Here is a 72,089-nt window from a genome sequence, read left to right on the forward strand (position 1 = left end):
CGAGGCATATGGGCCTTCATGCTTAGAGATGGTATGTTCTTCTGTAACAATGAGAATATTGATGCCAGTAATGCTGTTAATTTTAAAGAAGATGGCATTTCTTTATCTTTTACCAGAAATGCCTTTTTATTTTGGAATGTAAGGGTTGCTTTGGAGAAGGTTATGTCAAGATTTTAGGAGTAAAGTAAGAAAAAAAAACAAGAAAAAAAAATATAAAATAACAGGTGTCTGTCAAGCATCTGTAAAAAAAAAAAAAATAACTGCTCTTTTTAGAGCCAACTTCAAAGGGGAAATGGGGCACACTATTTAAATTTACATTCACCACGTTCAGATTTTCGATGTGTCCGCGGACATGGCGGTAGTCCGCGGACATGAAAATCACTACGAGGGGGTTAGTATGTTCTATGTAACATGTCACGGATATTATGGTTAAGTTGTGTTACTAAAAACCTATGAAATTCAGTGAAAAACTTTGTTAAAGGGACGTTATGGTTCCAAGTAAAACCGAAAAACCCTTGAAATTCGCCAGTTATGGTAACATAAGCAACCATAACTCGCGCCACCGTGCACTGCTAACACTAACACCCAGGACATCAAAGATGACATCACAAATGTCATTGATGACATAACTGATGACATCACATGGCTGGCTCTCCCTTTTTATCCTTTACTGACATATCAAAGCAACATAGTTTTCTACAGTAACAGTCAGGAAGTAAAAATTGAAAAGGTACTATACTTGTAGACTTGGGTTCCTGTCACATCATATATGAAACATGTACGTAGCGGAAGATACAGGCTTGAAAGAGAGGAATCCTTTCTGTGCATGAAGATAATCATTATGGTATCAGCACTTTGTCATAGTTTTATTTTTATTACTCTACCTTCCCTCTATATGCTCATATTTGTATACATTATAGTCACTCTCCATAGAGTGAATGGGAAAAAAATGTTGCTCGCGTCTACAGCCGAAACCGCTGGATGGATTTCCACCAAATTTGGACCAGGAGCAGCGGCTTGGTCCCGAAAGCGTGCTTTTGCAAATTTGGTGAAAATTCGTCCAGTAGTTTTTTTTTAAAATGACCAAAAAGTAGGTAAAAAAAAATTAGTGATATCTGTGTTCAGTTTGCGGATACACTTCCCTGTTCGCTCCGCGGAAAGTGTCCTGATTGGCCAATCGTCTTGCGTGATGTTCGCTGACATGCAATGTGTTCGCTGAATGGACGGCGGGGAGCGTGAAGCGCGTCAGATTTTTCGGTAGCGCCCGCCATATTGGATTCGCGGACGTCCCCGGACAGCGCGGTGAAACTTTGTTCAAAATGTATATTTTGTAGTGTGTGTTGGTGTGTAGGAGTGTTTGGGGAGGGTGGGAGTGTGTGAGATAGGATGAAAGTTGTGTTTCTTATGTGTTAGATGTTCTTTTTGTGTTCGATTTGTTTGCGGACATCACGGGTGTTCTGAAATTTTCTAAATAAACTGACTAGGGGGTGTTCTAAGGAGTCAAAATGTGTCTGTTTTGTTCGCAAGCAAAGTGAAACTGTTCTAAGAACACTCGCGGTTTCTGGGGAGTGTTCGTAGGTGGTGTCCTGAGGACGCTGTCCGTATTGTTCTCTGGCAAGTTGAATGTGTTCTAAGAACACGCGCGGTGTCCTGAAATGTTTGCAAATACACAAAATGGGGGTGTTATGAAGACGCTTCTAAGAACACTCGCGGTGTCCGGGGAGTGTTCGTAGGGGGTGTCCTGAGGAGGCTGTCCGTATTGTTCTCTGTCAAGTTGAGTCTGTCCTAAGAACACTTGCGGTGTCCTGAAATGTTCGCAAATAAACAAAATGGGGGTGTTCTGAAGACGCTTCTAAGAACACTTGCGGTGTCCGGGGAGTGTTCGTAGGGGGTGTCCTGAGGAGGCTGTCCGTATTGTTCTTTGTCAAGTTGAATGTGTCCTAAGAACACTCGCGGTGTCCTGAAATGTTCGCAAATAAACAAGATGGTGGTGTTCTGAAGATGCTTCTAAGAACACTCCTGGTGTCCAGGGAGTGTTCGTAGGGGGTGTCCTGAGGACGCTGTCCGTATTGTTCTTTGTCAAGTTGAATGTGTCCTAAGAACACTCGCGGTGTCCTGAAATGTTCGCAAATAAACAAGATGGGGGTGTTCTGAAGACGTTTTTGAGAACACTCCTGGTGTCTAGGAATGTTCCTAGGGGGTGTCCTGAGGACGCTGTCCATATTGTTCTCTGTCAAGTTGAATGTGTCCTAAGAACACTCGCGGTGTCCTGAATTGTTCGCAAATAAACAAGATGGGGGTGTTCTGAAGACGTTTTTGAGAACACTCCCGGTGTCCTGGAATGTTCGTAGGGGGTGTCCTTAGGACGGTGTCCGTATCGTTCGTTGTTAAGTGGAAAGTGTTCTAAGAACTATTGCGTTGTTCTGAAATGTTCGTAGGGGGTGTCCTGAAAACGGTGTCCGTATTGTTCGCTGGCAAGCTCAAAGTGTTCTAAGAACACTCACATTGTTCGCGGACATTGAAAGTTTCCCATAGATCATAGTTGAAATGTTTGACTCTATGGATGTGATATGCTGCGGTGGTTGTTGCCAGGGTATAGAGTCTTGGGTGCATGGCCATTTGGCCATGCACCCAAGACTCTATGCCCTGGCAACAACCACCGCAGCATATCACATTCATATTTGTTTATAACTTTGGGTGAAAAACAAATGTATAAGGAACAAAGGTATTATATACTATGGATGTGATGTGCTGCTATGGTTGTCCTTATTATTGTATACTTACTGTTTGGTCTAGTAATGGGAGTCCATGTTTTTTTTCTTCATTTCTGTGATAAAAGAAAATAGCATGTTAGTATTAGTATTTTGTAATGACTTATTACATTGTATAAGCAATATACTTTTATTTTTTTTCGACCTTCATATTTAGTAGAGTACAAATCAGAGTACTGTGCAATTTGCTCAGTTTCTGTATTTGTTGCTAAAATCATTGGGTCTGTGGGAGAAAAAAAAATCCATGTTGGATTTAAAAAAAAACCTTTTTCTGTTATGCTACAGTTTATTTGTTTGTTTTCAGTGTTCACTTGTTGTTTCTGGCTAATGATTTATACTTTGCTTTGTTGTATTTCTTTTGGAACAGTAACAGATTATTCATTTGTTTTGATATTATAAAATTTTGGAGCAGTTAGATACCAATTGGCATATTCTAACTGTCTATTTTTTAATATATTGTAGTGGTTTTCATTTACCTATTTGGATATTGTTAAATTTTGGGACAGTTAGATACCAATTGGCGTAGTCTAACTGTGTATTTTTTGGCCTAATTTAGTGGTATTCATTTATCTGATTAGTTGTTGCAGAATCTTTGAGCTGTTAGATAGCTTTTGGAGAATTCTAACAGTTTATATTACTTTAACATACATTTATAATTTTGGGACAGTTAGATACCAATTGGCGTATTCTAACTGTGTATTTTTTGGTCTAATTTAGTGGTATTCATTTATCTGATTAGTTGTTGTAGAATCTTTGAGCAGTTAGATAGCTTTTGGAGTATTCTAACAGTTTATATTTTTGTAACACACATTTACTTAAAGGTTTAAATGCAGTTTATTTATCAAATTTTGGTTTTAAGAACATCAAATAAGCGTTTGTAAGATTTGCTGGTAATCTCTGCTTTAGAGTAATGGTACTATCATTACATTCAAACCATCCACATTTCTTTTTTATGTATGCAGTGTAGTGCCCTGAATTGGTTGTGGCTCCTGCGTGGTAGATTATACCTATTGTTGTGAAGGTTGTCTTACCAAGTGATATTTGACCATGTGTGAATCCAGTCAGCTTGCAGTTGTTTTTGGTACCATCTGCATTGTAACGTAGAAGCATTAGTATTAAGTATTTATGATGTGTTTGTATTACTAACGTGGAGCGATTATCTGAATCGCAGGTAGAGCATAATCTACCATGGTTTGCATTTTGTACAAGTTGCTGAAATGGAATGGATTCACAATTTGGTATTGATATATATATGAAGCGTTCCTTGGGGATTTCTTCTTGTGTCACATTGTTGCAGAGAGTGCATGTATGTTTCCACATGTATGAAATCTGAAAGATTTCATTTATAGGTATGTTTTTGTTTTCCAGTACTTGTAGTAAGTACATTAGAAATTCTTGTGGATCTTCCTGTGAGTTTATAGTGAATTTCACCATTCCAGCACAGTAGTCCAATTGTCGCCTTATTCCAAAAACACTATATGTGTTGTCAGGATTGTTTACTGCATTTCTGTGAAGTACTAACATTTGCAAACACAATGGGTTTGTACTGTGTGAGTAAATGTTGTCAACAATTGGTGGTAATTGAAATAGAATATTCATTGCTACATTTGCATAGCAACTTACACCAAATATATTTGAGAATTTAAATGGTCCAGGTAGTTCTGTATCTAACTGCTTTTTTTGGAGTTTGTCTTCCTTCTTTAAAGAAGTACCTGGTTTACTTTCTCTAATTGATTCTTTTTTGTTTGTGGTACTTGATGAAGTATTAGTTTCTTTTACTCTCTTTGGAGGATTTCCAGTGACGTCCTGTTGCATTTCAGTTTGATTTAGTTTTCTTTTACAACGTTTTAGTTTTTGTGGAACAGAATATGTGTTTAGATGGGGAGTGTATAGTGAGCGAAGTCTATTATATTCTAAAATGCAAGGAATATCAGCGTTACTTTACTTGCTTCAAAGTTGATTAGAAATAGACCGCCAAGTGTACGTAAGCGTGATAGTGCTACGTAGATCATGCCTTCTTTAAAGACTGTGTTACCAATATCTATCATTGCTTTGTCTAGGGTAAGACCTTGTGATTTATGAATTGTGACTGCGTATACAAGAGTTAGAGAAAATTGTTCTCTGCGTACATACATATCTTTGAAGAGAAGGAATCTAGCTGTTGAGCGTCCTATCCGTTTTACTTCTGAAAGTTTGTCAAAGAGTATATTGACAAACTGAATTTTGTTGTCACGTGGGTATGTTTGAAAGCCAACAACTGTACCCAGTGCTCCATTAACTAGTCCTTGGTCCACATCAAGGTTACGTTTAAGCATTACTTTGCAATTTAAGGATAATTTTAACATCTTTTCTAAGCCTGCTGTGTTTGAGATTGATTTTCCTAAATTATTTAGTCTTGTTGTGGCTTGGTCACACATGGGTAGTGTCATACCATGTACATCTAGTTTGTCTGTGGCGCTAATTTCCATTATTGGTTGCATTTCTTTACTTAGCATGACTTCATTGAATTTGAAACAGCTTGCAAGAGTTGGCATTGAGGCCATACAATTGACATTTTTGTGGGCTAATTGTTCCATAACATCTGTAGCACATGCATTATCGCCATAAAGTGCATTAATGTGCCGGGTTTTCAATGTTGCTTCTGCTTCTTTAGAAAGTATACCAACTCTCAAACTTTTTAATATGTTGGCATAAGTGAGATCTGCAGATTGGCGCATGTTTTCTGTTAATTCTCTGTATTGGAAATGTTGCCAAAGGTTGACATTTCCAATGCTGCCAACAGTTTTACGGCAGAGTTTGTGCCCTAATGTTTTAAAAATAGGTTCACCTTTTACTGGTGTTAATTGAAGCAGATCTCCAAAAACAATAATGTGTTTTCCTGCAAAGAGCTCTTCATAGTCTGTTTTGAGTACTTCTTGTAATCTGAGGTGAATCAAAGCTAACATCAGGTTGGAGACCATGCTCACTTCATCTATTAGTAGCATTTTCATTTGTTTCAATACTCTGCGTAATTCCATTGCAGCTTCTGCAGAAAGTTTGTAATAGTCTAATTTGTTCTGGTGTTCTACTGGTAATAGTAGTAATCGGTGTAATGTAACACCACCTATGTTGTAGGCAGCTAAACCTGTGGGGCAGTGACAACAGCTGACAGTTTGTTGTTTGTCAATTGTTGAAGGAACTTACTAATGATTTTGATTAGGAATGTTTTGCCAGAACCAGCTTCACCACTGACGTAAAGTAGTATAGGTTTATAATTATGGCAGGAACATTCTTTATTTTCATGTGCAATTTGTTTTGTTACTTCTTGAAAAATGCTACTTTGCTCATTGTTTAGTTTTGATTGTAGTATAGTTAAGTCTTCCTTATCTTCATACTGACACATGGTGTTTTCTACTTCTATCATAGCTAATTCTGCCTCATTTGTTATTAGTGGTTCTCCCAGTGGTCTTGGCTTCCTGTTACAGAAGGTTGACTACTGTCAGGAGTATCCTTATCTAGTTGAGCTTGGAGTTCTTCTTCATGTTGCTGTTCATTGTGCAACATTGTTTTGTACTGTGTAAAGTTTACATCAGTTATAGTGCTTTCATTTGCTTTGAAAGCATACTCATATGAGTCATAGTTATCTAGTAAGTGTTCTTCTTTTCTACATGGTTTGAAGAGTTGTAGCAGGGGCATGTAATATACTTCTTTATGTTGAAGAGTCTTCAATGACAATTTGATATGATTAATTACATTTGGTTTAGTGAGTTTAACTAAGCTGCCTTCACAGTCTGTCACTCTATATTTACCTTTTTTTTCATCGGGTTTCATATTATTTTTGTATGTGTAGTTTTGGGCTATTTGGTATAGACACATGTTTCCCAAAGTATTACTTTTGTTTGGGTAGTATGTGTCCAATAAATTGTTTTTTAAAATGTCTTGGCTGTTGGGATCATGTTTGGCTATTGTTTCTATATCATATCTTTATATGATTTTAGAACTCTTTTTCTAGATTTAGCTGGACCAAGACTTAGCCATACTATATTTTCAGATTTACCATACAATGAAGTACCAGTTAAACGATCAGCTGCTTCGTAAGATCCACATTCTCTATGGGTGAGTATTTTTATGCCCAAGCTGTATAATTTCTGAGATACTGTTTTATCTGATGACAGGTCATTCCAGAGGTCTTGGAGCTCTGTCTTTTCTGCTTTAGTTAAGTATGCTGTGACATATCGTGCAACTGCAGTAGAACTGTCTGCAATGTACTGCACATCTATGTTTGCATTGCATAAGTGGGCAATGATTGCATTATAATCATTGATATAATTTTCTTCTTCTTTTCTTTTTATGTAATATGTATTTTTAGGTGACTTTCCTTTAACAGTATGTCTAACTGAAGACATGAGGTTGTTCACTTGACCTGTATTTGTAACTGGTTTAGGGAAACCAAATCGGCATTTGGTGTAGTATTTGCCTTTGTTTTTGTATTTGCGACGACAATATTTTCCACATTTGTGTCTTTGAAATTGTAAACTTTGTGCACAAAGATCACTATTTGTGGCTTCTGATGGAATTTGACAAGTGACATATTTTTCAATAAACTGTAAAACAGTGGCATCACTGTCTTGACCAAATTTAGGAGCATCTTTAATCCATAAAAGCATGTGGATATGTGGTGCTCCTCTGGCTTGGTATTCTTTTCTCCAAAAGAAGTGTTGCACTTCTCCAAGGGGTGGAACAGTTTTATTACAAATAAAATGTAGCATAGCAATGAAGCGATGGTGAAAATATATTGAAACATTAACAGGATCCAAAGAACAAAGTTCTCCAGGTGTTAGAATATCTATGTTTGTTTTGTTTTTATTTGATATGCGTAGGAAATCAGTAAATCTTCCCATGCATATTCTGCACAACTTAATGTAACAAACCAAGTGGATGGGCCAAGGTTTCTGATCATACAACGTACCTCTCCATGACGTCGAAACCAGTACTCTTTAGTACCACGCATATTTGCTAATAGATTTGTAATATTTGATTGTAAAATCTCATCCTTTTGTTGCACTTTCTCTAATAAGTGTGTAGCTGTCATATTTTGAAAGTGTGATCCTGATTTTAATATGTGTGCAACTCCATAAAATAAAGTTGCTAGTTCACTTTCAAAGAGTCTAAATCTGGGATCTTCAGAATGCCTCCCTAATGAGCGGTATTCTGAAGCTGATATTTGAATATGTCTATCATCATATCTTCCTCCTTTGCCAGTTGGAAAGAGTAGAGGAAAAGCACGTGCTTCTATACTTTTTTCCCATATACTGATTGGCGATCCTTTTGTTTGACGCATTTGGTAAGTTTCCAGGACATCTTGTACGGTGTCATTACAGTGCAAAGGATGAATTGTATACTGGTCTAAAGTATTTGATATTGTAGCAGGATCTAGTAGCTCAAATTGACCAGCTTCTTGTTTTTCTTGAATTATTTCAGTTGTATCTTTCAAGTTTTCTTCAATATTAATTTCTCTGTAATATTCATTATTCTCTTTAAGATATTGGAATGCTTGTCTAACTTTATATAAATCTACCAGCTGTTGCCATATTTTTTTGTCTTTTGTAGATACTCCATTTACTAATATAATTAAAGATTGGTGCATTGGACGTTGCACTCCTAGAGTATGCACATTTTCTTTTAGATTTAATGGTAAATAAACTACTTTTCCACGAATGCCTTTTACCAATTCAGAGGGAGGTAATTTTGCTGTTTTTGGTTGAAGGCGTATTATTGCTTGAAATGGGTGTAGTGTTTGAATTATGATGCTCTCGTATAAATTAAGTTGTTGTAGAGGTTTTGGTACTGGGTATAATTCCAAATAATTTGTGATAGAACGTGAAGGAGTTTGGTTGTTGTTAAGTTTTGTGGTGCAATAACTGCAAAGTATTAAGGGCTCAGTTATTTCATATTTATTTTCTGCTAGAAGGTAGAGAGCTAATTCAAACCATTTAGAATCTTCATTGTCTTCTATTTTGTATGATAAGTCCACAGTTTTTGTGTTACTTTTATAAAAAATTCTACGGCAACATACACATACATGGTTTGGTACTTCAGCTGATGTACTTTTAAATTTTAGTATTTCTTTTTTGTATGTGTTTAGCAAAAGGTTGCCATGTGTAGAATTGTTGCTTAATTGGTTTAAAGCTATTTCATTCTGTAAATGGCTTTCACTTCCAAAATATTTTTTCTGGATATAGTGAATTTCTTCAAGTAGGTCTTTTGCTGTACCATGTAGAAGGATGTTATTTAACTTTGCTAGTGCTAAAGCAGGACTTTTAGCATAGTACAGTTTATAGACTAGATTTCTTATAGTTGAATGATGTGTTGATATCCTTTTGATATCATGGAAAGTGGTTTTACAAGTAGGTCCTGTAATTCAGGCCAATTAATGTCCTTGTAGTCCTGTGTACTTGCACACTGGACAGGTATCTATATTTTGCAGTAATTTAATTTTGATTTTGTCTTTGCTTTTTACATATTTATTGAGGAATTGGTGTAAAGATTTGAAACATTGTTTGGGAATGTTACACATTGACGTGCATAGCCATTTGTACACTAGACGTTCTGATTCAGTTGAATGGAGGGGTAATTCTAAGTTTTCAGGGCATATTTATGTAAGGAGTACTTCTTGTTCCATTATGTTATTATTCACTTTTTCATAACCTCGACCACTGCTATTTATGGCAATTGTATCCATTTGCTTTTGTTTGTACGCTTCTTCATTAAAATATGGTTCTGTGCTCGTAGTGTGATTCCATTCACCTCCGCAGATACTTAAGAAGTTCTTTTTGTTGACATTTCGCTTATTGAAAAGTCTTTTTTGTAATTTAGTTATTAGTTTTGTTAGTGGTTTCATTTTGTTTAACAGTAAAATAAATACATTTCTTTTGAGAAGAATTGCAGTCCATCAATGCTTCTAAGATTAATTTCCTACGATAGGTTTTAAGCTTTGAACCTGATTTCTCTCCTGTTTTTATAAGATTTTGAAGGACTTTGTGACGGTATATTTTGGCTAAAATACTTTTCTTGGTATGCTCACTTTGCACTATATTAACATTTGAAGAAGTAGTTTTATCTCTACTGATAGGTGATTTTCTGTTAATTGTTTTTTGGTTTGTTTTACATTTTGATAGAGGAAGCGAAGTTGTTGTACTTGAAACTTTTTGTGTTTCACTAAATGATTGTATTAGCTGTTTTGTTTCAACTTTTTTTACAAATTCTGCTAGAGATGGATGCTTATGTTGGACACCTTTATTTTCATTTGCTCTAATTTTGCGTTGCTTTCTACAGAGTTGTCTTTTGGTAGGCATTCTTTAGGGTCTGTTGAAAAAATAAAGAAGATATGGGTTGGGGTGTTCTTGAATGTATGTGTGCTGTGTGCATGAGTGTTTGAGTAAGATGATAAAGATGTATGTAATGGTGTGTGATTGTGCATTGGGAACTAAAACTAGTAGGGGTAGGTATTCTTGAATTTATGTGTCACTAAACTGGGGTTCAGATGACAAAAAAAGTAAGCTAGTGGTGTGGAAAAGTACAAATAGTAAATGTAATGTATACAATTAAAACAGTTGTTCTATAATATGAAAATTGTAGTGGTTCAGTTGGCTAATTTGTGTGTCCAAAAATAGAAATTTGTGGGCCATTCTGGTTGTAAATCGCTGTTTACGACATGGAAATTTTTTGACAAAATGGTACAAAATCTCTATTTTGAGAAACCAAAATAGCTGGTATTAATGTTATAGTATATTTGATTAATAATATAAATAATATGGTGATATTTTACTTACTTTTTTTTTTAATTAACAGGTAACTTCTTAGTTTTTCTTTCTTCTTCGAATTCGGCTGCTTCTTTTCAGGAAACTGGTCTTCACTGCAACTGTGAAAGCTTCAAATTAGTAACTTTGTTTGTATATAGCACTGCTTTTAATTTAGATATTGATTTTTTTAATTGAAATCCTCAGTGCCTTCTGTAAAACTATTAAACTAATTTATTTACATAAGATACATTGCATCAGTTCAGTGTATATGATATGTTCTTAATGAACAAATTGTATTGAATGACTAACTGTAGCAAAAAAAAAATATCTTTACTATGTCTTGTGAAATTTATAATATATTAGTGAATACCACTATTTCTGTAAGTAAACTGTTTGAGGTAATAGCGCCTCAATGTCATGTCTAATTTAAAGTAATTAAGTAAATAAATAAATAAATAAAAACAAAAAATATGAAATTGTATAAGTATTTTTATAAAGGTTTAAACATAGATTGTGTTTGCATGCAATTTTGTTTGAATATATGTAGTCTATATATTTCATTTAAAAAATGTTAGTTTAACATGATTTGAGTGTGTGTGTTTAAAGAAAGTAAAAAGTATAAAGGTGTATAAGTGGTAGTTGATTTTAGGAAATTGAAAAAAGTACAGTAAATTCATTTAACAGATTTTACAAGGTAAAAGTCTGTTTGAAAATGTGTTCATCTAACATAGCTCTCAAGTCACACGCTTTTGGCGGGTGTCACACGCCTTGTAAAGGGCAGACTCACCCGCCAAGCCTCCTGCACGCCCATTCATTCCAATGGGCGTCTCACCCGCTAAAAACAAAATCGGGTGATTTCACCCGCCTGTAAAACAAAAATGGTTGAGAGCTATGTCATGTACTATACAGAAAATATGCATACCTGAAGTTTGTGTTCATGCATATGGATATGCGTGGAGCTGCAAGTCGAAATCTTGAAGACTTGTACAGTATTTGTGGTAGATGCTGCTTGCCAATGATATGACACTTGTACTCAGAGAGATTCAGAGTACATTTGCAGTGCTGATCTATGATGATGCAGTTAGATGTAGAGGTCTTGAATGTGATTGGTGCATGGTCATGTGATTTTTGAGGTACAACCAATGAGGGAATGGCATAGAGAGTGTAGTGGAAATGGTAGAAGGGCTGTTCATGTTACGATATGTCTGCGGACATGGCGCTAGTTCCAGGACATCGGGAGTTACATCCGGGGATTTTTGGGTTCAGAAGTCATGCAAATGAGAATAAGCACTGAAAGGGATTGGTCAGGAAAGTTTGGTGGGTGTGTTGTGCCAGGAGAGATTTTTTGAGATACTCTTTTTGCTGAGAGAACAAAAGATAGCTATGGCTGTGTGTTTCAGAAAACAGATTGTTTGGATTTTAGGAGATTCGTGGATACATTGGTTGAAGGTGCATGCAGAAAGCTGTAGAGTAGCTGTAGATCTTGGATTCCCACATGTGGAAGTACACTGGCATGGAGTACGTGGAATGAAGTGGTTGGATTTGCTACCTCTCTGTGCTACTTTGGAGACAGAGCAACATCCAGACATAATTGTAATTCATTGTGGAGGGAACAGTTTAGGGCATGTGACTGGAATTTTTTTGCAATTTGCTATGAAAGAAGGACTGAGGAAGGTTATGGACATGTTTCCTAATTCGTAAGTGATATTTTCACGGATTGCGCAGAGACAAATGTGGCTTCGTTCTTCTTCATTTGGTCCACAAATGGAAAAAGCAAGGCGCAATGTTAATAAGGCTGTTTGTGGCTTTCTAAGAGATTTTGGCATGTCTTCTTTTCACAATGAAAATATTATGTTTTGTAGTACATACATTTTTCGCAGAGATGGAGTCCATCTTACTTATGCTGGCAATCAGATTTTTCTGAGAAATTTACAAAATGCATTGCGACCTTTTTTGGAATTACAACAACGATTTTGAAGTAGATGTTAAGCATTTACAATTTTTGACTTACAAACACCACCCAAAGGCTCTTTTCAGAGCCACCACTTCTTTCCAGAGAAAATTACAATGTTTGTGATGGAGTAGTAACCCAATTTTTTTAATGTTCGCGAACTGTTTGCGGACTTCTAAAAAATACAAAGAGCCCTGCTTAATTTACTTTCACTTCTATTTTTTAACTGGGAAAGGCGGCTCTGAAAAGAGACTTATTTTTTTTTGAATTTTGTAATTTTGTATTTTTTTGGTTTTTCAGACACGACACAGTAGGAGAGGAGGGTAAAGGAGGGTAAAGGGGGGGACACCAACCACAGGGATAAGAAAGGGCGAGCTGAGAGAGGAAGATGTAGAGTGGGTTTTATTTGGGTAGTGAGCAGGTCTTCTCGTGCTCTGAGACGATAGTCTCAAAAGCACTCCGAAGTCGTTCCCCCCTGCAGAGTACTGTGTCACAGTACATACATACAACTGTGACCCTCGAAAGGTAAGGGTCATCAGCATTCTGTATGGCCTGTGAGGCAGCTTCAGAAAGACGCTGTCCCACAGAGGTGGTCCTTGTGGTGACAGGATCAGAAACAGAGGATGAAGTAGAGGAAATCAACCTGCTACGTTCTTCGCAAGGTACAACCCTGCGAATAGCCCCAGAGTGAAATGACCTCAGGTGTCGCTTCATAGTAGTGGTCCCAAAGCTGTAGTTACCATGCTTCCCGCGACTGAGTATCATTTTGCACTCATTGCAGGTAACATGGTTCGCACGAGCCTTAGGACCATTCCCATGAATGGTAAATAACCGCCACACCCAACACTCACGCCTAGTGCGGGTAGTAGGGATTTCCTCTACCTCATTCTCATCATCCTCTTCTTCCTCCTCCGCATCCTCGCTCCTGTTCCCCTCTTCAGGCCCTTGGGGAGGTGGTGGTGGTGGAGGGGGTGGTGGTGGTGCTGAAGCAGGTGCAGCACCAAGTGGCAGTTCAGCAGCCAAGGATGCCATGTCGATGATGGTGTAGTCTGCAGGTGGCAGCAAAAATCACTGTGTTCTGAAGAATAGCCAGAAACACAATGGGAATAAGCTCTTGGGCGTGGTCTTTTATAGGGGTGCTTGTGCGTGGTCCGCGGACATGCGCACTGTGCGCGGACAGATCGAACATAAAAAAAGGATCGGAAATTTTCAAACGTATATAGAAAGTCAAGATTGCTATGTGGGACTTGTGGCATGGTGAGATTTTATTGAAAAATATTATGGATTAACTGAAAATGTACTTTTAAATTGTTCGGGGACACGAATAGTGTCCGCATTTCAGGACACACGATGAGCGTGGGCGCGGTCATATGATCTGTTTGCGAACTAGTCTGCGAAGGAAGCGCCTGTCCGCAGGACACCGAGTGCACAGAGATTGGTTAGAGCATGCGCATTGATGTCCTACGGACACTGTTCGGGTTCTGAAGAAATTAAAAGTGCGTCACACGTGAAACGAATATTTCAGGACAACGCGTGTGTTCTTAGAACAGTTTAAACTTGGTAGCGAACAGTAAGGACAGATATAGTGTTCTTCAGGACACGTGTAATTTAGTTTATGTAGGAACATTTCAGGACACCAATTGTGTTCTTAGAACACTTTCAATTGGGTAGCGAACACTACGAACAGTTGTACTGTTGTTCATGACACATCATTTTCGTGTATTTAGGAACATTTCAGTACAGCAATTGTGTTCTTAGGACAGTTTTAAGTTGATAGCGAACATTAGGACAGATATAGTGCTCTTTAGAACTCTTTAATTTTTGTTTCTTTACGAACATTTAAGAACACCACGTGTGTTCTTAGAACAGTTTCAACTTGCTAGCGAACAGTACGAACAGGTGTGGTGTTCTTTAGGACACCTCCATTTTCGTTTATGTACGAACATTTCAGAACACTCGCACTGTCCGTGGACACTTTTATTGTTTTTAATAAAAAAAAACGGAAACTGTTCACAATACAATATGAAAATTAAACTTTATTTAACATATATTAATAATTTATGACATAGAAGGTGAGGCAGAAACAGAAACAAAAACACGAGAATTTGGGGTTTCAACATGATTGGTATTAGGTGAGGAAGGGATGGAAATCTCATCAAAACGTTTTGGATTATGGAGAGGGTTTGGGGATAATTGACTGGGATATGGTGAGGAGAGACAAGTACATGTGGGGCAATGGTATGACGTTTTTGTTTTAAAATGATCTTCAACAAAAGTTTTTAAATTATTAAAATTGGTCAACAGTAAATCAATGTTTTCTTTTATGTTGTGAAGCGTGTTTTCCATAACAGCTTCTTCAGAGGTAGTTTCTATTTTGTTATGCTCTGTATAAAAAAAATATATATATGTTAAATGTATACAAAATAATAATATTTAAATGGGTTATATTATAAAGTGTTTACCATTAGTTTCACTATCTCGTGACATTTCTTCATGTGGGAAATTGTCCTCTAGCCATTCCAGAGTACTAGACATTTCTGTGAGAAAAAAAAGAAAAGATAATATATTTTTTTAATCTAATACAGAAAGTTTATAAATATATGAGTAACATGAAGTACACTTACTATTTCTGGTAAGATAAGTCCTATGTATTCAGTGGGTCTGGTCGTGTTCTCAGTTCTGTTGTGTCTGTGAGGTAATTATGTTGGAAGCCAATTTATGTTCTTGTGGTATATTCCATTTCAGAACATATTGTATTTAAATGAATGGTTAGTGTGTTAAATATATGGGTTACATTTCTTATGTATTACTATATATAATGTGTTTGTGTGCTGCTTTTTGAATTTGTTAAATGTTCTTATATTATGATATAACAATCAAACATACCCCCCCCCAAAGTTTTTAGGTAGTGGTACTGTTCTCCGAACATGTCCGCGAACATTAAATTATTTCGCGAACATCAAGTTCATAAGAAGAGACCTAGTCAGTTCCATATGACATATATATAAAGTGAAAGTCATTAATGTTTCTACATGAGCACCTTAGTATACTGGATGGACTAAATAGCCCTTGATATTTATTCCAATGATCATTGACACTTTTTTTAAAATTAACATTACAATAAGAAACCCTTGTACAGACTTTTCATGGAAGGTAAATGCACATGTGATGTCATCAGTGATGTCATCAATGACATTTGTGATGTCATCTTTGATGTCCTGGGTGTTAGTCTTAGCAGAGCACGGTGGTGGCGCGAGTTATGGTTGCTTAGCTTACCATAACTGGCGAATTTCAAGGGTTTTTCGGTTTTACTTGGAACCATAGCGTCCCTTTAACAAAGTTTTTTCACTGAATTTCATAGGTTTTTAGTAGCACAACTTAACCATAACGTCCCTTTAACAAAGTTTTTTTCACTGAATATATATATATATATATATATATATATATATATATATATATATATATATATATATATATATATATGGACAGGCGTCCCGAAAAAATTCTGTTTGAGGGGAATATTAATGCAGTCACTTGGCCCAGTGGTAACATTGGGCCTCATTACAAGCCTGCCAATCTGGAAGACGCAGTGGCGGTAAATCCACCGCCACTGTTGTTTCCGGACCGGCAGATTACGAGTTCTGAAATCGGTGGTGTCACTCCCACCAGGTCTGACCTGGTGGGAGTAAAACGACCCGCCTGCAGACGGAAATGAAAACACTGGCTCCGTCATAGACAGAACCAGTGTTTCCATGGACAGAATTTCACCTCTGGAATTACTGGGTCACAGGGGTTGTAATGCCCCGGTGATTCCGGCAATCACAGAGGCAGTAATTCATTCCGGGTCCGGCGGCAGCCTGCCAGTTTTTCCGGCATGGCTACCGCCGGACTCGTAATGAGCCCATTGTGTTCGAAATGCCCGTAAACACCAGAGAATAATTATTTTGCACTGCTACGAAACGTAGATTACAAAAGGCACTTTTTCTATACTACCACACAAGATAAAGGCAAGAATATGGACAATTTTCTAATGAGACTGAGATATATTTGCGAAGTTTTGTGACTTTGACAGATATTGTACAGAAGAAGCACTCAAATTGTAAGCCATTGAGGGATGTGAGTCCCCTGAATTCAGAAAGAAATTGTTGCAAAAGAGTACAACCTTAGATGAAATTCTACAGCAAGCGAGAGTGGACTCCGCTCTGTCCCTGCAAAGTGAGTCACTCAGCAATATTAAAATAACTCAATCGGCATCACCAGCAATTGTGTGCCCCATTTGCACGTCAGAGAATTCAGCAGAGCAGAAAAAGTGTTACAATTGTGGATGCAAGTTCCCACATGTCGGCCCGTGTCTGGCCATCGGTCATCATTGTGAAAAATGGGGGGATGAAAACCACTTCTAGTCAGTCTGCAAGAACACTAGATTCTTTGAGTTATCAGAATCCAGCAGAGATGCCAGGAAGCAAGATGGCCATCACTCCATGTGGTAAAGTCCACGACCCACAACGTGCCGATCTCCCATGACCAGTAGACATAGCTCACACATCAGATTGAGAGAATCCTCACCCAGAGACAGACGGCATGAGGAGAATAGAGACAACTCCAGTTGACACAGGAGCAGAAGACAGGACTCACAAAGATGACCACTGCGACAGAAACTCATATACCTAGAAGAGTCACTGTGATGCTGACGTGAATCAAACTCCTCCTCATTGTCGAGATGAGACAGAAAGAGAGGGTATGTGCATGCCATTGGAAACAACACTGCTGCCGAATAAGTGTGACATTAATGCTACAAATACATGGACAGAGCCGTGAATTCCTTATTGATACTGGAGCGAAGTTAAACATCATCAATGAGGAAACATACAAATGTTTGAGTAAAAAGAAAGAATTAAGCAAAGCATACACCAACAATTACCCGTATGGCTCACACAAACCCCTCAAATGTCAAGGCATGTTTACGGCCACATGCCAATATAAAGACAAAAGCCTCAAAGTCAAAATCTATGTCATAAAAGGTGAAATGCCAGGGGGAAGCATTCCCAGTTTTCAGTCAACTATTCAAATGGGCCTTATACCTATAATTGATCAGATCATGTCTGCATATACCTCCAGCCCGAAGGAGACGATAAAGAAAATGTTCCGAATATTGTTCAAAGGACTGGGAAAACTCAAGGACAAACAGATCAAGCTACACATAAATACACAGATACAACCGACAGCCCAACACTGCATGAGCATACCCCCCAACTTCCAGAGACAAGTAGAAGATGAAATACAGTCCCTATTAGAACAAGACATTATTGAACCTGCATCAAACCCACACCTTGGGTGTCCCCCAAAGAGCCTGTTCCCAAAAAAGAGAATAATACCAGCATCCATGTCTGTGTAGATATGAGGGCTCCCAAAATGGCAATAGAAAGGGAACGGCATCTAGCGCCCCGGCTGATGGACATGATGCATCTATTACATGGGGCAAAGGTGTTCTCCAAACTCGTCTTAAATAAGGGGTATCACCAATTGGAATTGCACCTGTTCTCCAGATACATAACTACCTTCTCCACACACCTGGGACTGTTCAGGTATAAGAGACTCAGCTTTGGAGTATCGCCAGCCGCCAAAATATTTCACAACGAAATCCATCACGTCATGAAGCACATCCCAAATTGATTAAATGACAGCGATGACATCCTGATATTTGGCACCACGCAGGCAGCACATGATGATATGCTAAGAAGAGTGTGCGTGGCACTTGAGGATGCCCACTTGATATTGAATGCTGACAAATGTGAACTCAGTAAATCAACTCTAAAATACTTTGTGCATATATTCTCAAGCAATGACCTACAACCAGACCTGGAGAAAGTGCATGCATTAGTGGAAGACTCTACCCCCGCTTCTGTGTCTGCAGTCAGGTCTTTTCTAGGAATGGCAAGCTATTGTACATGATACATTCAGGACTTTGCGTCAGTGAGTACGCCACTCCGGTTACTCATGGGAAAAGGACAAGAATTTTACTGGTCCAATGCTTGTGAAGGAGCTTTTTAGGAAATCAAGAAACACATTGCCTCTGCATCCTGCATGGAATTTTATGATCTGGCTTCAACACAGAGCTGACAGTTGATGCTAGTCCTGTCAGCCTGGGAGCGATCCTAGCCCAGACAAAACCAGGAGCCTTGCATTACACACTGAGACGCATTGTAGCAGAGGCAAGCTGCAGTCTCTCAGCAACGGAGTGGGCATACTCCCAACCGGAGAAGTAGAGCCTGGTCGTTGTGTGGGCATGCGAACATTACCATCTGTTCCTATACTGACACCCATTCACCATCATCATTGACCACCAGGCCCTCACCACCATATATGGCAAACCAACGGCCAAGATGCCACCACACATTGCGAGGTGGGGACTTAAGCTGCAAGAATACTCATTCAAAATCATACATCACCCAGGCAAATACAACAACCTGGCAGACTTCTTGTCCAGATACCTACTTCCAGCCCATAATGGGAGACAGTCCATCAAAGCTAGCCAGTACATAAACTATCTGATAAGTAATGCACTCCACAAGTCCATCACGAGTGCCCAACTGCTAGAAAGTCTGAACACAGACCACCTGCTCCAGAAAATACAGGAAAGCCTGAAGTCGGGTCAGAGGCATGGCAATACCAGCCATCTGCAACCCTTACCATAAGCTGAAGAGAGACATTTCTGCACGTTCAGACGCATAAGAGACACACTGTCCATGTCCCCAGAAGAACTCTTGCTGAAGGAGAACAGGATCATCATCCCAGCCGGCCTGAAGGAGCAAGTGGTTGGGGCAGAGAGGAATTGTCTCGACAAAACGACCACTCAGAACCAAAGTGTGGTTCCCACAAATTGATTAAAGGGTTGAACAGAAGCTAGGCAAATGCATTGCCTGCAAGGCAGTCGCCCCACACATGTTCCCTGAGGCTCTCAAGATGTCATCAATGCCTTTACAAGTTTGGGACAAAGTTACCATTGACATGTTCGGCCCATTAGCCAATGGCAAGTATGTACTTGTAATCATCAACAAAAAATGTCCAGGTTCCCGGAGGTGCACCTGATCCACACCATTAGTGCCCAGGCAGTTATACCGGCGTTAGACAAAACTTTTGCAGACTACATAATTCCGTCCATAGTAAAATCGGACAATGGCGCCCCCCCTTTCAGTGGACATGGCTTTGCCATGTTCGCAGAGCATCTCGGTTTCCAACATCGCAAGATAATGCCATTATGGCCCCATGCCAATGGAACTGTGGAGCGATTCATGGGAAACCTAAAGTGCACCCTCCAGGTATGCTCAATCACCAAAGGTTCATTTATGCAAGCAATATGCACCTTACTGAGAGACTACAGAAACACACTGCATAGCTCAACCGGCACATGTCCTTTGGCACTGATGTTTGGGCGAGTAGTAAAAACCACTCTGCCACACAACCCACATGCTGCTCTCCCCACCACATACGCTGATGCTGCAAGGACAAAGGGCAAAGAGAGCAAGACCAAGATGAAGGAGGACTCTGATCTGCAAAGAAAGGCAAAACCTAGCCACTTTCAAATAAGAGACAAAGTGCTGGTGAGACAGACTCAAGATGATAAAAATGTCCATGCATTTAAACCAGAACCAATGACCGTGACTCACATACAAGGGTCATTAATAACCGTGGCCAGTCCAACAGGCAGAGTTATCACAAACTCATCATTCTTTCAAACTTTTTAAGGCGACTGATGCCAGGAAAGCAGTGGCTCCACTGCAGGAGAGGACTTTTCTTGTCTAGACTCTGAGTACATGGAAGAAGACATGGACGCAGATGACAGCGCCAGTGATTGCACCACGCTTGACATTCCCTGTGCACACAGTCCTTCTCGGAGAGTGATTCGGAAGCCGTCACGGTGGATCGAAGAAATTAACTAAAACTCCTGTTTCATAGCAAGCAAGGGGGAGATGTAATGTCCTGTTTCTATTACCTTTCTTTGGGAAAGGAGACTGTTCTGGTGGATTGCAACCCACGTGTTTAGATAGGCGGAGTTTCCACCTGAGCTCAGTTCGCGCCTAATAAAGAGTTAACAGCTTAACACCTCGGCTCTTTGTATTATTGCATCTCATCTCATTCATGCCTGACATCTTTCATTGTATGCGCCTTAGAAGTCAACAGTGTTCGGCCTCGTTTTGTAAATTTAACAGTTGTTTCGGATTTGCTACAATATGTACACAAATATTTCTGTTATGGAATAAAGCAACAGATATCATTAAATATGTCACTGTGTACTTTGAACTTGTGCTATTCAAATCCAGTTATTCTTCACGTAGAGAGTGTACTGCGGTGGCAACTAACACCAAAAACACTGCCTGTCCCTGCTGTGAACGCTTCACTGCATGCAGTGAATCCACTTCTTGCGCGAGCCGCACCATACTGCACTGTTTGCTGACATTGCAGTGCAAGTAGCAAAACAAGTACAGAAAGCACCTCTTGTGCAAGAAATGTGCGCAATTAAAAAAAAAAGGAATGTGGGAAATGCTTATTTGATAGGACAACCCACAGCTCCTTGCGAGAGAATGTTCTAGCCAAAGCAACGCCAGCCACAGAGGGCAAAACACGTCTGAGATCTCAGTGCCTAAATCGCCCAATATGCGTTTTTAGAGTGCTCTCAATAAGTCATTCTCAGCTGGAAAAGTGTATTGGGAAAAGGGATGTCTCTGGGAGAGGATGCATTTACATAGAATTCATATTTGATTTTGTGTACTCAGGGATTTCTGTGATAGCCACTGTGAAAAAAAGCCTGTTCAATCACAGTAGCATATGTCAGAGTCAAGTGTTATTCTCGGCCTCGGAAAAGGCTATGTGATCATCACCGACAATGAGAATGGTCCCCTGACACCCATCATTATTGTTTATATCGCGAACAAACATATCTGCTGGCTACTGGCGAGATTTAAGGAAGAGGCACTGTGCGGCGCTGACAGTGACAAGGTGTCGAGACAAAATTACATACACAAGCCAAGGAGATAGGAAGTGTTGGCAGGCCAGAAAGCTTTATACGGCTCGCGCTTTGTGCCAACATATATACGGGATAAAATGTGGCGGCCCCTAGAGAGCAAAAATCAATGTTTAAAACAAACAGTGCATACATATCAAAATAAGGACTGTCAAGGGCACACAGCCAGTCCCACCACTTTTAGATGTCTTGTTATTGTGTCGATCTTTCACCGCATTCATATAATTAAATAGTTGGAATGGGGTTGATAAGGAAAGCCTGAAGAACAAGCATTGAAAACGTATCGCACATCCGTTCAGCTCTGTCAGTTGCTTAGTGTAAGATATAGCCATATTTCACGTATTGATTTACAGAAGAACACATGACATTCTATAGAGCACAAAGGCACACGGAATGTACACGTATAGCAGCCCTGCATCCTAACTGTGAAATAGTCGTATTTAGCCAATATATCATTCGTGTCCACATATCTTTGCCTTTACTTTTCCAGCCAAGTTGGTCCACAGCTAAATGGAAATGGTAGGATGCCAAGATGAGGGATGTCTTAGACACACAAACACACACACACACATATAGGCAAACACACGTCTTAGCAGAACACTGACGGTTTTCATTATGCATTTAAAGATTGTGAAACCTACGGATGTCCTACCCTAAATTGCTAAACACATGGCTTGGTTGGCTGGAATATTAACATTATGCCAGGTGCCCATTACTTTGGCCAGGGAAAGATACGCGTTTCCCATTGTTGTCACTGGGATGCACTGTCAAACTCGGCTTCTCCGTGCACTTTGCACGTCATTCTAAATTGCATACATCCAGGCCACAGATGTGTGATGCACATGAATAGGAATGCGCTCACTACCGACTAGCATTGATAAAAACGGTGGTACTTGTTGCTATATCTCCATACATTAATCAGTATCAGCTGGTGATACTGCCACAGAAAGAAACAAATGCATCTCTTAAGATGCTTGAGAAGTCACGTATCAGTTGGGCGTAATACACACGCACCTTTGGAAAACACAAACCAAAACAAACACAATGGGGTCGATTCATAAAGTAATTGCTGTTCCGCGCAAATTCTTTTCCCTATCACAAAAATAGCACTGAGGAATACCATCGCAAACAAGGGAGATTCACAAAGAATTGGTCGTTCAAAATCTACCCATGAAAAAGAGCAAATGTTGTACACAGCGTGTCCAGAACATGCCTCTTGCCTAGTCAAGCATAGTGCCAGTGCGCAGTCACGGTTCTATAACACGGCACACTAGAGCCAGGGACTCCTTCCCCTGACAATGAAAGTGGTGCACAATAAAATGCTTGTTATCTTTAATAAACCACAGGTCTTCTATTTGAGTGGGCCCACAACCTGTCTTGGACCCACCTTTTACAAACACCCCATGTCACAATGGACTAGGAACCCGGCTGGTGTGTATCAATCAGATATTTATTCATATATTATTTGATGGAAAAAGGAAAGATATTCAAAATACAATTTTACAACAGCAACCAAGTTGTGGCAACACAAATGCAATGCTGCCTACAGAACAATTGGTTCAAAATCCCAACTCAAATCACATGGATCTTTAATGACAAAACAGGAAAAACATTTTTAAAGCATATGATGGCACCCAATGTTAAGCATTCCCCCTGCAAATGTCACCACCAAATATCAGCAAACCTAATTCCCTTTGAATGGAAGGCAGTTGCAAGGGGTAGGGTCAAAGAGAGAAAAATCGGATTTAGAGTACAACCCACCACCCCAAGATGGGAAGTCAGAAAAGAAAATGAAAACCTGATTTTTGAGCAAAATGGCATAATCGGATTTGCGTGATTATTTGCACAGCAGCTCACAACAGCGGGAAATTTGTGATGCAACACTTGAAGAGATTAGGAAGCCTAAACGCTGCTTACTACTCAGCACACCAGGGCAACGTGAAAACAAGGTAGGAAAATTGATTTTGGGAGAGAAAGTAAATGCAAAAGAAAAACGGAAACAGCAAAATGGAAATTCGCTTTACACAGATTTTTTGATGACAGGTAGCTAAGAAAAGGGATGAGCTGTCAAAATCAGAAATCGGTTTTAAGGACAAGGACAGAGGCACATGACATATATGATTGTAACAGAAAGGGATTGCTCTCAATGGGTCTACGGTTTAGGTTTTTCAATGTGACAGATGCAAGTTAGGAATTCGTAGCAATGCACAAAATTCACAGACAAATTTGGTTTTCAGTGACAAGGAGACTGACTCTGTTGAGGCTATACTTTAAGTACTATAATTAGTAAAAACACTCGCCAAAATTGTTGGTTTTGAATGGCAACAATATTGAGCGTGAATTTTCAATGGGAAATTGATTTATTTCAAAATGATACTAAGGACTTATACTGACAACTGGCCGATTTCTCAAAAGAATACGCTAAAATACGCAGGCTAATACAGATTCTTCTATGGAAAGGTGTATGAATTATACTGGCAATTTGGACTTTCAATGGGATTTCAATAGGATTTTCCTTGGGATTTGCAATGCTATGGAGGTTACAAAAGAGAGGGGTATGAAATTTGGGACTGGGGTTATTTGCTACTTACAAAGTAGGCCTTGGTGTGGGATTCTGGAAAGTCAGCGGGATCTCCAGACCCTATGGACAGCTAGGCAAGGGGTCTGGTCTATGTACTCTCCTGGATGGATTATGGCCAGCCAGACTGGACCTCAGCACTCTCTGGACAGCTAGGCGCGGGTCTGGTCTCTGCACCCTCTTGGATGGGATCAGCTAGGCAATGGTCTGGTCTCTGCACTCTCTTGGATGGGTTCAGCTGCCTCTGTCCTCTTTATCCTGTCTCCCTGGATTCTGGTGTGTATTTGATCCTGTGTCTAGTACAGCCCTCCTCCCCTTATATAGCCCAAAATTACATAATTTATTTTACAATCTGGGGCAAGTACCCCAAAATTACTCCTACCGGGGATAGGACGGCCTAACATCCCTTCCCCCCCTCCCCCCGGCATCATTGGTTCAAGGGGAGGAATCGCCCTCTGTCAATTTGACATTCATGACATTCTTTGTTCTCTTAGCCAACTTTCTAGCAAAACTGAGTTATGTATCATAACTTCCAATGTATATTAGACACCGCCTTAAGAAATAGATAGGTGGTTTCAGGAGGACATGGGGAATTAGACAAGCCGGTCGCCAACCCTGTGCAAGGTAGCATGGTGCCTTGCCACCTTTTGTTAATTTTCATAAAATGCATAATTTGTATTACTCTGCAAACAATTAAGCAAGTTCATAATGTGCATCTCCATCTTCCCACCAGCTGACACATTTGTCCCATTTTAAAATCAGCCAGAAACGAATCACATGGAAAAATATCATAAAGCAATATTATTTCTTATTATGAGTGCTGGGGGAAAATGCCTACAAATCATACATCTTTTAATGTCAATTTGGAGGATCTGGCACATATGGGAAGGTGGTGTTTCAACCCCCACAGCCAAATGTCTCACCCCGGATCAGCTTGCAATAAAGGACTTTTATTGCGCCCTTTGAAGTAAGTTTGTCAGTTTGTCCTGGGAAGTGGGTGCAAAAAGAACTTGCACTTCTTGGTCAAGCATTAGCCCCAGTGGCTTTCTTTGTCCCCTCTGTTGGTACTGCATTTTAGTCTGGCAGAACCTGTAATTATCACGCCCTGAGTACCCTCACATGTCATTGCAGAATAGTTCACTTATAAATGTGACTTCCAGGGGGAGGCCAGGCTCCCAATTGAGCCCAGAACTGGTTTTACTGGTTATTCTGAGTCTCAAAATGATTGATGTCTTGTGGGGGAGAACATAATGTACATGTGTAGCCACCCTCACTGACATTTCTGTGCAATCAAAAGTCACAATTAAATGTCAAGTTTTCATAATATTCTTTCACACGCGTGCAGCCGTAGTTCTCAGTTAATGTTTGAAATGTTTTTCTGTAGGTCTCAGGATTTTCTTTTAGTTTGACCTTTTGAATGGGTTTGCAATTTCTGTTGTTCATGGACACGGTTAAGGTAGACCCTCTGCACAAGGTTCTTTTGATTTGACACAGAAGAAAAGCCAAGCCGTTTTTCATTCATTTTCAGTGTTTCAGAATGCGGCTGTTCACATGAAAGGGAAAACAAAAGCTGTGTCGGGTTGCAATGTGAAATCCTTGCCGCTCATGTTAAAAGAACAGAAAGACGAGGCTGTTTTCAGATGTATTGCCTAACTTTTTGGCATTCTGATGGAATAAAGCATGCAGGGCCGTCTTGAACGCAGTGCACATCTTTGGTATTCAGATGACAGAACAGCAAATGTAGAACTGTTTTTCAATGCAGCGCATAACTTGGTGGTTCAGATGAAAGCAAAGCAAATGCAAGGCCATTCTTCAATGCAGTGTTCAAATGCTTGCCACACATGTGAAAGGGAACAAAGCACAGATTTTTTGGAGGAAAGGTTGAAATGCTTGCCACACATGTGCCAGGGAACAGAGCATAGGCGTTTTTTCGTGGCAATGTATATATGCGGCTTTGAGGTGAAGGCGGTTTCTGCTTAGGGCCTTAAATGCATCCAACAGTGCCCCTGAGCAGAATAATGGTTGTGAGGTGCAAAGCTGCATTCTGCCTTCTAGTGCATAACTCCCGTGCACATCATGTCTGAAAGAGTAACGAGCATGGTGACCTAAAATAAAACAGATGTATTGTTCGGGAAATGATGTTGGGAGCAGCATTCTCGATCATTGCACAGCACTTGAAAACCCAAAAGTCTTATCTGGAATCAGAATGTACTGGTTTCCACTTATCACACTGCCTCCTTATTGCCATCTGACTGAGTTGACAAATGGCAATTGCTATTTTTCAATCACATCTCAGCTACTATAGACATGCTTACAGTGAACAACTTTCAAAGGCTGTTCCTTCCTCCTTCCACACGGTACCATGAAACTGACCACACACACACATCAAACACATCTGTACTCCAGAAACTAAAGTTATATGCAAATACAAACAGTTCTGGAATTTCTGCCGCCATACAATACAAGTTATTCAGTGTATTTCCAACCAAATATGAATCTATGCAGGGGTCCCGATAATTTGTTATCTGAATGACATTTCAGTGAATTTACTGTTTCAAATGCTACCACTTTTTTTATCACAAAACTGAGGGAGATCCCCTGAACCCCTTTGTTCCACCCCCACCAGTCCCTCTTATATATACCTTACTCAAATGTACTGTGAGAAATCCAATTCCAGGGTACCAGTGGTCCAGTGGTGAATATCAGTTTCCATTAATCAGCCCCACACCTCTATCAATCCCAATCTAATCATAAACAGCATTGTCCAATTTTAGTAACGTGGATGGAATGGCAGGCGTATCTCCTCTCAAGGACATGGGTTGTTGGTTAATTGCAACACAGCGAAAATACAATTATTACCCAATGATAAAAGGAGTTTCCAGACACGGTTGTAAACAAATATCTACTTTTTTATTATCACAACATAGTCTAACAACACTACTAAATACAATCCACCCTGTAAAGAAATGTAGAGGACAGACCGTTTCAAAGAAGGAAAGGGATGCCCTTTGGATACTGATGGGGGTAGTCAGTATGGTTAATAACCTCAACACATTATGGTTTCTTGGCTTCAGCATAAAGGGAGCAAATGGTTTTAAAATGTATCTAAGGGGTTTTGGGAAGGACCAGGTGAGAGAACCACAAATTATCTTTTACTGTTGGGGTTTTTGGTGTTCGACAGAGTCGAGTCAGCTTCAGGGTGCTTTGCAGGCTTCTGTGAGATTGAGATGGTCATCAGCTACGGGTTTTAGGCGGCCAGATGGTTCGGTGAGCGAAGCTTGATGAACAGCTGTAGGCTGGCCGACATCAAAGCTCAGGGTCAGGAATCAACTCAGTGCTGCTAGGCAGTGCTGAAGCACTGGCCGAGATGTCTCGGATGTCTTTAAATGATTGCGGCTTGACAACGGTCAGCATTGCAGTAGGTTGCGGGTTGAGGAACTGAACTGGCTCAAAAATGTGCTTTAAGGTAGACAGGGGTAGATGCTTGTTGAGGCATTTCTCCCAGCTTCTTCAATGGTCTTGTGGTGTCCTTTAAGGAGGACGGCCCCTAGCTGTGGAGTGTGCTGCAGGCAGCTTTTTTGTCCTTTGTTTTGGTTCAGAGACCTTCTGACACTTCCTATCCCAGAGGCTTGCTGCAGAGCATAGCAGGGCATGCTGTGTGCTGGCTGGTTACCGGTTCTGGAACGTCTGAGGATCTTTTGAGTGTTTTTCTGTCTCTGTTCTCTGGGAGAATTTAGGGGAGGGCTCTTGCTTCCCTCTTTGGATATCCTGGCCTTCTTTCAGTGGCAGAAGATGAAAGGCAGATTGTACTGTGCCAGGGTGCAAGGGTGATTTCTTCTTTCGTACTTCTTGTGAAGTTGTCAGATGATCTGAAAAAAGAGGGACTCCAGCCCTCTTTTAAAGCCACATGGGCCAAAGAGATCGGTGTAGGCTGAGCCTATTTTAGTGAACCAATTATGGGGTCCCTACCAACAATTTTCTGTATGTGTTAGGTCATAACCAGAGTGATTTGCAACAGGAAAAGGTAAAGTTGTGAAACATGAGCAAGGGTTGTCCAAGAACCAATATGGTGCAAACTTTCTCTCCACAGAAAGAGCTGTGGGCTCACTACCTCGCTTTACTATGTCCCACCCATCTTCCTGTCTGTTGTGATGACAGATTAACTCTGGTTAATGGATCTCCCTGCGTGGTCCCTGATTAAAGGGGCAGATCTCCCTTGAAGATGCTGAGAGACCACTCTTTCTGCTTCTGCAAACTACATTCTCGTACCTATGGATGGGGTCCTCCTAGTGCACGTGAAAGGTTGTTGGGTTTCCTGTCTCCTGTGTTATCCTCTGCAGTCATGCCCCATACGGGCCAGTTTGAAGTACCCCCTGTTGGTATGTTAATCACTGACACGAGCTGGAGGGCCTAATAAAAGAACAGATAGATTCCATTTGAGACTTTGTTAGTTAAACAGGCTCCTAGGGATGACATTATGCGCTCCTCTGCTGACACATTCCAACTAAATATGACAGGGTGGACTATGGCTGTAGGCTTGGTCCATGCCAGAGTACACATCTCTATGCTTTTATTGTGGTCTGGGCATAGGAAAACGTGAGTGAATTTGGCCGACAAATTGCCCTGAAGTCAGTCTACCATCATTCCACTGATTTTTTTTTGTTTTAAAAGCCCAGGCAAGCGCATGCCGCCCATGTGGATGGTTGAATTCCTCACATGCTCCCCAGCCTCAATATGTGAATCGCCACACTACTGAGGGTTGGTTCATATTCTATGTGAAAGTATCAGTTTAGGACATCTGCATTCCCATGCTGGGAGCCTGGTTTGTGCTGGTTGTCCATATCTAATCCCTGTAGGGATATGGCCCATCGCAAATACATGGGGTTTTCCCCTTGCATGACCATTAACCATCTAAGTGGCCAGTGGTCTCTTTGGAGTATGAAGTGAGACCCAAAGATATAGGGTTTCAGCTTCTTCACTGCCCAAATAACAGTGCAAGCTTCTTTTTTAACAATGGCACAGTTCCTTTTCCTTTTTGTTAATCGCCCGCTAATGTAGGTGACAGGTTGCTCTACTCCTTGAGAGTTCACTGCTCCAATCGCAAAATCATATACCTCTGTCTGAATAATTAAGTCTTGACCATAGTCTGGAACTTTCAGAACTGGCGCCCTGCATAATCCCTCCTTCAAATCCTGAAAGGAGGTTTGACACGTGGGGGTCCAAGTTAACTTTTTTGTTATAATTTTCGCATTTACATCATTCAGGGGCATAGCAATGGTCCCAAACCCCTTGATGAAGGACCGGTAGTGTCAGTGTCGTGGGGATGTCCCAATCCTTCACAGCCTATACTTTGGCTTCAAGAGGTTTTTTCTTACCTCCACCTAGCAGATGGTCTAGGTTAGTCACTGTGCCATGTGCTAGCTGACACTTTGTGTTTCAGGTGGGATAGATGGTCTTCTCAGGTGTGGCTGAACATAGCAAACCCATCTAAACAGGAAACACATATGTTTTCCAGGCCAGACAAGACCTGATTAACCATAGTGGGTTGAAAATACTAATCTCTCTCTTGCTCTGTCTGTCAAGCCGACCTTCCTATACACTGTCGGGAGATCAAAGGCACTCATATACTTGGCTGCACCGAGCTTGTCAATTAGTTCATCTGCCAGAGGAACAGGTTGAGGATCTTTCTTCTTTGCAGAATTGAGCCCCCTGTAGTCCACACACAAGCAAACTTTAGTCTTACCAACAGTGATTTCTTTAGGGACCAGCACCACTGGACTAATCCAGGGGCTCTGGGATGGCTCTATCACTGCTATGACCAACATCTTGGAAATGTCCTCCTTGATGGTGTATGTTAAGTAGAATTCTCATAAATGTGTTAATTCCCTCTACCTTAGAGCCCTCCAGCTCTTTTGCCAAACGTTGGGACTTTAAACTTTCCATTTCAATGTGTTTTCTGTGTTTGTTTCTTTTGATTATGGAGTCTAACCAACTCCATAGGCATCATCTTGTTTATGTGTGTTACACAGCACCTTCATTGCAGTGACACAGGGAAGCCTTTCAAGCTATCCCAAGGTTTAAATGCCTTCTCTGGGATAAACTACTGTTTCCCAGAGAAAGTTAAGTGAAATTGACTAGACCCAGCACACCCTATCTTACAATAGAGTGCTGGAGGGGTTACTTAGTATCCCCTGTGTCTAGAAACTCATATAGCAGTCAAATGCTAGCCTTTCCTCTTGAAATGGCTGGTGGCAGTGGTTTTACAATAAACTTTACAACAAACTAACATCATTTTTCCCGACCGCAAACACCAGTAGTGTTAAATTGCGGGAGCCATGTTTGGGAGTTCCTAGAGGTTGGATATAAAATTTCAAGCTTATACGAACAGTAGTGGTTACACACATTCAATTTCATTACAAACCTGTTTACAGTACCATCTAGGTAAACGGACTAACGTCTTTGCTTTTACTCACTATACAATAGCTTTGAACTGTTACCGCGTGTATTCACGCACATTCAATTTCATTACAAGCTTGCTTACAGCACCATTTAGGTAAACGTACCGGCATCTTTGCTTTTACTTACTACACAATAGCTTTGAACTGTGTTTTCACAGTGCGGTTCAGCAATGCTGCCAGTAGTGCAGGACTATCCATCGTAATGTCAGAAATTGTAACCAGCTTGTCTAGGCAACCAGGAACGCAACACACTGTTGCGTCATGACGTACACGCACGATATGCTGTGTATATCAGTGTTGCTGTGACAACGCGTCTTTTTTTTGGGAACTGCCGAAGCCTCGGCTACAGAACACACAGAGACACGCCGTTTTTGGCAGCATCAACTTTAACGTAAACGCTTACAGCACAGCATGGATTTGCTGGCTTACTAGATTCATTTGGGTAACCTCAACACTAATACAGAGTTTTAAACCATGCAGGTTCTAGAATCATTACAACAGGCACGCCAGAAATAGACTTGGTGATTACGATCCTATCGTGGGTTTTTACCGCGTTATACTGATTTACGTGACATGATGAATCACTTCTTTGACAAGGTATGGATACTAACCATGAGTTTTATTGTACTTAGTATACTCAAAACTCGTAATAACTGTATGAAACACTGCAAACAATGTCATACTAGAAAGAAGGTGTTTTTCTATATTCTTACAGAGTCTGTAATCAGAAGAAAAATCATGTGTTATTTGGATTTGGTTAACGTGATCGTAATTGGGACTCCTTTGAGAAGGATTAACTGATTTTATATGGGCACATCAGGAAATGCGCCAAACGTTCATCTAAATACAGGTATTGGGGCTATCATTCAGTTTAAATATTACACAGTTTAACAGTATGGTTTGGTTTTGTAAAATGACAGATACTAAGGCTTAATACTTGAGATCCAGCATTGCAACAACTCGACATGTATGTGACTTTGATACTTAAGCATAATGTATGTAACAGTTCAATTTGGCAGACTCTCTTGGACTAAAAAAGGTACTTTTTGTTTGTTTTATTAAATAGTATTCGCCCTGAAGAAGGACCAGAAGTATGGTCCAAAATGCATTGGCAATGGCAATTTGCTTGAATTCTGCCTCCTCAATCTAAGATGAACTATCTGCATTAAAATCATCAATATAAGTATAAAAGACTTGTTTTCAGTCTACCTATTCAGCCAGAGAAATGGTTATTTATGGACAATTTTTTCAACATTGAATGAACAGGATTTAATCTTGCAGTAGTTTTCAATACACCATTGGCGACCCAAGGTCTGATGGATGTTTATCCATTGGACATATTTTTTTGTTTGCTGTTTATACCAGTGTAAGTGTACACTGGTTTAGTTGGGTCGCGCCATAAATTTCCTTAGGAAAAATGTATTTACGTGTTTAATTGAAACTAACTAGCAGTGCTCGCCCATACCTTTTGTTCGGAGTTACTTAGTATCCCCTGTGTCTAGAAACTCATGTAGAGTCAAATGCTACCCTTTCCTCTCGAAATGGTTGGTGCCAGTGGTTTTACAACGAACCACCATGATTTTTCCTGACCACGAACACCGGTAGCGTTAAATCCAGGGAGCCATGTTTTTCAAGGTGATGTATGAGCCCTCTTTGTTTAAACAGGTCCCGGTCTTCTATTTTCGCCATTTCTTTTTGAAAAGGTCCTTCTAGAGTTTGTCTCTGTGCGCCAAATCAGGTTTGGTCCCTTTGTTCCTACGCTTTTGGTGGTCTTCAGGACTGAAAACCGCCTCTGGTGCCCAAGTGTCTGGGGTGGGCAGGATGTGAGGGAGGTGCCCAAAACTCCCTGTGCTTAGTCTCCTTGGAGACCCAAATGCACTCTGGCGTGATTGTCTGGCTGACTGTCCGGCAAGGACAGCCAGCCTGCTGGGTGAGTGACAGCTAGGATGGAATGAATGGGAGAGAACTGAATAAAAAGCAAGTCTCTTGGCTTGGAAGGCAGAGTTGACCACTGGAATGAAAGAACCGAAGACAAGCTTGAAAAGGATGGCTGTTGCACCTCCTGGACCTGCCCAGTGAAGCCCTGCTGCAGGTCCGAATTGCCAAGTTCATCGCGACAGAGAAACCCGTGAAAGGACGACTTCTCCCTTTGAGTTGGTGGGACCAACCAACTGAACACTAAGCCACCTGGATACCTTTCTCGGAGCTGGTTGTATTTTCCTCAGAGTGCTACAGGAAACCGAATACCCAGGGAGAGGGACATCAGTTTGTGTGTTTGTCTACAGCTACCGGAATTGAAGATTTGCCAGTTGCCAGCTTTTTGACCAGTCCCAGTGCAGTGCAGGAGTCCCCCGATGTCCTCCCTCTTGTCCCCATGACTGAAGCTCAAGAACAGCGAGATCTGCAGGAACAGATGTCTTCAGCTGCATCTTTTTCTTCATTGTAAGGTACTGTGAAAACCCGATCAAGAGAACCTACCTCTCACTGCGAAAGTGCTTGAAACTTTGGAAACTTGCAGGCCTACTCAGCTTGTGACCCAACACATGGTTCTTTCTTTTACAAACTACTTCTGAGAACTTTGGCAAATACATTTCCATTTAACTTGCAGAACTGCTTTCTCCTACACAAGGCTTTAGCCCATTGATTTTGGCCTAACATATTGCATTGAATAACTCCTCTGGTGAACTCCAAGTATTTGCACTGTCTAAGAATAACTGTAAGCTTCTTTTTATTAACCTATGCCTTTTTGCTCCTACTTCAAAGTACTCTGAATGCCATGTTGCCCCTCCTTCAAAGTTGTTTAAATGCCTCCGAAACCTACAGTGTAAAGTACAGAAGTAAATTTGTGTGTGAGATATATAGCCTCCTTCTAGTGAATGTTTTATAACTGACTGTGAAATAAATTAATACGTGTTTTACCAAGAAACCTTGAGTGTAAGAATCTATTTGACTACTTGTAATTTTAAACCTCTGCTTAACATCATTACAGCTCACATTCCCCTCTTGAGATAGGTCTGGCTGCTCAGCAACGCTACCAAAACTGCGTAGTACAGACTTATACCAAAGGTTGGTTTTGCTTACACCTGTAGTCCTAGTTGTGTGTAGTGGTCCCCAAGGGCACTGTATACAAACTTTGCCTAACACTGGTGGCAGGCGGTGAGGATACATTGTACAGTTGTTACATCAAGAATTCTGCTTTACTTTTGTTCAAATAGTAACCTTCACAAGGATAAGCACCACTAGAAAAGCAATTTTATCATGCCTGAAATGGATAACTTCAGACAGGAAGCCCTGATCAATTTAAGAGTGGATCAACTGAAGGAAATGTGTAAGGTCAGGAATCTCCCAGTTAAAGGAAAGAAAAATGAATTGATTGAAAGATTGTTGAACTATCAAAGTCTGAGAAGTGGGTCTGTCACACCTACTCCTTCAGCAAATGTGGAAAATGTTGATGAGGATGATAACTCTCATGTTATTGAGGAGCAAGAAGAGTTAGAGGAGTCGCAGTATGTGAGCCCCTCAGCACCTCAACAAGCTCTTAGGCCTCAACCTTTAGCCACAGGGACCCTACCAGGTCCAGTACTGAGTCCAGAATTTGTCTATCCTGAAAAATAAGACTTGAGTTAGAATTCAAAAGAACACAGATCCAAGCTGAAAACCAGCATCATGAACTCAAACTAAGGGAAATGGAAATGCAATATGCTCTTGAATTGAAGAAAGTGTCTCTTGAAAATGTTTCTATCCCAGTCTTCTAGGTCTTCCCGTCGTAAGAGACCATGCATGCCTATGGAAGCTGTGAGTATGTATGAGGTGAAGATTGATATTTTGGATTGGTTAGCTGCTTTTGAGTATAACTAGGGGATTCAGGGTTTCACAGGGCATCAGTTGATTCCTTGGCTGTTATCTATGCTCCCGTATGTTTCAAATGATGCTGTAATGGAGGTGGGGGAACTTGAAAGATTGGAGTATGAAAATGTGAAGCTAGCTTTGATAGCCAGACATGGGAAAACTCCTTCCCAGTACCTTAAGAGATTTAGGACCATCAAAAAGCATGGTGGTACCCCTTGGGCTACCTGGGTGTGTGAATGTTTGAAGAACTTAGATGGTTGGGCAAAGGGTTACAGCGTAAACACTTTTGAAGGAATGAGAAATCTGTTTTTATTGCAATCTATTTTTGATGCCTGCTCTCTTGAGCTGAAACAGCATTTGTGAGATTGATCCCAAAAATGTTGTAAGAACAGCTGACTCATGGGTAGCCAACAGGGCCACTCATAAGGATTCTGGGGCAACTCATAAAAAGGAAGAGGGGAAGCAGCAGAAAGGTGAGAACAAAGATATTTCTAATTCCAACCAACCAGAAGAGGGTCTGTGAGATGGTAGACCATCTGAAAGGAGATCCCAGATGCCAAGGTAAACCTGCAGTGGTCAGCACTGCCTACTTAGCCTTCACCCCTCAGGGAGAAGTACAAATGGCTAGTGCCCACTTTTACCTATTGGCTGAAGAACCCTTGGGTGTTCAAGCCAGTGTATGCTTAGAGCCCCTGGGTCTGGGTAAGAAACAGACTATGGATGTGTATAACTCAATGTCCAGTCAAAGGGTCGAATACATTGATTCAAATTACAATAGTTTTGACACAAAAGGACCGGAAAAAAAAAGTCAAATGCATTTTTTAAATGTATTTTTATTTTTTGGTTTCCGTATAGGAAAAAAAAGTGTTTTTTACACCATAAAAGAGCTTTTGGGGGGGAACCCCCCCCCCCAAAAAAAAATGCAACCTTTTTTTTTTTCACGGTCCTTTTGACTCAAAACTATTGCATTTGAATTAATTGCAGTCAACCCTGTCACCTACAACTGTATAACTCCATTCCAGATAACTCCAAAGGGTATTATATGGACAGTCTTCTTGTAAAAGGCCAGGACACCCCTGCCATGAGAGACACTGGGGCCAGCAGAACATTTGTGGATGAAAGCTTTTTCAAGCCTGAGGATGTTGCTAAGGCGCCCAAAGGTCCCACTAGATTTGCTGGAGGCCCTGTCCAATTGGTTCTAATTCTACCAGCTCTCATTCAGTGTAACAATATGACGTGAGGATTCCTTTCAGTATTCAGAGTGAGGTGCCTGGGAGAGTCCTGTTGGGGAATGACTTAAAGACTCTAGGAGTAATGTCCAGTACCTCAGGCCTCCCAGTAAGAGTAAACAGAACCAAACCACTTTGGCTAGAGATGCAACCTTAAGAGACCACTCGGAGACTGTGGAACCCTCTACAGAGACCCCCATTGTAAGCCCTTGTATTAGTAAGTCGACCTCTAATCGAAGCAAATCTGAGGCTAGAAGTGTAGGGAAACGGGAGACCCAAACAAGCTCCATCATTGCCTATCCCGTTGTAAAGTCTCTGACCCACCCTGCTTCTGAGGAAGAGGTGGATAGACAAATTGGCCCTTCTCTAGGCCTGTGAGAACTGGTCATTCTCAAAGTTGGTGGAAAACCAGGGAAGATATGTCTGAGGATAAACACCTTAAGACTGTTGGATCCTCTACTGAAAATTCCAGTATAACTCCTAGTGATAGGAGGGAAACTTCTAAACCAGTTAAAACTAGATCTCAGAGGAAGTGGAAGCATGTACCTTGCTTGACCACAGCCCCTCCAACCAAGATACCTGAGACCCAACCTGCTCTTGTGAGAGAGGTAGTGAGGAACCATGGAGGTTTTTCTAGGTCTAAGGGATTCCTTTCTAACAACCCTTTGAAAATGCCTATTGTAGGTTCAGGGGTTGTCACAACATCTGAGGGACTGTTAGATCAGATCCCCTATACCTTAAATAAGAGAGATGTACCAAACAAGGTTTGTAGGTCATATAGCTTTCAAATGAAAACAACTAATAAAAAGTGCCTTAGCAAGGGTTACAAAAGGTTGCTGGTGTACTCAGCAGGCCATTTAACCAACTTGCAACAGGAGATCCATCCTGTTTGGGATTAGATCCTCCTGTCCCTTAGTCTGGGGGGGACGAGTGTTAGGGAGAATTCTCATAAATGTGCTAATTCCCTCTACCTTAGAGCCTTCCAGTTCTTTTGCTAAACTTTGGGACTTTGAACTATTCATTTCAATGTGTTTCCTGTGTGTGATTCTTTTGATTGTGGCGTCTAACCAACTCCATAGGCATCATCTTGTTTATTTGTGTTACACAGCACCTTCAGTGCAGTGACAAAGGGAAGCCTCACAGGCTGTCTCAAGCTTTAAATACTTTCTCAGGGATAAACTACTGTTGCCCAGAGAAAGTAAAGTGAAATTGACTTTACTAGTCTCAAATTCCTAGACCCAGCACAGCCTATTTTACAACAGAGTGCTGGAGGGGTTACTTAGTATCCCCTGTGTCTAGAAACTCGTATAGCAGTCAAATGCTAGCCTTTCCTCTCGAAATGGCTGGTGGCAGTGGTTTTACAACAAACTAACATAATTTTTCCCGACCGCAAACACCGGTAGCGTTAAATCGCAGGAGCCATGTTTTTCAAGATGGCGTCTGAGCCCCCTTTGTTTAAACAGGTCCCGGTCTTCTTTTTTAGCCATTTCTTTTTGGAAAGGTCCTACTAGAGTTTCTCTCTGCGCACCAAACCAGGTTTGGTCTCTTTGTTCCTCCGCCTTTGGCAGACTTCAGGACTGAAGTGCGCCTCTGGCACCTGAGTGTCTGGGGTGGGCAGGAAGTGAGGAGGTGGCCGCAACTCCCTGTGCTTAGTTTCCTAGGAGACCCAAATGCACTCTGGCGTAATTGGCTGGCTGACTGTCCGGCAAGGACAGCCTCCCTCCTGGGTGAGTGACAGCTAGGCAGGAAAGAATGGGATGGAACTGAATAAAAGGTGAGTCTCTTGGCTTTGAAGGCAGAGTCAACCACTGGAACGAAAGAACCGAAGATGTGCTTGAAGAGGACGGCTGCTGCAACTCCTGGACCAGTGGTTTGCCCGGCGAAGCCCTGCTGCAGGTCCGAATCGGCAAGTTCATCTCTATAAAGAAGCCCCTGCAAGGACGACTTCTCCCTTTGAGTTGGTGGGACCAATCAACTCGACACTAGGCAACCTGGATACCATTCTCAGAGCTGGTTGCATTTTCCTCAGAGTGCTGCAGGAAACTGAATAACCATGGAGAGGGAGACCAGTTTGTGTGCTCGTCTACTGCTACCGTAATTGAAGATTTGACAGTTGCCAGCTTTTTGACCGGTCCCAGTGCACTGCAGGAGTCCCCCGACATCCAACCTCTTGTCCCCATGACTGAGGCTCAGGAACAGCGAGATCATCAGGAACTGCCAGGAACAGAAGTCTTCAGCTGCATCTTTTCTTTCATTGTAAGGTACTGTGAAAACCTGACCGAGAGAACTTACCTCTTAGAGCTTGACCGGTCCCAGTGCACTGCAGGAGTCCCCCGACATCCAACCTCTTGTCCCCATGACTGAGGCTCAGGAACAGCGAGATCATCAGGAACTGCCAGGAACAGAAGTCTTCAGCTGCATCTTTTCTTTCATTGTAAGGTACTGTGAAAACCTGACCGAGAGAACTTACCTCTTAGAGCTTGGAACTTTGGCAACCTGCAGGCCTAGTCAGCTTGTGACCCAACATATGATTGTTTCTTTTACAAACTACTTCTGAGAACTTTGGCGAAGACTTTTCCGTTTAATACCAGAACTGCTTTCTCCTATACAAGACTTTAGCCCATTGACTTGGGTCTAGCCCATTGCAGTGAATTAACTCCTATTGTGAACTCCAAGTATTTGCACTGTCTAAGAATAACTGTAAGCTTCTTTTTATTAACCTATGCCTTTTTGCTCCCACTTCAAAGTACTCTGAATGCCATTTTGCTCCTCCTTCAAAGTAGTTTAAATGCCGCAGAAACCTACAGTGTAAATTACAGAAATATATTTGTGTGTGACATATATAGCCTCCTTCTAGTAAATGTTTTATATCTGACTGTGAAATACATTAATAAGTGTTTTACCAAGAAACCTTGAGTGTAAGAGTCTATTTGACTACTTGTAATTGTAGACCTCTTATTAAACGGATATCATATTGTACCTCCTTTTTGTATATATTGGCCTAAACCCAGCCGCTCTGCGAAGAAATCTGCGTTGCAAGGTTCCGACCTTAGATCGACCTAGCCGCCATTTTGGGTACACCCGCCATTTTGATTTCTGTTTCAAAGTCACCCTGTGTTCTAAAATGGTGGACAGTGTTTTCCCGCTTGTAACCTAGCCTTCCTGACCTTCGCGCAGAGTTAATGTCCAAACTGCCCGTAGGCCAAATGTTAGGACCATGTAATGAGACCTTGTCCTACGTTTGACCTATAGATCGAGGATTACCTACGGCAACAAGCCTGATCCGCAGACATACATCAAAAACAATGGTGTTTAAATACTTAACATGAACACTTGTTGAACTACATTGTATAGGACGTGTATTAAGGCTTAAATATTAATTTCAAAGATACACCGTTGCCATTGTGATTTGGTGTTGTACAAACTGGATATAATCCACATGCATATAGTTGGATAAATTAGATGTGAATTCGGCACAAACCCTAGACTGAAATTATCAACCTGCAGAGGGGTTGGACATTACGATTGGAAACTGTATAAAAGAGGCAAATGTTTAGATGTCTAGTATCTCTCACTTCTCACACCGAAAGGGCTGGTATTCGCTCTGATGTACTGAGGGCCAGATAGCTATCTGATACTCTGTTTCTTTGTAAACTGTACAGTTGTTTTGAATAAAGATCTGAGAATCTTTATAAGCCCATGTTTGGTGTATTTCCTTTTGTGCTACTTAGCCTCGATATTTTCCTTTGCTTTCACAGATGGCGCCCGAATAGGGACCCTCAAAATTGATGCCAGCTCGTTGAAGGTTGATGCGGCTATCGGACCGGGATCGGACGGCGTAAATGAGGGCCCCTTTCTTGGATGAGAAGCGACACCTTAGCAGCGCTGCACAACCCGATCCCCAGACGGTGAGCATGTGGTCTGAGTCGGCATCTTGACGAGGGTCCATGTATCGAGGCGGGCAGATTTGCTGAAATCACCAACCACGTGGAACCTTGGTTAGAACTTTTTTGCAATCCGATTGGACCTCCTTAGGATTTGATCAGCTGAGTCATGACCCGATTCTTTAGTATCCTGACAATTTGTTTTGGTGCATTGCACTCGTGAGTACAATTATTGACCAGGTAACACCAGTATTCTGATATGGCTGGGAAATTGTCTGCCTGCTTCAGGGTGTTATTCTGCAGTGACAGACAATCTTTGGAATTTGGCCAACCGGCGCCAATGGAGGGGTCGCCGGCGTGTACTATGTACTGTAAGCACGGCATTTGTAGTATAATATTTAATGATATTTGGCACAGACAAACTAGACATGCTCCCGAACTTCAGTGGCCAATCAATGGTAGTTTTGAAATTCCTCGTATTGAATACTTAGAATCCATATTATTGGAATCCATATTAAAGCTTAAGAGTAGAGAAAAGCATGTGCATCGTCATATGACAAACGCAGAAAAAGCGTTGTTATATGACCAGAATAAACAGTCTGAGTCAGTTAGGAATATGGATAGGGCTTTCTCGCTTGGTATCCAGAAAATGTATCCTTCCAAAGACTTTCATGTATCTGATGAACTTAATGACAAACTTCTAAATGAACGTAGGCCTGGTGCCACTGCGCCACCTCCGTATGTTCCTCTTCCTGCTGTTATTCTTCCCCTCGTAGCCCCTCCTGATCCTCCTATTGCTCCTCTTAATGTTCCTCTTCTTCCTCCCGTTGTTCCTCCTCTTGTCGTCGCTCCTCCACCTGTTTCTCCACCTTTGCCTACTGTTACGGGTCTAGTGGGCTCGCCTGCCGCGCCAGTGATAATACCTTTGTTTCCAGATGTTAAAAAATTGCCTACTCTCCCTCTTCCAAGTGGTTCTACACCGCTTGTAGTAGATCGGATAGCGGGATCAAGGTTGTAACTCGTAACACTATGTCTTCAGATAAAAAGCGTGAATTAACTGCATGGGCTAAATAGTGCATGGAGAGGGACAAACAAAATGATGCTCTTGCCACACTCTGTAATTTGGACACTTTTCCTGAGAAAAACGTTTTTATTGAAGGATTAGGAAATCATTTATGTGTAATGTGGAATAGGCTAAATGATATAGATCTCCCACAAGGGTTAAGGTATCTGAATACTTTGGCATTCTCTAGAGATACTGCGGAGAAAGTACAAGAGCATGTAAAAAGGGTTTTGAGTATAGAAAGGAGTTGGAAAAGGTGAAGAATGAAAATGAAGATGGTGATAGTTCGGGCGTTATGTTCGTGCAGAAACAGTTCTTTCCTTGTCAAAAATCGATAAATGAGGAAACACAAATTTGTATGAAAAATGCGATTAGGTGGATCTCAGATATGTCGATAACTCCTGTTGAAGTATATGACACGTATAGTCAGTATACGCCAGAAATGTAGAGGAAAGTGATACAGGTGATGGTAGAGTACCTGCAGGATGAGTGCGTAAAAAGAAAGATTTGTTGTCCCACAGAGTTATTGGGTATTTATAAGAGGGCTTTTTTGTTTGACACTTCTTCAGCTGCTTTAGCGCTCGATTTAGCTCTGTTGCTTATTCCGCGTTCAGAGTTGCCTATTTCTACGTTGCCAATGAGAGAGGTTCCTCTGACATTTGTCCCAAAAGAAGAGATTCCTGCTAATCCTGCAGCAGGTACTGCTGCTCAAGAAAATCCTGCACATTATGTGTCGCAGTTCGTTCACGGCCCGTTCTCAAGACAGGAAGTGAACTGATATTAGGAAGAATCCGACAAGGTTCTACAAAGAAATAGAGTCTGTCTTGCAGTCATCAGTATTCACCTTAAGTGATATTGATTTGTTATTTCCCATATTCCTGCCTGTTGATTTATGGAAGCAGATTAGGACTATAGATGATGTACCAGGGTTAGGAGATTCATGGGATACTATGGCTAGACTCGATGGAGAAAGGCCAACTGGTGAGAAACCTCCACAGGTAATATTAACTTTGCCTGATAGAATAGTTACAAAGTTGAAAACTATAATTCCTGAAAGAAGGATTATTTGGGACAAGTTTACGGCCTGTGTCCAAGGAAAATCTGAGGGTGCTGCCGAGTTCTTTAACCGGTTAGAACAAGTATTTTCAGATTACAATGGGCAAGACTTAAGCAGAGAGTCTGGGAAATGACTATTCGTGGATACATTTGTGCGTGGATTGCTGCCTGACATCCAGTCACAAATGATGTCTTCCGAGAGCGCTTGGCAAGCGAAGTACTGCACATGGCTCAGTACTACGAGAATCGTATCAATAATGAAAAAGAAAGAGTTGAAAAGAGAAAAGGTGACTTAAAGACAAAAGTACTATTGCAACAAATTGTTAGAGGCCCTAGAGGGGGTTCTTCACAATTTAGAGGACAGTACGTTCCACAGCGAAATGCGCCATTGGGTCCTATACACATAAACCAGTGTGCTTGTTGCAGACAAGAGGGTCTTTGGCGTGCACAATGCCCGATCCTCCAGCAGAGGTCGAATAACACATTTGGGAATATGGGTAGACGATCCAGTGGTTGCCCAGGGTCAGGGGGTCCTGGTAGAAGTCAGTTTTCACAGGATTCACAGCAACAATTTTCGCAGGACAATCATGTACCAAGTGTGGACAATAGAAACTTTTTTGATCATCCTTCTGCCGCTTACCTCTCTGAAGAACTTCCTTTCAATGACATTCTGTTTCCCTAGGATTGCGCGAAGCAAGGTTTGGAACCAACGCCTATTCCCGTTAATCAGAAAGGTCCCTACGTTGAAATGATAGTGGGGAATTGGAAACATCTATACTTGACAGATACAGGGGCACAGAAGTGTTCCATTGATCATTCACGGGTTCCAAACTTTTCACTGTCAGGGCAAACCAATGTTTCTGTATGGTTTTCTGGCACACCAGTTGTCTGTCTGGTTTCTTCGTCGGTACCTATTACTTTATGTCCATTCACAGGCCACTGTCCATTCCTTATGACCACGAATTGTGGAGAGAATTTGTTGGGGTTGAATCTGTTGAAAGAATTAAATGCGGTAATTCATTGTTCTTCTGATGGAGTGCGTTTGACGATTTCACCAAAGCAACTTTCTGTCTCCCAATTCTTAACCAGACCTTTGCCGCCGGAATTTAATAATGTTCCCGAGTGTTTGTGGGAAATTATTGACAATGATGTCGGTGTTCTGCAAATTGAGCCCGTTAAGATTATTCTGAAACATGGAGTAAAGTCGCAACGTATTCCCCAGTATAAGATCTCGGTCGATGGTGAGCAAGCTTGGAAATGCATTGTCTCCCATTTCGTGCATCGAGGGGTGATTGAGGAAATTGCAGGTAGTTTGTGCAATAGTCCGATTTTGCCCGTGTATAAGAAAGTCGATAATACGATTCCCTTCCATTTTATTATTGATCTACATGCCATTAATAAGATCGTTTCTCCACAATTTCCCATTGTGCCTGATGTGACAACAATATTGACCATGATTCCGCTTCAGCTACTCACTTTAGTGTTGTGGATCTAAAGAGCGCTTTCTTTAGTATCCCTATACATAAGGATAGTAGATACTTTTTCGCGTTCACCTTAGGGGGAGGCTTGCTTACCTTTTCCCGTGCACCGCAATGTTACACGGAAAGTCCTAGCATCTATAGTAGGGCTTTGAAAGAGCACCTCGACACACTTAAGTTGCCCTCTACTTGTACATTGCTTCAGTATGTAGATGATCTTCTCTTAGCTGCTGACTCAGAGAGCGCTTGTAAGGAGGGCACCGTGTTTTTGCTTATTCACTTAGCACAACATGGACATAAAGCTTTGCTTAAAAAATGTCAATATTGTCGATAGGAGGTTGCCTATTTAGGATATCTCCTGTCAAAGGAGGGAAGAAGGTTGACGCCTGAACGGATACAAATCATTTCTAGCATGTCTGTCCCAAATACCCAGAAGGAAGTTAGAGCCTTTATAGGAATGGCTTCTTACTGTAGGCAGTGGATCCCAAATTTCTCCTTAGTGATTAAACCAATGTTGGATCTGACGAAGAAGGGCATTTCTTCACCATTACCGTGGAACTTGGAACACCAGCAATCATTTAATCTGCTCAAGACTGCATTGTGCTCGGCACCAGTTTCGGGCACACCAAACTATGAAAAGGCCTTTGTGTTGTATGTGCAAGAATGTGATGGATGTGCTTTGGCTGTATTAACGCAGGAACATGGAGGGAAGAATAGGCTGTGCGGCTACTTTTCTTCCGCCCTTGATCCTGCTGCATGCGCTTTGCCAAGATGTTTGCGAGCTGTCGCTGCTGCTGCTGCTGTGTCTGTGAAACAGAGCGAGGAAATGGTCCTAGGCCATGCTTTAACCTTGATGGTACCTCACTTGATGGTACCTCACCCTACCTCCGCACGATTAACGAAATACGAATTAATCTTGTTTGTACCGCACATCCAAATCAAGAGGTGTTGTGTTCTTAATCCGGCTGAACTTTTACCTTTCTCGCAAGGTACTGCTTGCAGTGACGAAGAGTCACATGACTGCCTTTACACTACAGAACAAAAGACCAAAGACAGAATCGATCTAACAGACATTCCTTTGAACAAACCGCAAGGGGAGCTGTTTTGTGATGGCTCCTGTTTCAAACTCCCAGATGGTACATCCACAGCTGCTTATGCAATCACCACATGGAGCACGGTCGTGGAGACCAAAAGAATCACGAATAACTCTGCGCAAGCCGCAGAGATTATAGCATTGACCTGAGCTTGTGAACTTTCCGAAGGGATTATCGTAAACATATATACTGACAGTCAGTATACCTTTGGGGTGGTTCACAACTTTGGCAGACTTTGGGCAGAAAAAGGTTTCTTGACCTCACATGGCACAAAAATTCAACACGGCTCCTTGATAGCATGGTTACTTTCAGCGCTTGCACTCCCTACTCAGCTAGCGATTATAAAATGTGCAGTGCATCAGAGGATTGTAGATAATGTAGGAAAGGGGAACACTTTCGCTGACCAGATAGCCAAACAGACTGCCACTGATCTCTCTTCAGAAATGTATACTTCAAGGGAAGCCACAAATGCCTGTACTTTGGATGAGGGTATCAAATCCATAAAGAACATTCAAGCCGATGCCCCGTTAGAGGAATCTAAGAAGTGGGCTGAGGGTTTTGCGAAATTGGATGATGACGGGTGTTGGGTGGACAAAGTTGAAGGGAATTGGTTATTGCCCGACGCGTATATTATGATGATGGATGTTATGGCTCACGGTCCCACCCATATTTGTGCTTGTAAGGTCACCAAAATGTTGCAAAAAGTGTGGGTAAAGAAAAAATCCCTAAAGTAGCTGAACGCTTTGTTCAGAGGTGTATGATTTGTTTACAGCACAATGTGGGAAAGGGCACATCAACTCCTAGGGGTAGTTTTCATCTACCTTCTGTCCCCTTTGAAGTAATTCATTTTGACTTCATAGAAATGGAGCATTGTAATAATTTTAAATATGTGTTGTTGTCATTTCCCGTCAAAGGTGCCACCGCTATGACCACCGCAAAGACCATGCTGAAGGAATATTTTCCAAGTTTTGGTCTGCCTAGAGACAGAAATGTACTTCTTTCTGACTACTGTGGCCAGTTAACAAAAAATCTTTATTTGATTTATCACCAGGTGCAAGAGGTTTTACCTGTTAGATATGAGGGCCCCGGTCACAGCATAAGGCCGGGAGACTGGGTCCTCACAAAAGCATTTGAGCGATCTTCCTGCCTCGTACCTCGTTGGAGGGGCCCCCACCAGGTTCTCCTGGTCGCACAGACGGCGGTGCGGGTAGCAGGCAAGAAGAACTGGATCCACGCGTCCCACATCAAGAGAATTCTGTGCCCCGTGCCACTCGCTACAGAACATACAGAACCACTTATCAGTACTGCAACCAACGATCACGAAGTAGTAAACAGCATCGAGAGTGCGTCAGAGACTCTCCTTGAGCCCAATGGGCCTGGGGAAACAGCCATTTCACCTCCACAATCTCCAACAGTTCCATCTTTTGAATTTGTTCCAGATCTTGCATCAGATCCTGTTTTGGATTCGTCACTTCCAACGGGAAGTGACAACACGTTGTTCACAGATCACTTAGTACCAAAGGTCACAAGGTACGATCTGCGTCCGAGGAAATAGACCTACTGCAACGTTCGGCTCTGCCACCGAGAAAATCAGCAAAGGGCTTGTCTTTTTGGCCCGATCATTTGTACACAAGGGGATTCTGTTGGCTAGGGTTTGTGAAAGGACTAAGAAGACGCTCGGCCTGGAGGTCGCCAGCAAATTAACTTTGGTGCAAATCGTTTCAAGAGTACAATGCCTGCAACTGCCTGCAACTGCTCCCGCTCGTACGGAGCCAACAAGAGACAGTGTGACCAGCCACGGAAAGGAACGTTAGAATGTGTGGGCCCCGAAAACATATTGTTGTCTGGTGATAATATTAACTGGTTTTACAGTAGTCATTGCCTTGGGATTCTGGTATCTGGAAGAAATACAGCCGCTTGAAAATGTGTTACCCGCTGAAAATGTACCCACTGTTTCTACTCCATTTGTGCATCTGCATACTCTTTCTCCTAGAGACTCTCAACACAGACGGAGTTAGCAGAACAACAGTCTGCTACTCATTATGAATGCTACACATGCCATTTTTAATAGGTCCAACTGTTGGATTTGTTCACATTTACCGCAACACGGGGATAAGGGGCTGGGTTGGTATATTCATTCTTTACCTTTGACAACTGCTTGTTATGCTTCTCTAAGAGCACTATTCTTTGGCTAATGGAATGATAGCATCTCAGGGAATTTTGATGGAACTAACTTAAATGATTTTGAGAAACGTGTTCTAACCCCCCTGGGATGCTCACTCTTTGTGAATAGGAGCAAGCCAAATGTTGCTTCTATTAGGCCTTCTGACAGACTGTCCTGTCCTTTTCAATCTTTGATCTCTTTTCAGATGGCTCTTATAGGCAATAGGGATGCCACGCCTCCCTCTTATACTGTTAACCACAGCCCCGATTCAGTTTCTTTCTGCATACAGTGGAATGGTACTCAGGCAATTGGTGATTTTTAGGGTTGCGCTAACGTTGCGAATTTGACTAGTGAGGACAGACCTTTGTTTGTAGGCGAACTTGTCTACTTTGTTTGCGGTAATGTAGCATTTCCATGGTTACCCAGGGATTGGCAGGGAACTTGTTATTTAGGTATTCTGTTACCCGGGTATATATTGCTAACACTATAGAAGTTTCAAAGGTTCGTCCACGGCGGTACGAGAATGGGGATACTTCAGCACAAATTCTGGGCGACATAGCTAAATCCGTTGTGCCATTTTGGGGACAAATACTGAACTTAGAAGATCTCAGGAGTCTAGCGAGAGTACTGGAGAGGACCATCAACCGGACCACTGACATACTCTATAATATGACATTAGAACAGAAAGCACTTAGGTTAGTGGCACTTCAGAACCGGATGGCATTAGATGTCATTCTGGGTGAACGTGGTGGTGTATGTAAATTAGTGGAGTCTGCTTGCTGCGTGTTCGTGCCAGATTCCTCCCAAAAATTTTCAGAGCAATTCAAAATCTGCACGTCCTTAGTTCAAAAGTGCATGTTCCCGAGGGAAATTGGGATCTTATCGCTTGGTTCTGGGACTTCTAGCGATCTTGGGGTTGGAAGCTGCTCTCGGTTGTGTTGATTATCTTAGGTATTTTGCTGTTTCTCTGCTGTTGTATACAATGTCTTCCTGGTATGTGTGTGATGGTTTGAGGATGTTGTGCACAAGTGATGGGTGCATTAGGGCACAAGGTATACGCCCCAGAGAAAATATCTAATGAACTTGTGCTGAAGGAAATTTTAGTTTCCGACCTCATGGCAATTGATATCTCTGATAGTGATTCAGGATGCATGGACATTGAGACGTGGAGTTACTTGTGAAGTGACTAGAAGTAGTTTAGCGCTTGGCTCAGGCCAAAAGGAGGGTGTGTTAAACGGGATATCATATTGTACCTCCTTTATTGTATATATTGGCCTAAGCCCTAAGCTCTGTGAAGAAATCCGCTTTGCAAGTTTCCTACCTTAGATCGACCTAGCCGCCATTTTGGGTACATCTGCCATTTTGATTTCTATTTCAAAGTCACTCTGTGTTCTAAAATGGTGGACAGTGTTTTCCCGCTTGTAACCTAGCTGTCCTGACCTTCGCGCAGAGTTAATGTCCAAACTGCCTGTAGGCCAAATGTTAGGACCGTGAAATGAGACCTTGTCCTACGTTTGACCTGTAGATCGAGGATTACCTACGGCAACAAGCCCGATCCACAGACATACATCAAAAACAATGTTGTTTAAATACTAAACGTGAACACTTGTTGAACTACATTGTATAGGACGTGTATTAAGGCTTAAATGTTAAATTCAAAGATACACTGTGGCCATTGTGATTTGTTTTTCTACAAACTGGACATAATCCACATGCATATAGTTGGATAAATTAGAGGTGAACTCGGCACAAACGCTAGACTGAAATTATTAACCTGCAGAGGGGTTGGACATTACGATTGGAAACTGTATAAAAGATGCAAATGTTTAGACGTCCAGTAGCTCTCACTTCCCACACCGAAGGGCTGGTATTCGCTGCGATGTATTGAGGGCCAGATAGCTATCTGATACTTTGTTTCTTTGTAACTGTACAGTTGTTTTGAATAAAGATCTGAGAATCTTTATAAGCCCGTGTTTGGTGTATTTCCTTTTGGCGTACTCAGCCTCGATATTTTCTTTTGCTTTCACACTCTGTGTAACATCATTACAGCTCACATTCCCCTCTTGAGATAAGTCTGGCTGCTCAGCAACGCTACCAAATCTGTAAAGTACAGACCTATACCAAAGGTTGATTTTGCTTACACCTCTAGTCCTAGTTGTGTGTAGTGGTCACCAAGGCTACTGCATACAAACTTTGCCTAACAGTGTACCTTACTGAATCAGACATCCGGTGAATCCTGATCTTAATCGGCTTACTGTCTCCAGTGTCCACATCATGGGTGCACCAATCCGCGCGACCTGGAAACTGAGAAAAGAGACCAGCAAACTGTCCCAGTAAACGGCAACAGTCTGTCAGTTGCTTTTCTGACAGGTCAGTTGCAAGGTTGACACCTTCAACTGACCCATCTGTGGCTTCAGTTTGCTGGAAGCCTGAAGGGAATATGTATCCTCCTCAGTCTCTCCATATGTCACTAATGCCATGACCAAGTCCTCCTGGCTATAATGGGGTTTTAGCCAGTTGAGGTGAAAGACCCGACACATCTGTTCATGCCCTTTCACGTCAATGCAATAATTTACCTCACTCAAATTTTCAAGCAGACATTAAGGCCCAGTCCACTTGTCCTGACGGGCACTGGGTTTGACAGGTTCCATAATACACACCCACTGGTCTGGAGAATAAATTGTCAATGTGGCTTTCTGTTCAAATAAATATCTTCCTTCTCGAGACCTTTGCTCATCTGCCTCCAAGTCCCTCAGGGTCAGTCGCTTCTCCAAGCAACGAGTTGGTGGTAGATCTCTTTCTTCGCCTGGGGCCTCCCTCTGGAACAGCCTCCCTGCCTCTCTGAAACTTGAGGAGAACCATCTCCTGTTCCGGAAGCACCTCAAGACGTTCCACTTTGCTTCTGCTTTCTCTCCTCCTCTCCCCTGCTGAACTCCTGGCTGAAACTGAAACTGCACTGGCCACCTGGCCATCCTCTGTTCTCAGGCCCAGGTCCCCTCCCCTCCAGTTGCACACCTGCACTGCACCCCTGGCAAGCCCCCTGCATTCAGGGGGCTTTTTCTGTATCCCTACAGCCCCCTACCTGACACCTGTTGTCTGCACTTACCCCTTTGCTTGCCACCACTTGGCTGCACTTCTTATTTATTCCTTATTTATTCATTATATCTATTGGTTTTTATTTCTTTTCCGTTATCCTATGTACTGCATTTTCGCTCCCCTTCCCCTCACACTTTTTCCTCTCCTCGCTCCCCTACACTTGCAAGATCTCAATGTCACCTGGCCTATTAAGATCATTGTATCTGTCCTCCTACTATTCCCGCCTCCCGTGCAACATCACGCCTTGCCATTATCATCATATCATGCCAGTGCTTTATCTGTCATTCTAGACTGAATGCCAAGTACATAGTCACCCACATCGTGCATGGAGGACGAGGGGCTGCCCTCCAATCCCCCTCTAAATAGACTGAGTGGACCTCATATAGTGTGTCCAAACAGAAGCTCAAAGGGGCTAAACCCTACTCCGTTCTGTGGCACCGCCCTGTAGGCAAACAGCAGGCATTGAAGAAGAATAACCCATGTTATCTTCATGTGCTCTACCAAGCCACCTGTCATGCCTTTTAAGGTCTTGTAGAACCGCTCAACAAGCCCGTTGGATAGTAGATTGAAGGCTGTGGAACATCGGGATGTGACTCCACATTCTTCCCACATAGCCATTCATATGTGCCAATATGAAGTTTTTTCCCCTGTCAGAAACAATTTCCTTGAGGAAACCAAAACACAGGTGAATAACCAAATCAGAGCCTTCACAGCCATTGGGCTTTAATGTTCCTCACAGGGACAGCCTCAGGGTACCTAGTGGCGTGCTCTACCACCTACAATATGTATCTGTTCCCTGAGCTTGTTTGGGGATCCAAAGGACCAACACTATCCATGCCTACTGTCTGTAAATGCCAGCCAACCAAGGATAGTGGAATTAAGGGGGCCTTTGAGGCACCACCTCACTTGCCAGAAGCTTGATAAATTGGGCAGGACTGGAAACATTCCTTAAAACTTTTGCCAAACTGGGGCCAGTAAAAGTGTGCAAACAACCAGTCTAATGTCTTAGTCACTCCCAAGTGACCCGCTAAAGGAATATGGTGAGCCAAATCCAAAAGGATCTATCTGTGACATCAGGGAATCACCAACATTCTGGTGCCCTCACCTTTAAAGTCTTTAAGAACACTGGCCTGGAGGACAGATCAGGGGCAACACGTGTGTCTTGGAAGGAACACAGGTTTGAATCCCAGGCTTGTGCTTAGAAACATCTCTGGTATTAAGTGTGTTATAAAAGAAAAATGATTTAAAAACAAAATATAATTGCGTACAGCAGCCCATCCTCCCATTATACTTTGAACTGTCTGGGTCTTGCCCTTAGCCTGCTCCTTCACCTGCTTCCACAGGCCCGCCAGAGTGGAAGTCTCTGAATCCTCTACTTTCAAACTAGGGTTCTCAGTGACTACTGTCCCCTCTCCTGCAGGAGTAGGTGACTCAGCAGTATGTGGAACTGGACCAGGGGATACCAGCCACACTGATCACTCACACAAGTCCTCTCAAAGCACTCCAGTCCCTAAGGCTCCCAGAGTCTTCAATCTGGCAGCCTCATTGGCATTCAAATATGATGATGACGTGACTATCTTTGGGTCAGGAAGATCATTACTGAACAGACATGCGACAGGGAGTGAGCCTTTCACCCTGCCAAATGAACTCTACTATCACCAAGGGGCACTTACTCTGTCCGTCAAACCCATTGACTATACAATCAGGCCCAGCAATATACTGTCCTCGCTGTATCCAATGCAGTTTAACAGCACTGACGCTAGTCGCAGTGTCTCTGACCAAAGGAGTTTTGTGACCATTGATATAAGCGGTATTGTTGGAACTAGGATCTCTACTGGATATCCGGTACTCTTCCCATTCAGTGCCACCAGTCCAGATTCAGCCACTCATTGGGAAGCCCTCCCCTTGGAGGCCCACACTAACGAGGACCTGCTCCATGAGTCCAACATTCACGATGGCTTGCTTAGGCAAGCCCATGAAAAGCAGGATCTCCTTTCCTATGGCCCTGTTCCTCACACATAAAACAACCTTTGGGTTGTGAGAATGCAGGTGTCCCAGTGTTAGGGCTGCATGCACTCTTCTTTTCGGGTTGCACAGTTGAACTAAAGATGTGTGATTTTTCTTCATGCTTTTGGGGGCCTGATTTAGAACAGGAATGGGCTACATCTTTCTCCTACACATCCTTGTTAATTTTTTTGTCAGAGGATTTCTCTTCTGGTTTGGTTGTGCGTGCCTGAGCCTTTTTCTGAACTCAAGTACTGACAAACCTGCCGGCATCCTTGGCAAGCTCCCTTGCATCTTTAATAGCTTTGTCCACAAGATGTTGGTGTAGGTTAACCTTACAATTCTTCAAGACATGCTCATACACAATCAAAATGTACATCCCTTTAAATGTGTCAACTTTGTTACCAGGCACCCACCCACTCAGATATTTCAATGACAAGTGTGTGAATGCTTCAGATGTCTGCACACATTTCTTTCTGATCTCTCTGAAGCTCTCGAGATAGTGTTCTGGATTTTTACAGAAATTCCTAAGAGGGGCCACCTTCATGCTCTCATGAACAGGCCTTTCTGCAGGAGGTAACTGAAGAATTGCATAAGTCTGCTGTGTCGGTAAGCGACTCATGAGCGCTGCACCCCACAGTACCTCCTCCACCTCTTGGAGCTGAAAAGCAAGTTGAGTGCTACAAACCAATACAAAATGTCCTTCCCCTCTTCATAAGCTTCTACTAAATCTTTGTGGATGTGGCACCTGGGCTCGTCCTGGGCACCTTGGATTGAGCCACTACTGATATGATATGACATTAGTCATTTATAACGCACCTATACACAAGTTTTTCTAGGCATGACAAGTCAAGGGGGGGATAGAGGGAGGACAAGACAAACAATCTTACAAGGACTTGTGTCATTTAGATTGTGCAAGTGCGACAGTGCAGAAAAGTGCAGGGAAGAGTAAGGGGCAAGTGCCAGGGAGAGGGGAAAGGGAATTGCAAACAGGACAGCATTGCTCGGAGTGAGTGCAGCAAGGGTAGCGTAAGTTCAAGGAGGCAGGTGGCTGTAGAGGTTCTATTTACAGCCCCTCAGTACACGACAGGGTCAGAGATAGTGCAGGAGAGGCTACTTAAGAAAAAGCCTGGTACCCATCGAGACTCTGGGGTAAGCCAAGCAACCAGTCGGTGCAGCAGAGTGGTAGGTCAGCAGGGGAAAAAAGAGAGAGAAAGCAGGGTAGAAAAGGAAGGTCTTGAGCAGCTTCCGGAAATTCATGTGGTCAAGTTTGAGAGGGGCAGGGAGGCCATTCCAGAAGGGGGGCACTTGAAGAGGAGATAGATCTACTCCCCAATGTCTGCCTGGAGATGCGTCTCTTCAAGGAGGCAGGTCGCTGTAGAGGTTCCAGTTACAGCCCCTAAGTTCGCTGTAGGGTTAGAGCCAGTGCAGGAGAGGCTACTAAAGGAAAAGCCTGGTACCCATTGAGACTCTGGGGTAAGCCAAGCAACCAGTCGGTGCAGCAGAGTGGTAAGTCAGCAGGGGAAAAAAGAGAGAGAAAGCAGGGTAGAAAAGGAAGTCTTGAGCAGCTTCTGGAAAATCATGTGGTCAAGTTTGAGAGGGGCAGGGAGGCCATTCCAGAAGGGGGGCACCTGAAGAGGAGATAGATCTACTCCCACCTGTCTGCCTGGAGAAGCCCTGACCCTCAGCGAGTTGGAGGTAGCTGAACAAAGGTCTTGAGAAAGAAGGTAATTTGGAGGCGAGAGTTGGATCTATTGCGGCGCAAGACCCAAAGAGCCTTTTGGATGATGCAGTGTCTTCAACTTGATCATTGCAACCACCAGGAGCCAGTGGAGAGATTTCAGGGCAGGAGATATATGTCCCCGGGCTGGAGACCAAGGATAAGTCCTGCAGTCCTGTTTTTATGTTTTATTTATTAGCATTTGTAGAGCGCGCAGCAGCTCTTGGGCATCGTGGCACTTTGTTACCGAGGTGAAAACATGCTGATTACACAAATACAATACAGCGTATTTATAGTTAAACAGACTGTAAGTGAAAGACAGGATTTAATTATATGTTCCTTGTGCAATTCACAGCGTGATCTTAAATATAGCTTAGTTACAGTGCAGGACGTAGAAGGGAAAAAGGATGTGAAGGCTAATTGAACATGATGGTTTTAATGGTTTTACGGAAGGCAAAGAGAGAGGGTTCAGCTCTGAGGGCATTGGGTAGTGTGTTCCATAGTTTGGGAGCAATGTGTGGGAAGATAATGCATCCCGCTTTCATTCTTTTGATGGACGGAACGCAGAGTTGATTGGCGTGGTGACTTCTTTTTGGGCGTGTGGCAAGGTCTCTGGTAATGGTGTCTGCCAGGTAAGATGGAGCAGAGAGATTAATGCATTTGTGCGTCAGGGTGAGTATCTTAAAGTTGATCCTGTCTTTCACATGGAGCCAGTGGGCTGTACATCTAGCCTGGGTGATGTGGTCTCTTTTAGGGATGGGGAAGGCGGCTTGGAGTGCATTATTTTGTACTGTTTGTAGTTTGTGGAGGTTGAGATTTGAGCTGCTTGCAAGGAGGGCATTGCAATAGTCTAGTTTCACTCCTATTGTGGCTCGAGCTATGGAAAGGCAGTTTTGGGTGGTAAGAAATGGCTTGATGGCATTTAGGAGTTTGGTGGTATGGGCGGATGCTGATGCAATGGCATTGACCTGTCTGGTCATTGACAGTGTCGAGTTAAGATAGACTCCTAACGTTTTGACAGTGTTGGAGACAGGTATGATGGAGTTGTCAATGGTGAAATTTTCATATTTTGGGTCCAGTTTGGGTAAAATTTCCCTGGGGCCTAGGAGGATGATCTCGGTTTTATCCCGTTTAAACAGAGTCCATTGGTTGCCATCCATGTTTGAATGGCAGTGTATTTTTGAAGGAGGGCTGTAGCATCCTGATCGTAGGAGCCAGTGAGGGGAAGAGGTACTTGTGTGTCATCGGCATAAGTTGTGTAGGCTATGCTGTGCGAATCAAGTTTGTCGAAGAGAGGTTTTGTGAAGAGATTGTAGAGGGGAGGTGTGGTGCATGAACCCTGTGGCACTCCACAGTGGATGGTGGTGGGGGGGACATTTGCCTGATCGGAGTACACTTTCATGGCTCTGCCTTCTAGAAATTAGGTTATCCATGATGTGGCTGTATTAGAGCATTGGGCTGTGTTAGAGAGATGGGAGGTCAGGATGTTATGGTCAACCAGATCAAACACGGAAGAGAGATCTTGGAGTAACAGCAATGCAGGTTTGCCTTTGTCCATTATCTTGGTGATTTGGTTTTTCAAATCCAGAAGGGCAGTTTCCGTGCAGTGGCCTTTGCAGAATCCTGATTGTCTTTTGCCTAATATAGCATTGCTTATAAGGAAGAGTTGGATTTGGGAATGGGTGGCTTTATCCAGGATTTTAAGGAGTAAGGGAACTGTGGTGATTGGACGGTAGTGGTTAGGGAAGGCCAGTGGAGAAGGAAGCATTGATGCATGCTGTGATGAAAAGGCTGAGTGCGTCAGAGCATTGCTTGATAATGGCTGGAGGGCAGATGTCTCCTTTGCAGGAAATGGTTTGATATGGAGGAGCAAGTCTGCTACTTCTGCATCTGTGACTTTATTAAATGAGAAGAGAGGGGTGTTAGGGTGAGAGGTGGAGGGTGCAGCAGATGGTGAATTGTCTTGCTTGGGTAGAGCTTTGCACTGTGACTGAATTTTTTCTTCTGGTAGATTGATTTTATTCAGGAGAGCTGACTGAATGTTAGAACACCAGGCCTCATCTTTGACAATTTCATCAGGGCAGGAAGGAGGAGAGATGAGATCTTTAAAGATTGCAAACATTACTTTGGATTAAGAGCTGGCTGAGGTGATTCTGGGGTTAAGGGATTCATATTTGGCTGTGAATATAGCTTTCCTGTAGGTCACAGCGATGTTTTTGAATTCAGTTAGAGTGTTGGGGTTGGGTGATGATTGCCATTTAGCTAAGGCTAGATGATTGTTGGCACGTAGAGTAGATAGCTCATCCGTAAACCAAGGGTTAGTATGCATAGATATTTTTTTCCTTCTTGTTCTCGAGAGGCGCTATGGACTCAATTGCTTTGGTAAGGGTGTTCGAGTAGATGTTTGCGAGAATGTCAGGGTTGTTGGTAAATGGGCGTTTAAGTTCTGGGATGTCTAGAAGAGGGAGGAGGTTGGCTTTGGTAAGGTTTTTCGAGCTTCTGACTTTGGCTGCTGGGGCATAGGAGAGCACTTTGGGGGAGGTCTGGACGGAATAGTGAATTGAATGCAATGGTGATCTGTCCAACGGTGTGGTGCTATTTTGGTGATGGTGGACAAGCAATTGTGGTCTGTGATCCAGTCAATTGTGCGGCCTTTGGAGTGAGTTGGTTCTGAGATTTTATGGGAGAATCCTAAATCAGAGAGCTCATTGGCAAATGCAGAGGAAGCATTGTCTTTTAGGTCGAGTAGGCCTAAATTGAGGTCTCTGAGTAGGATGGTTCTAGTGGTACTTTTTAGGTTGTTTCCTAAGATGTGGAGGATTTCTTTTTGGTAGTCTGGGGCAGTGCCAGGTGGTCTGTATGTGATCACAATATTTATGGTGTAGGAAGGAGATAGTGTTAGCTTGGCGTTGAGGAGGTCAGCGTTATTATCCCACTGTTGGTTGCAGAGTATGATGGCAAGTGTCTCTTTGGAGATAAGTGCCACACCTCTGCTTTTAGATGTCTTGCGATCCTGTCTGAGGATGGTGTAACCTAAGGGGAGGGCAAGTGAGATGGCTGGGCCTGAGGCTTCATTGATCCACATTTATGTGACTGCTAGTATGTCAAGGTCGTGGAGGGTGATGAGGTTGTTGATCTCAAGAGTGTGGCCAGGGAGCGAGCGAGCATTGATGAGGGCACATGTGATGGTTGTATTGGTAGGAGTCATTTTAGGGGTGGAGGTGGGTTGGAGGTAGGGTATGTGAGATGTGCTGAGGTGAATCTCAGAGGGGGGTGTGTTTGCTGCTAGGGGGAATGAGGGGAGGGGTGTTGGCTGGGCATTGTGGGTGCGGGAGCTAAGGCGAAGGTTCCTAAGGTGTGTGCTGTTAGGAGTGGATGGGTGTGGATTGGGTTCTGTGTGGGACCTGAGTCTGATGCATTTAGAATGTAGCAGGGTTTGAGCTTCTAGTTTGGTCCTGTGATGGCATTGTGGAGGTGGATGAGGAAGTTATGTTCAGTAGTGGTGAGGAGTGTGTGTCGAAGAGTGGCAGCATGGTGGCGAAGAGCCAGTGGGTGAGTAGAATGAGAGATATGGGCAGTGTGGGTGGTTGAGGCGTGAGTGAGCTGAGAGTGATTTGGCGTGATTGTGGGTTGGCTGGTCTGTGGCTGGTGGGGAGATACTTTTGAGCAGAGGACTGTGCGTAGGCTATGCAGTAGTTAGGCAGGTCTGTTACGGCACCTGGGGCAGATAGTGCACACAATACAAGAGCTATGCAACAGAATATCTATGTAACACATTTTAGGCTGCTTTGATATACCATTACAGGCAAATAGAGCAATGGACACACAGGGCTAAGCAGCAGGGCTAAGCACAGGGCTTTGCAACAGAATAGCTATGCATCAACAAATAGGCAGATTTGATATACCACTAAGGGAAAAAAAAAAGCAATGGATACACACGGTTATGCAGCAGGGCTAAGCAGAGGGCTATGCAACAGAATAAATATGCATCAAAAATAGGCAGATTTGACATACCACTAGGGGCAAGTAAAGCAATGGATACACAGGGCTTGGCACAGGGCTAAGCAACAGAATAACAATGCATTAAATTAGGCAGATTCGACCAGGCACCTAGTGCAGATGGCGAACAGAGTATAATGAGTTATGCAGCAGGTAAGGCAAATTGGACCCAGCAAGAAGAGTCATGTAGCCATTGAGACAGGCTCTGTGATAGCATACATACATTGGAGTAGATGCCATAATGACAGTAATAGAGGTCAGAGAGATTAGTGATCAGATCTGGCAACAGCCACGGTGGTGAGTCAAAGGCGAATCGAATCGAGTGGATGGTGAATATTGTGTCCGTGTTTAATGTTTAGGGAGGCAGAAATGCTTAGACTCAGCAATATATAGCGGGTCGGAGTGGGGAGAGGGTGGATATCTGGTTGATGGGGTTAGAGCAGCAGTGATGGAGCACGGTGCGCAGCAGGCTGGCAGACAGCCCAGTGGTAATTGTGCATTACTTACCTTAGGCGGCGTACTGTTAGATGGGCATAGCGGACCGCTCTGAGCCCTATGAGGTATACTTCCTGCATCCCGTGGCCACGGGTCGGCCCGGACAGTTCCAGACAGGTGATGGCTTTTTTCACTTAGGCCTTCGTCTCGGGGCCACACGGCTTACACCTTCCTGTTGTAGTGGAAGCCTATAAGGAAGGCGGTGATGGTTGCTTAGTAATACGGCTCAACGGGGCTAGCAGGGAGGCGGCAGGCATTAGCATGCATGTGTGCAATGGGGAAAAATCCATGGATGGGGTCAGTGGTTCGGCGCTTTAATATCAGCGGATCTGGTAAGCTGAGGATCAGCTGCAGACACATAGCTCTTGTTTAGCAGATTGGATCAGAATTCTAGCTGCTCTTGCAGCTACAGCTGGGCACGGCAGATGCATCAGCTGCTCCTGCAGCATGTGGTGCAAAGAGGGCTCCAGCCCTATGTCGGAAGGTGTCAGGGGGTCTGATCAGAGTGACCAGACAGGTGATGGCCTTTTTCTCTTAGGCCTTTGTCTGTTCTTCGTGTTCTGATTAGTTGCAGAGGGCAGAGAGTAGCAGAAGGCAGATTGAAAAAGAGGCTGTTGCAATAGTCCAGCCTAGAGAGAACCAGGGCTCTGGAGACATTGAGCTTCTGGGGAAAAGTAAGAAAAGGAAGAATACCTCTTAGGTCTGTGATGTGAGGAGAGAAGGAACAAGTGTAATCTGAGATGACACCAAGGGTCTTTGCCTCAGAGGAACACAAAGGAAAAGGGTGTTCAAGAAGGGCAGCCAGAGAGAGAGAGGGAAAACAGGAGTATGGGTCCCAATGAGAAGGACTCCATCATGTTGGCATTAAGGCAGAGGTCCTTGAAGGCACACCAAAACCTGAATCATGAATAGACAGTCAGGAATGAGCAAGAGAGGAGAAGGGGCTGAGGGAAGCCTGAAAGAGAGTTGACTGTCACCTGAAAGTTAGAGAGTAGGTAGAGATCAGATGGGCCAAACTGGCTAATTAGACATTGAAGAGCTAGGGTAAGAGGATAGAGCCCTGGGGAACACCACATGTGGAGAGAGAGAGATGTGGTGGAGAGAAAAGGCCCAAGTTAGACCTGGGAGGCACAGTCCAGAAAAAAGGAGGTCAACCATTCCAGTGCTTGATCCGTGATGTGTAGGTTCTCAGGGAGTCGATTGATCAGGATGGTGGGATTGACCATGTCAAAAGCAGAGGGAAGATCAAGGAGGATGAGGACAGGGGGAATGCTGCAATCAAGATTAGAGAGCAGATAATCATGGGTGTACATGAAAGCAGTTTCCGTGCCTCTGGCTGCTCTGAAGCCAGCCTGATGGCCATGGGTACAACCAACAGATTCAGTGCATAGAGTAAACTGGGAGATGGGCAGCTTTTCCAGGAAATTGTCCAAGAAATGAGTGATAGAGTTTGGGCGATAGTTTGCCGGGCAGGTAGGGTAAGCAGAAGGCTTTTTATTGTGGGGGTGCATAAGGGAGTGCTTGAGAAGAGAGAGGAAGACATCAGTGGCAATAGAGTGATTGCAGAAATCATCCAAGGCTGGAGTGAGGTTGTCAATGTGGTCCTTGATGGTTCTGGAGGAGCAGGGGAGCACATGTTAGGACAACATTTTCATAGATCTAAAAAATCATCAGGTGTTGTTCCAGGATAAAGAGGAGAAAGGAGGTAGAGAGGGAGAAGTGGCCATAGAGGTCGAGAGTGGAAAAGGAGAGGGAGGACCGTATGTCCAGGGTTTTGGTGGTGACGTGAGACGCCAGGGCCATACAGAAGACTGGAAGGAAACGGGAGAGGTAGAGATTGCCGAGGGACTGGACAGCTCCTTGCAGATTTTAAAAAATCTGGCCGTGCTCTTAGAGGCAGCAGAGATGCGGGCTTGGATGTGGACTCTCTTCTTGAAAAGGACAGAGAATGTGTATTGCATTTGGAGCAGGCGGCAGGCCAATTTGTCAGAGGATGCACCTGAAGCCCTCCACTTCCTCTCAGCCACCCTGCACTTGCATTTCAGGGCAGCAAGGTCGGAGTCATACCAAGAGTTACACTTGGAGGTGGGCTTCAGACCGATTCTCATGACTGGGGCAAAGAAGTTCAGAGCATTGGAGATATAAAGATGCAGGTTAGAGAGGGCTGTTCCAGGGTTTGGGTCAGCCACAGGGGTAGGAGGGCAGAGAAAGGAGAGGCAAAGGCATCCACTGACACATGCTTAATGGGCCGAAGGACCGAATATGTAGGTTACAGTGCTGGGGTGGACTTTTCCTGAGGGACAGAGAGTTTCAGGTGTGAGGAAAGCAGAAAGTGGTCAGTCCAAGAGAGAGGAGTGGTGAGAGGGTTGGAGAGGGTGATTTATGAGGAGATGAAAACATCCAAGCTGTGACCGGCAGGCTTATCTCCTCTAAAGGCAGTGGATTGTTGTTAGTTGCAACACAGCAAAAATACAGTTATTACCCAATGATAAAAGGAGTGTCCAGTCCAGGTTGTATAAACCCTTTATTATTATCACATAGTCAGCATGGTTAATAACTACAACCGTTTTTTAAGGTTTATTGGGTTCATCGCAAAGGGAGCAAAGGGTCTTAAAATGCCCCTAGGGGCCTTCTGTGAAGCATCAGGGGGACAGAAGCACAATTAACCATTTTATGTTGGTGTTGTTGGTGTTCAACATGGTCGAGTCAGCTTCAGGGTGTTTTCGCAGGCTTCTGTACCAGAGTTCAAGATGGGAGTCAGTTGCGGTTATCAATGCAGCACAATGGTTCGGCGAGTGATGCTTGACAAATGGCTCTTGGCTGGCCTACACAGTGGCTCTGAGTCAGGAATCGTCGTCTCAGTGCTATTCAGTGGTCCTGAGGCACTGGTTGAGATGTCTCAGATGTCTGTAAGCAACTGCAGCTTGACAACGGCCAGCGTTGCAATCGGTTGTGTATGGAGGAACTCAACTGGCTCGAAAATGTCCTTTAAGGTGGACGGTGGTAGATGCTTGTTGAGGACCTTCTCCCAGCTTCTTAAATGGACTTGTGTTGTCCTTTAAGTTGGACATCCTAGAGCTATGGAGTATGTTGCAGGCAACTGTGTTTGTCCTTCGTTTCGGGTTCAGAGACCTTCTGGCATTCCCGATCGAGGAAGCTTGCTGCAGAGCCTGGTAGGACATGCTGTTTGCTGGCTGTGTATCGGTTCTAGAGCTTCTGTACATTCTCTGAGTGCTTTTCTCCCTCTGCTCCATGGGAGAAGTTTAGGGGAGGGATCTAGCTCACCCCTTTCGATATCCGGTCCTTACTTCATTGGTGGGAGATATAAAGCAGACTGTACTTTCAGCCAGTACTTCAAGGTTGAGTTCTTCTTTCTTACTTCGTTTAAAGTCTTCAGATGATCTGCCGAAAGATAGTCGGTCTCCAGCCTTCTTTGAAAGCCAAGTGGTCCACAGTGATTGGTGTAGGCTGAATCTAATTTAGTGAACCAATCGTGGGGTCCCTACCAACAATTCTCTAGAGGTGTTAGGTCATAACCAGAGTGCTTTGCAACATGAAAAGGTAAAGGTGTGATACAGAAATGAGGGTTGTCCCAGAATCAATATGGCAGAAACCTTCGCTCCACAGAAAGAGTTTTGGGCTCACTCCTTTGTGTTACTAAGTCCCACCCATCTTCCTGTCTGTTGTGATCAAAGAGTTTCTTTGTTTAATGGATCTTCCTGTGTGGTCCCTGATTAAACCAGCCCATCTACCTTGAAGATGCTGAGAGACCAGACTCTCTGGCTTCTGCAAACCACATTCTTGTACCTATGAATGTGGTCCCCCTAGCGGAGGTGGCCTACTGCCACACCAGGCCCATATATGTCAATTCACTACCATTGATACTTAGCATTGGAGCTGGCTTCAGGCTGACACAGTTACATATGAAAGGTTTTTGGGTTTCCTGTCTCCTTTGTTATCTTCTGCATCGTGGCCCCATATGGGTCTGTTTGAAGTACCCCTTGTTCACATGTTAATCACTGCCAACAGCTGCAGGGCTGAACAAAATAGCATGGCTGTTCCATGAAGCCTTTGTTATTTAAACAGACTGACCATAGCAGGGGGACGTGTTGTCCACCCCCTCTTAGGTTTGACATTGTGCCCTCTTCTGCTGTCTAATTCCAACTAATTATTACAGGGCGTACTGTGCTTGCAGATCTGTGCTTTTATTGTGGTGTGAGCATAGGAAAATGTGTGTGGATTTGCCCCACACATTGTCCTGAGGTCGGTCTACCATCAATCCATTAATTTAAACATTTAATAAATAGTCCAGAAAAGTGCACAAACAGCATGCAGAAGGTTGAATCCCTCACACTTACCATCTATAGTTTTGCACCCTAAAAAGTGGGAACATTTTTTGCAAAATTGTCATTCAACAAAAATACCTCAAATATCGGTCAATCACATACTCACAGGAAATGAATAATCCACTGAAGCAATTCAGTAGTAGTTGGCTAACTCGGAAAATGTGTCAGAAGATTTGCAAAGTACACACATTCTACATATATATATTACATGGACGTGGTAGCGTCCATGTAGTTATGGTTAAGTTGGTGTTTCCATAGGAAGAGCATTTTTTGGGTGGCTTATAACTTCGGTCCCTCTGGATGGATCCTGACCAAACTTTGCAAAAAAAGTATATGGCCCTCTCTCAGCCAAGTTTGGAGAGGTTTGGTCCAGAAGGGGCAAAGTTATAGGGGGGTCCCAAAACGTTTGTTTTTTCCCATAGACATAATGGGAAAAAAACTTTGCGCACGCCTACAGCCCAAACCGCTGGACGGATTTACACCAAATTTGCGTTAGGAGAGGGGGCTTGGTCCCGAAAGTGTGCTTTTGCAAATTTGGTGTAAATCCGTCCAGTAGTTTTTTTTTAAAATGACCAAAATTTAAGGCAAAAAATTAGTGATATCTCCGTTCGCTCCGCGGACGGACTTCCCGGTTTGCTCCACGGACAGTGCCCTGATTGGCCGAGCGGCTTGCGTGATGTCTGCGGACATGCGATGTGTTCGCTGGTTGGACGGCGTGGTGCGTGAAGCGCATCAGATTTTCTGTGGCGCCCGCCATCTTGCATTCGCAGACGACCGTGGACAGCGCAGTGAAACTTGGATTAAAAATTGTATTTAGTGGAGTGTGTTGGTGTGTAAGAGTGTTTGGGGAGGGTGGGGGAGTATGAGATAGGTTCAATGTTCTGTTTTTTTTATATGCCAGGCACTTTTGTTGTGTTCGATTTGTCTGCGGACAACACGGCTGTTCTGAAATGTTCTATATAAATTAAATGGTGGGGTGTTCTGAGGACGGAGTATGTGTCCGTTTTGTTCGCAAGCAAGCTAAAATTGAGCTAAGAACACTCGCGATATCCTTAAATGTTCGTACATAAACAAAATGGGGGTGTCCTGAGGACACTGTCCGTATTGTACTCTGGCAAGTTGAATGTGTTCTAAGAGCACTCGCTGTGTCCTGAAATGCTCTGATTACTTACTGGTAATCTTCATTACTCCTAGTCCTACTCTTCCTCGTCACAGTACTGACGACCCTCCTCCCCCTCCCTGCGGTGAAGGTCCCATGCTCCGGCTTGGTAATATGAAACTGAGTGATGTGGATGTGGGGGAGGAGTTATAAGAATTTAAAGAAATAGAAGAAGGTCCTTTGTCGGAGGCAGGGGTCTCATGAAGTAAGTACTGGGATGAGGAAGAGTGGACGTGGAGGTAATGTTTGCAATTAAACAAAATGGGGGTGTTCTGAGAACGCTGTTCGTATTGTTCGTTGTCAGGTTGAAAGTTTTCTAAGAGCCCTCCTTATGTCCTTTGACATTAAAATTTCCTATGGGCCTTACCCAACTTTTTGTCCACTAAACAAATGATAAATCAGGCTTCTGTGCGCCGACATTATGTGATAATCCTATCACTTGCCCCATCGACCTGGCTGACCTGCTTTTGCGACACTAAATCATATCTCCCGCCCCTAAGCCTGACATTATCAAAGCATTCATATTCCCCGTCTCTCTCCGTGACAGTACAGGGTGCGTAGCCAAACGCGCCCAGTCGTCTCCAGTCCTGCGCGACTTTACACAGAACCCGGAGAACAACACAGATCATCTCACAACACAGCACGCAACAATTCAGAATATGACACTGTGATTTAAAAGCAAACAGCAAGATTGTACATTCCGTAAAGTACTTTTATTTTACATCAAATGTTTAGAGAATATTCAGCGATTTGCATTTGTCTTTGCTGTCGATCCGCAAAAGTTCATCTTGAGTCACGCACTGTTCCTTTGCGGTACACAAGGTGTTGGTTAATGATAAAAGAAGCACTATGGTTGCACGTTAATCGGAAGGCTGTTCCAACAACGAGGCATTGGACCACCATAATGGTTGGTATTTTGCTTCTAGCCGCTAGTACGCGTAAGGGCATATTGGTCCTTGGCGATTGACCCATAAAATGGTGAGGGTCATGAAGTTGTTTAGAAGTAGCTGCACCTGGCAGTTAAAAAATCCGTCTGCCGGGGTCTGAAAATCGTGACATTGACAGTACGGAAGGACGTACCTGTTTTAAAAAACATAAATTAGTCTCACTAGCCGATCTTCATTAAAAATATTCATTTTATTTATTAGGGTGTGAAACTATTTGCTAGCGAGGATAGTGCAACGGAGTATGTTAACTTATTCCCATTAACCCACCCTCTGCCCTTTTCAGAGCCCTCTAAGTGACAAGGGACCAATTCGGCAGTGATAGTGCCGAGTAGAAAGCACTATGCCACATTGAACGAACAAGTACAACTTAACCGGGCTTTAACGCCACGCTATTGTTAATATATTTCGGTATAAAATAATCTAAAGTGTTACTTACATTATATTGCCATTTTCCATTGTCTAAGCGTAGTGCAGTCCCAAAATACGACTCCGTCTGTGCCAACGATCTTTCTCATAGTGATATAATATATAAAAGTGGTTTCGTTTCAGAAATGTCACCCTTTTCGTGTCTTACGTTTTTGCAACACTCCTTCAAAAGAAGTCTTTTAGCACGATCCCTGTCTGTCAAGGTCAAAAAACAATAGAACCTTATAGTGTGAGTCGTGGGCCTCTCCGGCACGCAAGCAAAAAATGGAAGCAGTTGACCTTCACTGTAAACGACCATAAATTCTTAGTTTGCAACATTCTGTGTACAGCCATCTCTGAGAAATTGCTTTTTACACTCCATCTTTGTATATTGTTTGCGTGCTAATAAAAAAACTTTGTTAAAGGGACGTTATGGTTCCAAGTAAAACCGAAAAACCCTTGAAATTCGCCAGTTATGGTAAGCTAAGCAACCATAACTCGCGCCACCACCGTGCACTGCTAAGACTAACACCCACGACATCAAAGATGACATCACAAATGTCATTGATGACATCACATGTGTATGTACTTTTCATGAAATATGTGTACAAGGGATTCCTATTATAATGTTGCGAAAAAAGTGTCAAGGATCATTGCAATAAATATCATACCCTAATTAGTGCTTTGAATGATGCATTTATATAAATAGCATTCTATTATGGGGTTCTATCTAGTATACTAAGCTATTAATGCATAGCATTGTGTGCAGCATACAAGATGAAGGTATAATATTTGTAATGTTAGTATGTTGAATAATGAAAAGATAATTGTTTTCTTAATAGATTTTTGTGTACTTTGAAATATGTAATAAGTAGCTAATAAAACCCATGTATTACATAATTGCATTACTATAGAGAAAACACAAAGGGACAAGAACACATACCAATATACATATACATAGGGTAAATATCAGCTTTGAATCAGAGAAAACATCATTTATTTGCTTGAAAATAATGCTGTCTTTAAAGCGTGTGTCTTGCCCTACGTATATGTTTCATATGATGTGACTGGACTCTAAGGGAATTACTATAAGAACCTATTTGTAGGATACGTCTACAAATAAAATACAATTTTTAGTTTCTGACTGTTACTGAAGAAAACCATGTGGCCTAGATATGTCAGCAAAAGAAAAAAGAGTGAGCCAGAAGAACACTCGCGGTGTCCTGAAATGTTCGTACATAAAGGAAATGGGGTTGTTCTGAGGACGTTGTCTGGATTGTTCGTTGGCAAGTTGCATGTGTTATAAGAACACTCGCGGTGTCCTGAAATGTTCGAAAATAAACAAAATGGGGGTGTTCTGAGGACGTTCTCCGTATTGTGTGACTGCTTAGCTGTATGCAATGAGGGAATGGTACAGAGAGTGAAGTGGAAATGGTAGAAGGGCTGTCCAAGAGTTACGCAGTCCGTGGACACCGCGGCTGTCTGTGGACAGGGCGTGATGCATCCAGGGTTTTCCAGCAAATCCATCATGGAAAGAATACTGTAGGGATCAGCCAATCAGATGTTCAGGTTGTGGATTTGTGTTGAAAGAGACTGTGTGTAGTGAAGATGGCAGAAGTGGAGAAAGTCAGGGTGTTGGTGCTCGGAGATATCTTTGTGCATGGTTTACAACAGTATGCTCAATGCAGGCATGTTGCAAAGAATTTTGATGTCAAAGGAGTGGATGTCGTGTGGAGCACTGTGCCTGATTGCAATGTACAGGGAATTGTACAAGTTTGTGAAGATATGGGCAGGATCAACAGTCCCCATGTGGTAGTTTTGCACTATGGGGCTTTCCGTTTGGGCTATGTCAGTGCCCCTACTTTGTTGGCAGATTTGGAACACTTGGTTCAAGCAGTAATGAACATCCTTCCAAATGCCAAAGTAATTTTTTCTGGATTACTACCTAGGGCAATATGGGACAATAGTTCAGTTTTTTGTCCTCAGCAAAACAATGCTAGGTGTGTAATCAAACGAGGCATGTGTGCCTTCATGCTTAGGGCTGGTATGTTCTTCTGTAATAATGAGAATATTGATTCCAGTAATGCTGTTTATTTTAAAGAAGATGGCATTTCATTATCTTTTATGGGAAATACCATGCTGTTTTGGAATGTAAGGGTTGCTTTGGAGAAGGTTATGTGAAGATTTTAGGAGTAAAGTAAAAAAAAAAGAAAAAAAATACAAAATAACAGGTGTCTGTCAAGCATCTGCAAAAAAAACAAAAAAAATGGCTCTTTCCAGAGCCAACCTCAAAGGGGAAATGGGACGCGCTATTTAAATTTACATTCACCACGCTCAGATTTTCGATATGTTCGTGGACATGGCGTTAGTCCGCGGACATCGAAATCACTAGCTATGGGTTCAGTATGTTCTATGTTACATGTATTTAAAGTCAGGGATATTATGGTTAAGTTGTGCTACTAAAAACCTATGAAATTCAGTAAAACAACTTAGATAAAGGGACGTTATGGTTAAGTTTCGCTACTAAAAACCTATGAAATTCAGTAAAAAAACTTTGTTAAAGGGACCTTATGGTCAAGTTGCGCTACTAAAAACCTATGAAATTCAGTGAAAAAAACTTTGTTAAAGGGACGTTATGGTTCAAAGTAAAACCGAAAACCCCCTGAAATTCGGCAGTTATGGTAAGATAAGCAACCATAACTCGCTCCACCGTGCACTGCTAACACTAACACCCAGGACATCAAAGATGACATCACAAATCTCATGCACCACTGCTGTTTGCTTGGTCTCCAAGAGCTTTGGTTGATGACAAGTAGATGGGTAGGAGGTTGTGTAAAGGTAGGAGAGGAAAGAAGCTAGACACATTTTTATATTGTGTTGCTGGCAGGGATTGCGTGAAGGTGGCCTAGTTGGTATGAATATAGTTTGTTTGAGTGTAGGAATTGAAAATTGGAGTGTGGGAGATTAGAAAAGGCCATTGTAGGCAGGTTACAGCATCCCAGTTTCTGACTGTGGCAGCTTTCTTGGACAGTGCTATGGCTAATTGACGTTGGTAAAAGGACAGATGTTCAAAGTGATCCAATGATGTTTGGATTCCATTTTGGTGCAGGTGGGCCTCCAGACTTTCAACACACTGTTTGAGAAGTCTTGTTCCCTGAATGTGTTTCTAGCATATGGCATGTCTTCTGAGTGTGTGTCCTTGTTTCATCTCAGTGTTCTCTGTGTTTGGAACCAGCTGATCGTTCTTTGGATGAATGTGTCTCCTTCTCACTTAATGGCTGCATGTGCGATGCATAATGTTTTGAAATTGGTCCTCTCCATCTGTAGCAGTGGCATGACATTAGACCTGCATTATGTGCTCCTTCCAGTTGATTCAAAGAAGAAATACTCCCACTGTGTTCTGAATGTTTGATGTTTCTCAGTCAGGTAAATTGGCAAGTCCATGGCATAGTAAATTTGTGTAGTTGATTAATGAAAATAGTGACATTATGATGGCTAGTGTCCTGTGCAGAACAGTGAGGAATGGCATTATCTGCATGTCGAGCATTTGCCAAATGGAACCCCAAAAATGATTAGCCAGAGTGAAGCAGTGATACTAACTACCACTAGAGGGTTTTGCATTATAGAAAAAGGTTGTCACCAATTGCAAATAGATGGGTAATATTTCAAGTGGGACTCATAGCTGGGGGCTGCTTTTGCAAAGGTTGCTTGGCACCAACAGACATATGGCAGATTCATGGAAATGGATGGCAGGTTGGATTATGTGTTTAATTGAGTACCAAACACATTGAGCAGGTGTGGCTTGTCAGATATGGGTGTTTAACTTGGCAATATTTATTCAGTAGTGTAGAATAGGGCATAAATCACAAATTAGTTTATTGCCTAATGTGTCAGGGATACATTAATAGGTGGCTATGAAAACAAACCTTTAAGCAAGCTGTCAAAAAAACAGTATTAAGATTTGGTTTCATCGCTGTCAATAATGTTAAAGCTCTGCCCGTGCCACGGGACGCTTCGCATGCACGAATACAAGCATTCACACACAGAGAGATGGAGACACGTCTAACGCTGGTGAAGTCTCGGCGGCAACTGCCATACGGGACGCCTTTATTTTAAACTCGCATGCGCAGCTCGGAACAAGGCTTGCACATGCGCACTCCACTTCACAACGTAACATCCCTTCTTTTCTTTAAACAGAAACAACCTTTAACAACATAACTTCAACCGGACTCAACGTGAGTCAATCAGCAGGGCCTGATGTAGGCTCAGTCTCCTGAGTCCATGATATAGTCTTTGAAGTGCACCGGTGGTTGACGTCCCTGTCTCGCTGGGTACGAACTGCTACTCCCTTGGGTCAGCAGCGGTACAACGTCGAGGGGTGGTATGTCCGCAGGCCTGTCTGCCTCGGGGATATCTGCACTGATCTTGAGGTGTCCTCCTCCACTCCTCCCCTGTGGCGCACCTCTACTTTCTTGAAGAAGGACTTGTTGCGAGTTACTGTCCCTCTCTCACTGGCCGCAGTTACCATTGCCCCTTTTATGTGGATGACTGTCCAGGGTTGCAGCTCATACGTGAGCGATAATTTCCCCTCCGGTCGGCGGTTCTTGACCAGCACAGAGTCCCTTACTGCTACCTCTTTTTCCAGTAGGCCTCTCCTCTCACTTTCCTTCTCGTTCGTGACGGCTCTCTCTTGTCGAAACCTGTCGTCGTCGATTATGCCCGGCTTGCGTCCCTCAATCTCTGGGATTAGCCCCCTCGGGCAGCAACCAAACAGGGCTTCAGCTCGCGCAACTCCTGTTGATTGGCGGGGTGTTGTTTTGTAGTCTCGTAGGAATTCAAACATGTTCTTTTTCAGCTCACCTCCTCCGTTTGCCGAGATGCAGAATATTTTATTCAATATCCTCATGAATCTTTCCGCTTCCCCATTCGCCCTGGGCCAGAGTGGTGTTACCTTTCTGTGCTGTATCCCCCTCTCCTTCATGTACTGTGCAAAATGGTTTCCTGTGAATGGTGTTCCATTGTCTGAGCAGAGAACATTTGGGAATCCATGATTGCAAACATCTTTTCAAGTGCTAAAATGGTGTGATCACTTGCACTGGAGTCCACTAGCTCCACTTCCGGGTATCTCAACCACTGGTCGACAACGGCCAGGAAGTACATTCCCCTCCCGGTCGAGCCAAAGTCCACGTGAACTGTACCCCACGGAAGTTCACTCCTGTCCATGGACTTTATTGGCTGTGCCCTTTCTGCTGGGCCTGCTGCTTGACACGGTAGACACCTCCGCACGCGTCCTTCCACCTGGCTTTCTAGGTCAGGAAAGCACACCTTTGGTCTCAGCCGAGCTTTCATCTTAGTGACACCCTGGTGACCGGTGTGTGCCAGCTCCAGGACCCAGGATACCAGTGCGTGTGGGATAACAATCTGTTTCCCTCGCAACAGTAGCCCATCATCCGAGATAGAGAGTTCATCTCTTACCTTCCACAGGGCTTGTAGATCTCTCTGCGCCCTTTCCTCTCTCCTCATGTTGTTGTTCAGCACCTCCTTCCATTCTCCGCTCTGTATGGCTGACTGTATGATCTTGAAGACTTTGTCGTTGGTGGATTCTCTGGCTACCGCCTCCCTTGTCAGAGCCACCGGCATGGCCCCTTCAACAATGTTGTGAACGAACTCCTGACACTCCACCAGCTCCCCTGGACCTTGTTCCCTTTTGCTGTTCGGGTGACGAGACAGGTAGTCAGCAGTGGTTATTTGTTCCGGGCCTATACACCAATTTCACTCCATACTCCATGAGAGCGAGCATCCACCTTTCAATGCGTGGTAGAGGCTTTGACGACATACCAGCCAAAATTGGTATCAGCGTTTTGTGGTCGGTGACCACCACTACTGGTTTCTCTAGGATGTAAAGGCAAACATGCCGGCAACCCCATAAAATCGCTACTTGCATAGGCGATTGGGCGCATGTTTCCCCTGGCGTCCGCTTGCATGAGTACAGCTCCCAACCCCACCGGGCTGGCATCCACCACTATCTCCGACTCGGCTGTGGGATCAAAATATGCCATAGTGTCCTGATCCGAGAGTACTTTCTTTATATCCTGGAACACCTCCTGCTCCTTTTTGTCTCATGTCCATTGCACATCGTTACTTTGTCAGAGCACGGAGCGGCTCGGATTTATGAAACGTCCACAATAGTTCACCATCCCGAGGAAGCTGCGCACCTCAGTAGGAGACTGAGGTGCAGCGGCCTCCCGGATGTCGCAGACTTTTTCTGGGTCAGGTGATATCCCATTTGCATGAAATATGAATCCGAAGAATCCAATGCGATCCCGGAAGAACTCACATTTTCCGCAATGTAGCGTCATGCCCAGCTCATTCAGCCTCTGCAGTGTCAACTCCAGCCGCTTCATGTGTTCCATTTGCGATGACGTAAACACAAGAATGTCATCGCTCATGTTGAGCACACCCCTTAGGCCTGCTAGCACTCCTCTTATCGTGTTTTGAAACACTTTGGTGGCAGAGGACACGCCAAAGCTGAGGCGCTTGAATTGATAGAGCCCTTTGTGGGTGGTGAATGTTGTCATGTATCGCAAGTCCGGGTGTAACTCTAGCTGATGATACCCGGACAGCAGGTCTAGCTTTGAAAAGACCTTGGCCCCTTGCAACTCACTCACAATGTCGTCCAACGTAGGCGTGATGTGGCGTTCTCATTTTATAGCGGCATTGGGGAGTCGCATGTCCACACAGATGCAGGCAGTACCTGGTTGCTTTTGCTTGGGCGCTACTACAATGGGCGAGATCCAGGGTGTTGGTCCCTCAACTTTTTCAATGATGTCCATCTCGATGAGCGATTGGAGCTCCTTCTCTACTTGCGACCTGAGGTGGAAGGGTATCCTTCAGTGTTTGAGTGCCGTGGGTTGTATCGTCTCATCGATATGTAAGCATACTGGGGCCGCTTTTAGTTTGCCTACCCCTTGAAAGATGTTGGTAAACTTGCAATATCCGCTTGATGCACTGCCAGTATAAAGTGCATGATGTTAAGGGCCTCCGATGCGGCGAAGCTCAGGAGCGAGTGTGGTCTGAGGTCAGTGATGTCGAAACGCGCCTTGATTGCATTGCCATGTGTCACTGGTGCAACAAAAACACCCTGTATCGGCAAAGGCGTGCTCCCCCAAATGTATAGATTTTCGCCTTTGATTTGTCTAGCGGAGGTGGGACCGGGATGGCTTTGTAGTGTTCCATGGCCAACACACACACAGAGGCCCCTGTGTCAATCAATACTAGTGTGGGGGGCACCCTGAAGGTCTACGACACAAGTTGGTTGTCTCCTTTTCTTCCTTTTCTTGGCTCCCGTAGCAAGGTTTGAAATAAAGAAGATCTCTTTGTCATCTTCCTCCTCCACAGCAATGTTTAGTCTCTGAGATTCCTGTTCCAGCGTGACGACACTCTGCGGCCTCCTGAAACTGCTCCCACTTGCTCTTGTGGGTCCTCTGTGCGTCGTCACCGGTGCTCCCGCTCGGCAGATTCTCGTGTAGTGACCAGGTGT

This window comes from Ambystoma mexicanum, chromosome 7q, assembly GCF_040938575.1.
Source record: "Ambystoma mexicanum isolate Mex_15411 chromosome 7q, UKY_AmexF1_1, whole genome shotgun sequence".
Classification (NCBI taxonomy): Eukaryota; Metazoa; Chordata; class Amphibia; order Caudata; family Ambystomatidae; genus Ambystoma; species Ambystoma mexicanum.